Consider the following 72,089-nt stretch of genomic DNA (forward strand, 5'->3'; position numbering starts at 1 on the left):
AAGGTCATGTTTCGTGGGCATTCTTGGAGTTAACGAAATAAACGGCCATGTCCAAGAGAATTGACCCTCATCCATTACAAAATAGGTGGCCACCTCCCTGTGAAGCATTATACAGTGACTGATTATGCAGGACAGAGGGATTCAAAGAGACAGAGGCAGGGAAACTGGAAAGCTAGGAAGTAGAAACGAACAGTTAGGGAGAAGGCTGGATTTAAAGCCACAAAATGATAGAGAGAAAGTAAGCAAGCTAAGAGCAGAGAGCAGAAAGAAGAAGCCAAGCTGACCTACAGAATCAAAGGCAACATTGAGCCAGAGTTAAGACAGAGCCAGAGAGAGTCAGAGAGTTTGTGCACTCCAGAGAAGGCTTGAGAAGTTCAAGCGTACTCCTCTATAAAGCCTGTCATGTATGAGTCTTAGATTGGACTCATACCATTATGACCAATAGAGGTCAAGATTCAGTAAGGAGAGTCTGTGTACTCTAGAGACTTGGGGATCCAAGTACAGTCTTGCTGATTTATATTGTTGTGTGAGACTAAAATTGAGCTCACTATTATAAAAACTCTGCTTTGAAAACATAATAGAGAGGCTGCCACTAAAGGCTGGACCAGGATATGTAGCCCAGGAATATTGGGTGAAATCCTTATTAAACTTGTTGTGTTTATATGTGTTGCCTATTATGTTTTCTTTAACTGCTTCATTGCCTGTGTATTTCGCAATCTTATCGATCCGTTGCAAAAGATAACATAGGCACATTCATGCACATGAGTCTGTAATATCTTATTATTTGTCTTAGATCAATTACAAATCAAGTGGTATTAGAGCTTTAGGTCACGAAGGTTAGACAAGCTTGTGCTGGATTTTGTTGTTGAATGCTAACTAGGACAAAGCTCAAGTTAGGAGAAGGAGAATTGGTTGAAGCTAACCCAGAAATTGGAAGAGTCTATCCTAAGAGGAAAATGGCACAAGAAAGTCCCTTGGAATCAGACTCCCAGTTCATGGACAGTTTCATGACCATGAGAGCCATGATAGAGGAAATGTATAGAGAATTTAAGAAAGGTAGAGATGAAGATTAATCAAACTCCAAACAAGATAAAGGAGCAGAAGAATCTCTCCTCAATGACCATTCTAAAGGCAAAGGGAAAAAAGAAAAGCTTCCCACACTTCCCAATAGCCTTGAAAATGAAAAGAAGACATCTTTGATTAAATTAGATGTTAAATTTGATTTGCCAATATATAATGGAGAGTTGCATGTAGAGAAGCTAGATAATTGGATTAGACACATTGATGTGTATTGGAGGGTGTAGAGCATCGATTCAGATAGAAGTAAGATTCAGATGGCCAGCCTACACCTTAGAGGCATTGCCTTGGTATGGTGGGAAGGTAGGACACAAGCTGACATGAAGAAGCATGGTAAAATCCTTTCTGTCTAGAGTGAATTTGTTTCTGTGATTAAAAAACAATTCTATCCACTAGCTTATATGCATCAAGCTATGATGAGTTGGCAAACTCTTCACCAATTGAAACTACAAAGTGTACAAAGTTACACCCACGAATTTAGAAAAATATCTTTGATTCTAGGCATTTCTTTAGACTCACCTGAAACTCTACTGAAGTATATAGGTGGTCTACATAGTTATTTGAGACATACCATTCTCATGTTTAATCTTACTAGCATAGATGACGTATTTGTTCAGGCTACACATCTAGAGGCTAGGGGAAAGAATGTGAACCCAGAAGTTGGGGGATCATCAAAACCCACTACAAGCAAGAACAAGGAAAAGAGAAGGTAGAAATGGAAAGAGAGGAAGGCAAATGCTGTACAAAAGACCAAACCTTCGTGCACTCACTACAAGAAGGAGGGGCATGATGATGAACACTACTGGATTCTGCATCCAGAGCTGAAACCCAAGAAGTACGATGGAAAAAAGAAGAAGACTATTGCAACTATTCAGAAGGATTTGGGGTCAGACTCAGGGGATGAAACAACAATCACAGCTGCTAGTATAAAAGGTAAAATTTTTGAAGCATCTACAAGAAATTCTACACAAACTATTGATAGTGAAGAAAATGAGAGAAGAAGACATGAGAATTTTCATATTAGAGTTATTTCCAAGCATCAAAAGATTGATACTTTATTTGATAGTGGTTCACAAGTAAACTTAATTTCTGAAGCAATTGTAAAGACACTGGGATTACTAACAACACCTCATAAGAAGTCATATCCATCGGGTTGGTTATGTGATAAAATAAAGCTACAAGTGACTAGACAATGTAAACTTAGGTTTGCCATTGGTTCATCATTTGTAGATGAGATTGAGTTAGATGTAATTCCCTTGGATATATGTGGAATTGTTTTGGGACGTCCTTACTTGTATGATAGAAAAGCAATTTTCTATAGAGCTGAAAACAAGTATCAACTCATTAAAGATGAAATTGAATATATTGTAAGAGCTCATAAACTTAGGGTAGATGAAAAGAATTGTAAATTCATGCAATTTTTTTTTACTGATGGTTGTAAAGGAAAAGAAACCTGATAAAACCAGCATATTTGAAGGCTGTGATGCTAAACAACAAGCTGATTTAGAAAAAGTTGTTTCAGAATATGATATGCTATTTCAAGAACCTAAAAGTCTGCCACCCAAAAAGGAAATAGTACATGATATTAATTTGCAACAAGATGCTCCATTGCCTAACATCAGAATGTACAGGTTATTCACTTTAGAGAATGTAGAAATCAAGAAGTAGGTACAGGAGTTTCTCGAGAAAGGGTTCATAAGACCTAGCACATCACCATGTGGGTCTCCAATTGTCTTGGTGAGAAAGAAAGATGGCTCATGGAGAATGTGCATTGATTACCAAGCACTGAATAAGATAACGATAAAAAATTGTTATCCCCTTCTTCGCATAGATGATCTATTAGATTAGTTGAAAGAAATTGTTTACTTTTCCAAGTTGGACTTGCATAGTGGCTACCATTAGGTCAGAGTTGAAGAGCAAGATGCATGGAAGACTATTTTCAAAACAAAGCAGAGTCTGTATGAGTGGTTAGTTATGCCTTTTGGCTTAACTAATGCTCCTGCTACTTTCATGAGAGTAATGGATGATGTACTCAGGCCTTTTATTGATGATTTTGTCATTGTATATCTAGATGACATTCTTGTATTTAGTAAAACATGGGAAGAACATTTGAAGCATGTAAAGCAGACTCTAAATGTTTTGAAAAGAGAAAATCTTTATGTTAAACTATCAAAGTGTGATTTTGGCAAAACATCTTTGAATTATTTGGGTCACATTGTAGGGAGTGGTGAATTTAATATTGATCCCTCTAAAGTTGCAGTCATTGTAAACTGGCCTAAACCCAAAATCTACTACAGAAGTTAGAAGCTTCCTAGGAGCAGTACAGTGTTGGAGAAAGTTTATTGCTAACTTTTCCTTGATTTCAGCTCCCTTACATGCTTTAACATGATTGAACCAGGTGTTTTAATGGGGAGGCAAACAATAGAAAGCCTTCGACACCTTAAAAGAAAATATTAGTACAGCACCAGTACTAGCATTGCCCGATCTTTAAAGACCCTTTGAGATTGAAACGAATGCCAGTGACTATGCCATGGGAGTAGTGTTGATGCAGCACAGTAAACCCATATGTTATCATTATGAGACATTTAATTCTGCAGTAGTTAATTATCCCACATATGATAAAGAATTGTATTCATTAGTATAGAGTGTGAAAAAGTGGAAACATTATCTAATGGGCAAAGAGACAGTTATACATACTGATCATCAACCACTTCAATATTTACACTCACAAACTAAGTTGCAGTAATCAAGACACTATAAGTGGATGAGTTTTCTACAATAGTTTCATCTTGTCATCAGATATAAAAAGGGCATAGACAATAAAGTTGCAGATATGTTGTCCAGACCAATCATAAATGCATCTATTATACTTAAGCATAATTCAGTATTGCATGAAAGCTACATTGAACAATATGCTCAAGATATAGACTTTAAAGATGTATATGAAACTTTAAGTCATGGAAAACAAGTAGAAGAATTGGATTATCATGTTAAGGACCAACTCTTGTATCATTTTGGAAATTTATGCATTCCTTAAATTGAAAGAGTAAAGATAATTTGAGAAGCACACACTTCTCTAATATTAGGTCACTTTGGTGTAAGTAAAACAGTTGCACAGCTGCAAAGATTTTGTTATTGGCCAAAAATGAATGAAACAATTTCTAGATATGTAAGAGGGTGTACCATGTGTGCTAAAAGCAAGCCCAACAATAGAAAAATAGGCTTGTACACTCCACTACCAGTTCCTTCTCATCCTTGGGAGAGTGTTTCCATGGAATTTATTGGGGGACTGCCTATATCTAGAAAAAGTCATGACGATTTATATGTTATTATGGATAGGTTTAGCAAAATGTGTATTTTAATACCCTGTAACAAATAGATTACAACTAAACAAATAGCCATGTTGTTCTTTCAGCATGTATGTGTTCATTTTGGATTACCCACTTCCATTGTATCTGATCGAGATTCCCAATTTTTTGGGAAATTTTGGTCAAGTCTGTGGGAATTGATGGACACCAGACTGAAGAAGAGCACAACCTTTCATCCACAAACAGATGGCCAAATAGAGGTGGTCAACAGGACAATGATCCAGTTGGTCAAAGGCTATTGTAGCAAGCATCCCAAGCTTTGGGATGAACATTTATGTTATGTGCAACATGCTTACAACCATGCTAAACATTCTTCTACACAAATATCTCCTTTTGAGACCTATTTTGGTTTCATACCAAGGTCTCCCTTGGATTTTGTCTTTGGTAAAGTCATAGTGGTTGATGGACATAGTGATGTGGACAAGGCAACCAAGTTCATTGAACAAATCCAAGAGATTCACCAGGCAGTACAGGAACAATTGGAAATGAGCCAAGCCAAGTACAAGGCAAGGCATGATAAGCATCTGATTGAGCATAGTTTCCAAGCTGGTGATCAAGTCTAGTTGTATATTAGCAAAGACATAATGCAAGGTGATGGTAAGAAGCTAAAGACGATAAGGTATGGACCTTTCAAGATACTTGAGAAAATGGGTGAGAATGCTTTTCGCCTTGATTTTCTAGCTTACATGCACATCTATTTAGTAGTTAATGCAAAAAGCTTGAGACTGTTTGAACCTTCATTAATTGAAGATCCCGCAGAGCAGAGTCAGTTGCCTTCTATTGATGATCTTTTGCCTAAATATCTCAACAAATTGCAGGAAGATATAGTTCTAGATAGGAAGGTGAGAACTACATGCAGAGGGGATGTTGAGTACCTCAGGATTGGACTCAAAGGTTCAAAACCAAGTAGTGCAAGATGGATAGAAATTGGGCAAGCGAGGAATCTATATCCTCACTTGATTGATGCTTAAAAATCAACTTTTGGTGGTCCAAAAGCTTTTTCGATGGGAAGGCCGTGATCCAAATTGGATCCTAGAACACTCTCTAAGTTCTCATGATATCTTTAAAAATCATGCTAAAGTTTCAAAGTCTTATAAAGATCAAGCTTATCGGAGGTATCCTCGTAATAGTTGCAATTGGTGATCAGCGCGGAGCAACGAGAACCGTCGATCAAGTGTGCAGACCATCGGCTCATGGTAACGCGTGCTATCGTGAATTAGAAAATCCAGAGGCCATTTCGAGAAATGGGGGTAGTTTCTGATATGCATTTAATGACATTTCGCTAATCGCATATCGCAGGGCAAACACCTCAAAGAAGAAAAATCCGCAAGCACCCGGACCCAAAAAATCATAAAATACAATGGATATCATTCCAATTCCGTTAGAAGCAGGATCCCACAAAAACCGGCAGAATATCAGAGGGGCTTCAAGCGGTAAGTAGTTTCAACCGAGTCCCGCTCAATGCTAGACAATGGTTGCCATGCGTTTGGCAGAAGAGAGAGAAAACCGCTCACATCAAATGGGTGAATGTCATGCGACTTAGGTGCCCGATCTGAATGATGACCATAAGATTTGGGGCCCCCATATCAATGGTAGAGATGCATTTCGATGGATGACCAGATTTGATGAGGTTAATAGGTGGAGTTGTATAAGATTTGAAGTTCGATATGAACGATGCGTTGGTAGAAGGTTGTATTTCGCAGGCATTCTTGGAGTTAACAGAATAAATGACCATGTCCAAGAGAAATGACCGTCATCCATTATGAAATACATGGCCACCTCCCTATGAAGCGTTATACAGTGACTGATTACGCAGGACAGAGGGATTCAAACAGACAGAGGTAAGGAACCCAGAAAGCCAGGAAGCGGAAACGAACAGTCAAGGAGCAGGCTGGCTTTAAAGCCACAAAATGATAGAGAGAAAGTAAGAAAGCTAAGAGCAGAGAGTAGAAAGAATAAGCCCAACTGACCTATAGAAGCAAAGGCAACATTGACCCAGAGTTAAGATAGAGCCAAAGAGAGTCAGAGAGTCTGTGCACTCTAGAGGAGGCTTGAGAGGTTCAAGCGCACTTCTCTGTAATGCCTGTCATGTATGAGTCTCAGATTGGACTCATACCATTCTGACCAATAGAGGTCAAGATTCAGTAAGGAGAGTCTGTGAACTCTAGAGACTTGGGGGATCCAAGTACAGTCCTGCTAATCTATATTGTTGTGTGAGACTCAAATTGAGCTCACTATTGTAAAAAATCTGCTTTGAAAACATAATAGAGAGGCCGCTACTAAAGGCTGGACTGGGAGACGTAGCCCAAGAGTATTGGGTGAACTCCTTATTAAACTTGTTGTGTTTATATGTGTTGCCTATTATGTTTTCCTTAACTGCTTCATTGCCTATGTATTTCGCAATCTTATTGATCCGTTGCACAAGATAACATAGGCACATCCATGCACATGATTTTGTAATACCTTATTATTTCTCTTAGATCAAATATCAGATCATCAATCCTCAAGGAATTATTTCCTTCTGCATGCATGAGTTTTCTTTATAGGAAAACACATGAACCTGATAGTACATTGTCCTTGTCTTTAATCTTAACTAGGTCTTTCTCAGATTAGACATGCATGAGTTTCTGATGAGGGAATATTCAGTTAACTGGAGTACACTAGTTGAGTGCATGCATGCATCAACTAACTATTAACTCACCATTAGTTCCTCAAATAGTTTGGAACTAATTTAACTGGACTTAACTCAGTAAACTAAGTCAACTAATTACAACTCAAATATAACTCAATCTTATCTCATAAATTTTTGGGATAACTCTTGCATGACTTCATAAAGACTTATAAATTGAATTTCTCCAACTAATTAATTTGAAACAAATTAATTAATTATTTCCAAGTAGCTGTTAAGACTAAATTCGATTTTAATTCTCAATTTAATTCGAGGACAAATTAAAATTGGAATATTCTTGTTGCGACATTTTAACACTACTTCTCAAGAAGAAAGGGATTATATGCAACCATGATCCTATCTCTATGGAACTCAAATTTACACTTTGACAATGTCTTTGTCAAAATGTCAGCATCTTGCTCCTCTGTCAAAATATACACTGCAACAACATGATCATCCTCGATCTGTGAAAAGCCACGGGCAACAAATCTTACCTTATGCTTCTCCGCACTACCATCAGTAGCTTGATTTACCTTGTAAACCAATGAGAACTCATAACAGACTTGTTCTCTGGTCTCGAAACCATGTCCCAAACACTGTTACGAACTATGGAGTCATACTCCTGCACCATAGCATCAACCCAAATTGGCTGCTGCACTGCTTCCTCAAAGGAAGATGGCTCAGTCTCACACATTCCCCAGCAAGGGCCATGTATCTAGTGTACCTCTCAGGTGACCTCCTCTATCTATGGTGAGAGGACGGTATTCCCAAATTCTCTCTCTCATCCTTCAACAATCTGTCAGCTTCTCTTGTGCACTTCCGTCCATCTCTGGAAGTCTCTACTTGAGTGGATGTCTCCAATCCTGGAACCTATGCATGCAGCTGCTCTGCATCAGTCTGAGGCTCCTCCTCCTTAGGAAACAACAGTTCCTCCATAACCTATAGTTGGAGCTCCCTCTCAAGGGAAACTTGCATGGCCTTCTACTCATCAAAATTGAGATCTTTGTGAACCACTATCCTCCGACTGGTAGGCAAGTACACCCGATAGTTGTGAGGTGTATCAGTGTACCCCACAAGTATCCCCAACTTTGCTGTCGGCTCAAGCTTCTTCCATGCATCCTTGATCACATGGCAATATACCAATGAGCCAAAGATCCCGAAGTGACCCACATCTGGTCTCTTACCGAAGAAATATTCCTCTGGTGTCTTCATCCCAAGTATGCGATGCAGGCTTCTATTATGCAAATAGACCACTGTGTTGCATGCCTTAGCCCACAAGTGAAGTGGTAGGCCTTGGTCATGCAACATTGACCGTGATGCCCCTACAATAATTTTTTTCTTCCTCTCGGCCACCCCATTCTATTGTGGGTTATGAGGTGCCGTCAACTCTCGTTTAATTCCTCCACTGTACAGAATTCCTTAAACTCTTGAGAGACATATTCTCCACCGTTATCACTTCTCAAGGCCTTGATCTTCTTCCCTGACTCTTTCTCGACCAAAGCTTTGAACTCACAAAACATTGAGAAGGTTTGGTCCTTCTTCTGCATGAAATAAATCCAACATTTACAAGAATAATCATTAATGAAAATCACAAAATACCTTTGCTTCGATGTGGACGCTTTCAAGAAGGGTCCACACACATCAATATGAACTCGCTCTAAGATATCCTCTGCTCGACTGTCTCATTCATGAAAGGAAGACTTGGTGTACTTTCCCAAGGTACAACCTTTTCATGTGTCAACTTGCTCAAGTTTACCTTTGGGAAGTCCTGTAGATATCTGTTGCATTATCTTCAAATCCCCATGATGAAAATGGCCCAACCACCTATTCCACAACTCGCCAATGTCTTGGCTTTGCACCAATTATGCTTTCGTACTCAATGCTGCATAATCATCTACCTCTAATTTATAGATATTCTTCACTCGAATCCATATGCTTTTGGTCTGACTCGTGGATATTTGTCTTAGGAACACCTTTCCTTTACTGAAGACAACATCGTAGCCTTTGTCCTCCAACATCGCAATCAATACCAAGTTCTTCTTCAGTCTAGGCACATACTTCACATCTATCAAGGTGAGAGGAGCTCCATGCTCCCTCTGAAAAGCAACCGTGCCCACTCCTGAAACACTATAACTTTTGTCATCACCCATCTCTATGCACATCTTGAGGTATTTCTCCTCCAAGACACTGAATAAACTTTTATCGCCGGTCATGTGGAATGAGGCTCCACTGTCAAGATACTAGACACAACCCATCATCAATGACACCATGCATGCGATGAGGATAAAGTCCATTTAGAACTGAGAGGCTAATGCCTCACCTTCTGATCCTTTTGAGGATCCCTTCTTAGACTTCTTCGATGGCAATTAGTCACATAATGTCCCATCTCGTGACAATTAAAGCATCTTACTTTAGAATTTTCACCCTTCTTCCCTTTATGAGAAGAATTTGATTTGGAATGGGAAGCCTTCCCCTTCCATTTCCTTGCCTTACTTGCTAAGGCCAAATTTTCTTCATCATCATCCTTGTATGAAGAACCATCTCATGTGCTCCTCCTGATCTCCTCCTGCATAAGATCTGACCACAGTCGTTCCCAATCTGGCAGTTTTTCCCTTCCATTCATAGAGTCCTGGTAGCTATTCCAACTCTTTGGAAGGCCAAGGAGAGTGAGGCTCACCATATCGTCATCGAAAATAGTTATTCCCACAATACCAAGCTCATCTCTGCATGTGGTGAGCTTTTTCAGATATGTGGAAATAGCAGTGCCCTTCTCCATCTTGATTCTTTGAAGCTTATCCTTGAGTGCTAATTTCCTCTAGTCGCTACTGTTTTGGTAGAGGTCCTTCAATTCTTCCACATTGAAAATGGAGTATCCTTCCCATGGAGACTCAAGACAATATGGTCTCGAAATCCCTCAAGGATGATCTGTGTTGAAATGTGGCATGGAAAATAATTAATTAATTCATCTTGAGTTAATTAGTTGGATAAATTCAAGCTAGAAGTCTTTGTGAAGTCATGCAACAATTATCCCTTTGATTGAGAGATTATCCCTTAATTAAGGAGATAAGGATGAGTTGTATTTGAGTTGTAATTAGTTAGCTCAGTTAACTAAGTTAAGTCTAGTTAAATTAGTTCCAAACAGTTTGAGGAACTAATTGTGAGTTCAGTCAGTTAATGCATGCATGCATGAAACTAGCGTACTCCAGATAATTGAAGATTCTCTCATAAATAACTCATACATGTCAGTTTAGACAAAGACCCAGTTGAGATTAAAGATAGGAAGAATGTACTATCAGTTGCAAGAATTTTCCTATAAGAAAATCTCTTGCATGTAGAATGAATTCATTCCTTGAGATTTGCACATTTTTACAGTGTCTTGGAGCAGTGTGTGAGATCAATGTCACACAAGGTTACAACAGGAACACACACGGGAAAACTGTGTAAGGAAATAGGAGGCTTATAGGGCAGAGGAAAAGATATATGAGTTGTCTATTCTATGTATGAGCAGCAGTGAGGGATTGTACTGAGAGTTGGATAGCTGTGAGAGCTAAAGATGTGTGTAATCCTAAGATATTTCCACTTGTATGATAATATAAATAGCGGGGTTTTTAGTTGAGGCTTTCCCCAGAGTATTCTTCTGCATTTCATGTGTATTGATTCTTCTTCTCTGTTGTATGTGTTTGGTTTGATCTTGCTCAAATCGATTAAGCTTTCGCAAGTTTGATTGTAGAAGTAGATTAAGTATTTTTCTTTAGTTATATTACATAATCAGGTTAATCTACAGTGAGAATTTTTACATGGTATCGGAGCAAAGGTGATTGAAGTTGTGAATAGTATACTGAAGAAGGGAAATTTGAACTTTGAAGTTCTTGGTTGGAGGAGTAAAATCGAATTCTTATCATACTTCTATGTTCACCAATGGCATTCAATGGTTTGAGACTCGAGTATGTGCTGGATGGCAGCTCAAATTACATAGAATGGAAGCATCGCATGGAAGCGGTATTAGAAGACAATGGTTTGAAGGATTTCACTGATCAAGAAATCCCCAAGCCAGTAGCAGCTAATGCATAAGAATTTGTTGCAAGAAGTGTGTGGCAAAGGTGGGACAGATTCTTCTGGAGGAAGTTTGAGACCATATTGTCTCGAGTCTCCATTGGAAGGAGACTCTGTTCTCAACATGGAAGACATTGAAGGACCTCTATCAGAACAATAGCGACCAGAGGAAACTTGTACTCAAGGATAAGCTTGGGAAAATCAAGATGGAAAAGGGTGATACTATTTCTATATATCTGAACAAGGTCACCACCTACAGAGATGAGCTTGGTAGTGTGGGAATAACTACAGTCAATGATGATATTGTGTGTCTTTCTCTCCTCGATCTTCCAAAGAGTTGGCATAACTACCAGCACTCTGTGACTGGAAGAGAGAAACTGTTGGATTGGGAATGACTGTTTTTGGATCTGATGTAGGAGGAGATCACGAGGAGATCAGGAGGAGCACCAGAGATGGTTCTTCATCTAAGCATGATGATGAAGAAAATATAGCCTTAGCAAGTAAGGCAAGGAAAGGGAAAAGGGAAGCTTCCCGTTCCAAATCGAATTCTCTCATGGAGGGAAGAAGATTGACAAATCTAAAGTGAGATGATTTAATTGTCATGAGGTGGGCCATTATGCAACTAATTTCCCATTGAAGAAATCCAAGAAGGGATCCTCGAAAAGATCAGAAGGTGAGGCATCAGCCTCTCAATTCGAATTGGATTTTACCCTCGTCGCATGTATGGTTTCATCGATGGTGGGTTGTGTTTGGTATCTTGACAGTGGAGCCTCATTCCACATGACCGACGATAAAATTTTGTTCAGTACCTTGGAGGAGAAAGACCTCAAGATGTGCATAGAGATGGGTGACGATGAGAATTACAGTGTTTTAGGAGTGGCCATGGTTGCTTTTCAGAGGGAGCATGGAGCTCCTCTCACCTTGACAGATGCGAAGTATGTTCCTGGACTAATGAAGAACTTGGTATCAATCGCGATGTTGGAGGACAAAGGCTATGATGTTGTCTTCAATAAAGAAAAGGTGTTCCTAAGACACATAGCCATGGGTCAGACCAAGAGGATTGGGATTCAAGTGAAGAATCTCTATAAACTAGAGGTAGATGACTGCTGCATTGAGTTCGAAAGCAAAATCGGTGCAAAGCCAAGACATTGGTGAGTTATGGCATAAATGGTTGGGCCACTTGCATCATAGGGCCTTGAAGATAATGCAGCAGATCTCTACTGGACTTCCCAAAGGTAAACTTGAGCAAGTGGACACATGCAAAGGTTGTACCTTGGGAAATTATGCCGAGTCTTCCTTTCATGATCGAGACAGTCAAGCTGAGGCGATCTTAGACCGAGTTCGTACTGATTTGTGTGGACCATTCTCGACAGCATCCATCGCGAAGAAAAGGTATTATGTGATTTTCATTGATTATTTTTCTCGTAAATGCTGGATTTATTTCATGCACAAGAAGGATCAAACCTTCTCAAAGTTTTGTGAGTTCAAAGCTTTGTTTGAGAAAGAATTAGCAAAGAAGATCAAGGCCTTGAGCAGTGACAATAGTGGAGAGTATGTCTCTCAAGAGTTTAAGGACTTCTGTGCAGCGAAAGGAACTAAACAGGAATTGATGACACCTCATAACCCAAAGCAAAATGGGGTGGTTGAGAGGAAGAATAGAATGATTGTGGGGGCAGCTCGAGCGATGCTGCATGACCAAGGCCTACCACTTCATTTGTGGGCTGAGGCATGCAACACAACGGTCTATTTGTAGAATAGAAGCCCGCATCACATACTTGGGATGAAGACACTAGAAGAAGCTTTCTCCGGGAAGAGACCAGATGTGGGTCACTTCAGGATCTTTGGCTCATCGGTATATTGCCATGTGACCAAGGATGCCTAGAAGAAACTTGAGCTGACAATAGAGTTGGGGATACTTGTGGGGTACACTAATACACCTCAAAACTATCGGGTGTACTTGCCTACCAGTCGGAGGACAGTGATACGTAGAGATCTAAAGTTTGATGAGAAAAAGGCCATGCAAGTTTCCTTTTAGAGGGAGCTCCAACTACAGGCTATGGAGGAAATTTTGGTTCCTAAGGAGGAGGAGCCTCAGACTGATGCAGAGCATCTGCATGCAGAGGTTCCAGGAGTGGAGACATCCACTCAAGCAGAGTCTTCTAGAGACGGGCAGAAGCGCACAAGAGAACCTGATAGATTGTTTTCAGATGTGAGAGAGAATGTGGGAGAACCATTTTCTCAGCGCAGACAGAGGAGGTCACCTAATAGGTACACTAGATACATGTCCCTTGTTGGGGAATGTATTGAGACTGAGCCATCTTCCTTTGAGGAAGTAGTGCAACAGCTGATTTGGGTTGATACTATGGTGGAGGAGTATGACTCCATAGTTCGGAACAGTGTTTGGGATGTGGTTCCAAGACTATAGAACAAGTCAGTTGTGAGTTCCCGTTGGCTTTACAAGGTAAAGAAAGCTGGTAACGGTAGTGTGGAGAAACATAAGGCAAGATTTGTTTCCTGTGGTTTCTCATAGGTTGAGGGGATCGACTATGATGAGACTTTTGCTCCTGTCACAAGGTACTCATCTATCAAATCGATGTTGGCACTATCAACATAGATGGGTTGGAAGATCCATTAGATGGATGTGAAGACTGCATTCCTCAATGGCAAGATTGAGGACGAGGTGTACATAGAGTAGCCAGAAGGTTTTGAGACCTTCAATCATGAGTCGCATGTGTGCCGACTCAAGAGATATTTGTACGCGCTGATGCAAGCACCTTGTGCTTGGTACACTAGGATCAACAACTACTTCACCGGGTTAGGCTTCACAAAGAGTGAAGCGGATGCGAACCTATATCACATCATTGTGAAAGGTAAGCCATTGATCATTGTTATTTATGTTGATGATCTCATATTAATATGTGGTGATTAGTTGATCATGTCTTGCAAGGAGGACCTTGCAAGAGAATTCGAGATGAAAGACATGGGTCTCATTCACTACTTCATTGGCATGGAAGTGTGGTAGAAGGATGGGGAGTTGTTTGTGTCTCAGGGCAAGTATGCCAATGAGATACTCAGGAGATTCCACATGGAGAAGTGCAAGCCCATGCAGACTCCTCTAGCAGGTAACTAGAGGAAGGAGGATGCTACTTCAGGAGAAGTAGTAGAAGCTACTGTGTAAGTCATCTTGTGGGTTCACTGATGTACTTAGTGAACACATGACCAGATTTATGCGATGCGATGAACCAGCTGAGTCAAGCTATGGTTCAGCTTACCAAGAATTTTTGGAAGACAGCTAAGCATGTTTTGAGATATCTCAGAGGCACATCTCAGTATGAATTATGGTATAGACAGATAGAGGGAGTGAAGCTACAGGGCTTCAGTGATACATATTGTGCAGGGAGTCCATCAAATCGGAAGAGCACATCGGGTGGAATTTTCAACCTTGGGTCAGCGACAATTTCTTGGTACAGGAAGAAATAGAGGTCAGTTGCACTCAGATCGGTAGAGGCTGAATACATGGCTACAAGTTAGGAAGCATGTGAGGCCATCTGGACACGGAAAATTCTAGTTGGTTTGTTTGATCAGAGGATGGATCCAACTGTGATTTATTGTGATAATCAGAGTTGTATCAAACTCTCTGAGAATCCAGTATTTCATGACAGGTCCAAGCATATCGACATTTAGTATCATCATCTCAGAGACTGTGTGGTGAGGAGGATCATATTGTTGCAATATATTTCGATCGAGGAGTAAGATGCTAACATTTTGACTAAGGCATTGTCAAAGTATTAATTTGAGTTCCATAGAGACAGGATCGGGGTGGCAGATAATCCCTTTCTTGTTGAGAGGGAGTGTTGAAATGTGGCAAGAAGAATATTCCAATTTTAATTTGTCCTTGAATTAAAATTGAGAATTAAAATACGAATTTGGTCTCACTAGTTGCTTGGAAAATAATTAATTAATCCATCTTGAGTTAATTAGTTGGAGAAATTCAAGCTAGAAGTCTTTGTGAAGTCATGCAACAATTATCCCTTTGATTGAGGAGATTATCCCTTAATTAAGGAGATAAGGATGAGTTGTATTTGATTTGTAATTAGTTAGGTCAGTTAACTAAGTTAAGTCCATTTCAATTAGTTCCAAATAGTTTAAGGAACTAATTGTGAGTTGAGTCAGTTAATGCATGCATGCATGAAACTAGTGTACTCCAGTCTGAAGATTCTCTCATAAATAACTCATGCATGTCAATTCAAACAAAGACCTAGTTGAGATTAAAGACAGGGACAATGTACTATCAGTTGCAAGAATTTTCCTATAAGAAAATCTCTTGCATGCAGAAGGAATTCATTCCTTGATATTTGTGGAGTTTTATAGTGTGTTGGACCAGTGTGTGAGATCAGTGTCACACAAGGTTACAGCAAGAACACCCAGGGAAAACTGCACAAGGAAATAGGAGGCTTGGAGGGCAGACGAAAAGATATATGAGTTGTATATTCTGTCTATGAGCAGCAATGAGGGATTGTACTGAGAGCTGGATAGCTGTGAGAGCTAAAGATGTGTGTAATCCTGAGATATTTCCACTTATATGATAATACAGATAACATGGTTTTTAGCTGAGACTTTCCCAGAGTATTCTTCTGTGTTTCATGTGTATTTATTCTTCTTCTATATTATATGTGTTATGTTTGATCTTGCTCAAATCGGTTAAGCTTCCGCAAGTTTGATTGTAGAAGTATATTAAGTATTTTTCTTTAGTTATATTGCATAATCAAGTTAATCTATAGTGAGAATTTCTACAATCCGTCTCACCTTTGCCACACACTTCTTCCACTCAGCCAACTCTTGTGCATTAGTTGAAGCTAGCTTTGGGATTTCTTGATCAATGAAATCCTTCAAGTCATTGTCTTCTAATACAATCTCCATTCTATCTTTCCATGCTATGTAATTCGAGCTACCTTCCAAGGCATACTTGAGTCTCAAGCCATAGAACGCCATTGGCCAGCTTTAAAGTATGATAAAAATTTGATTTGCACCTGCAACCCCAAACTTCAAACTTTGAATTCTCTTCTTAGTATACTGTTCACAACTTTGATACCATGTAGAAATTCTCTAAAAATCTCGCTCTTCTGAGACCATGTAGAAAATCTAGTTGTAGGTTAACACGATAATGCAATACAACCGAAGCAAAATACTATAACCTACTTCTACTATCAATTTGTGGAAGCTTAAAGATTGAGTTGAATACATATAACCATAAGAATAAGAATCAATCACACAATACACATGAAAATACTTTTGGGAAACCCTCAACTAAAAACCCCATAATCTGTATTATCATACAAGGTGGAAATACATAGGAATTATACAAAGCCTTAGCTTTCACAGTTAGCTAGCTCTTAGTACAATCCTCTCAGATGCTCACAGGAAATCCTGGCTTCTCTCAAGCCTTCCTCACTTCCCTCCAAGCTCCTATTTTCTTGTACTGTTCGTCTGGGATGATCTTCACCTCACCAAGTGGAACACTGCTCTCACACACTGACAGAACTGCGCAATCTTCAAGGAATTATTTCCTTCTGCATGCATGAGTTTTCTTTATAGGAAAACACATGCAACTGATAGTACACTGTCATTTTCTTTAATCTTGTTTGGGTCTTTCTCAGATTAGACATGCATGAGTTTCTGATGAGGGAATCTTCAGTTAACTGGAGTACACTAGTTGAGTCCATGCATGCATCAACTAACTGTTAACTCACCATGAGTTCCTCAAACAGTTTGGAACTAATTTAACTGGAATTTGTTATCACTCAGGTTGTTCCCTGGCTCCTAAGGGAATACGACCGAGGTAACCACTAACCAATCTTTTAGCTACAGGTCCTAGCCTACCTGCAACCAGAGAGGGCTCTCTCTTTATGATTTAACTTTGTTTTGGTGTAATTTTAGGCTAGTTATGATGCACAGGATTTTGTTTTGAATTTGGTTGGATGATGATTTCAAATAGAACTGATATGCAGTTTTCTGAATAGCTTACACCATTGGGCAATGGAGTCAATGCTTGTGCACTGTTGAAAGTGCTTGTTTGAGGAAGAGGTAACACTACAGAGCCAGACAGGTATCTATGAAACAAATCTTCAAATCTAGGAATCGATGGTATGGAATTAGGGAATGAAAGGCAGTCAAGGATCTTTCACTATGCTGACAGAGGAAATGTGAGAATATTATCTAGGAGTAGTTAAGAATTCCTAAACAGCATTCATAATGAGAGAATCAGTGAAAACATGAGCAATTAAGAATTCATATTCATGACTAGTTCTGCAGAAAACATGGTTAGAAACAGAGATTGAGCAAAGGGTGCATTTAAACAAGTCCAGAGCTATTCTTTTTCTCTGTTGCTGAGATCATGAAATATATATGTGAATTTAGAAAACATAGAAAAAACAAAACATGGTTTAAAAAAAATTATTGTTTCATTAAACAACACAGGGATTCTGTAGCAGAACGCAGCTCATCATATTCACATGCAGACAGTGCAGAAATCATAAACTCCATCAGCTCTTTATATTAGAAAATCTGAAAGTTACAGCACAGCTCTTAGAGCGAGAATCATCAACCAACCCCAAATACATTCTATGGGGGAATATATATAAAAAAATAAGATAGAAAATATCTAGATGATGAGTCTTCATGTAATAAATTACATTACAAACTCTTCAAAGGAAGTAGATGAAAGAAATAAATGTTGCAGTTAATATTGGTGTGCTAGGTGTCTTTTGTCAGAAAATTTTGACTTTTTTGGACCAATAAAGTCGGCTGTGGCTGCGTCTTTGATATGCGTTTGCTGGATTTCCTGTCTTGCTGTCTTTGCTAAGTCACTGCTTTGACTTTCTCTGCCTGCTGTCTTCATGCTCTGTCTGGTGCCTGCGTACTCAACTTTGCTGACCTGTAGATAATCTGTGGTTGACCAAAATCTGCATTTGAACGAAGAGGAATAGGACCGTAATTACTTGGACAAAATTTCCAACATTGCCTGCCACCAATCTTCTCTAGGAAACTGATGTCTCTGTATCTTTATGAGTGTTTCATCAGCTTCTGTGTATTTGTAAAAAGTGCGGTGGAACTCAAAAAGATGATTGATTTCATGCCCAATGTAAAACAGGTTATCTAATTTATCATAAAGAGACTGTCCTGAGGGAGGCCTTGCTTCTTTGAGGAACTTGTGGATGCAGTAATCTGATTTGTAACGTAATTATTTACCTTGGTGGTATATTGCTCACGAGTTAGCAGTTTTCCAGTGCTGGTTTTCAGGCTAGGTAATCCTCTATTCTACAAAGCTGCAAGCTTCAACTTGAAATCATCTACTTCTGCCTGCATTTCCTGACACTTTCATTCCAAACTTTGCACAAAATTTCTAAGGGTCAGCACCTTTTTTGCTGTTAGAACAGTTTCTGTCCTGTTACTGATGTCTAAGGCTGCCAACTCCTCTTTAGTGTGAGTGTTCAGGAAGTGAATCATTTTGCTGGCCTGCTCAGGCATATTTCCCAATGTTGCTCTAGCCTGTTGAGTCTCAAATTGGGCTAAACCTATTAACTCTATCTGTTCATGCGTGGTTTGGATTGGTTTCCATTGCTCAGTGATTGATTGGCTAATTTTGGCCCACAAATCTTCTTTATTTCAGCCAGGGTCTTGTCCAAAGTTAGCTCTTCCTCCAAGGATTTTATTTTGTCATTCAAGGCCTTAATTTCCCTTGTTTTTTCAGCTACTGTCATTTTGGATTTATCATATTTTCCTTCTAGATCGGCCAACTTTTCTTTGGCCTCTTTTATCTCTATCGCCTGAAGCTCTAGCTCCTTGACAGCTTTCATCAATTCATCCATGCTCATGCTAGACTCAGGTGTTGTTGTTGTTGCTGCTGCAGTAGTTGTTGGGATGACTGGAGGGACTGCTACTGCTTGTGTAGGAGGAACAGGGACATCAGTTGGAACTGTTTGAGGTGGCTGGGAGGTCGACTCTCCCTGCCTGCCTTGGACTGTTCTTTCCAATTCTTTCTCCATCTGAATTATTCTTTGGTTCATTCTCATCAATAGATCCATTGTATCCTCAGCATCTTTTTCTTGCACCATCTCTGCAGTTTGAGTGTGCACAGTAGGAGGCAACCCCAATTGTTTTCTGAGGGCAACAATATCATCTTCCTTTTTCTTCATAAGGGCTCTGACACCCTTGGGATCCTTAGGATCATGTCCTAAGTCCAAAATAATGTCCTCCAATGTTTTTATTCTGTTGTCTTTGGCTGTGGAGGACATTCTTTCCAAATATAGCTGAATGTTTGTATTCTTCAAAGATTCCTTCAATTCATGGGCTAGCATGGCCTTATCTGCTAAAGTAGCATAAACCATCTCACCTGTCTACTTGTGCAACTCTATTTGTTCCATGGGGTGAATGTCCCTGGCAAGGACTTCTAGATTTGCCTTCACATAATCTACAGCTGACTGTGGCTGCTGTACCTTGGGCTTGAAATGGCTGAGAATCATTTTTTCTTATTTGAAATCATATGCTGCCATCAACCTCTGCTGTTTGGCAGGTGTTGCTTTGAGGAATTGATCATATAATTGTACCCTTAATAGCTCATTATGAGCTTTGATTTCCATGAAAGTTGTTTTGATGCTAGGTGGCCGCTTGGTTTGTTGTCTTGAGGAAGAGATTTCCATGCCATGCTGCCTCTCTTGCTCTTGCTGGAAAGAGCTAGTAGGTGTCTGCTGGCTTGCTTCCCTTCTCGGGCTTTCTATGACTTCTTCACTAACTTCTTCCTCAATTGGAGGATCAACTCTTTGCCTCTTGGCTCCAGGCTGCTGTGTAGACCCACTAGCAGGGGTGGAGTCTTCTCTATCTCTCTTCTTACCTCTTTCCTCATTAGCAGGAGTTTGCAATATTGGCACTTGTAGTGCCTCTGTTTGCTGTGGAGGAGCTTGTTCTTGAGTTTGCTCCTTTGAGGTGGTAGGCTGTTCTGCAACTATTTCTTGCTCGACATCCATCACTTCTTTTCCTTTTGCTGTACCTGTCGCTGATGTAGATGCTCCTTGGGCAGCTTGGGAAGCTGCGGCAACAGATCTGCCTTCTCCAACTTGGTGTTATAGACATTTTTATGCCTTACAGCATTGAGCATGAAATGTCCATAATCCAAGGGATCCAAAGTCCCTAAAAGAGTTTTTCCTGCTCCTAAAGAAATAAGGTCAACCAATGACAGCTTCTCCCAAAAGTTCTCCACCAAAAACCACTCAGAAACAATCAATTCAGGATCAATTCAGAAGCTCTTCTAGCTGCCTGCGTTGCAATGCACCCCAGTACACTAGCTAGGTGCGTTGCAACGCACCTAAATGCACTACCAGGGTGCGCTGAGCAGGAAATGACAAATGGGAAGCTCATTCAACGAGGTGGAAAGACCATGGAAGCTTCCAGAATCTTCTCCAATGACACTTGCCTCAATGAATTCGACTAGTGATGAGTAAGAGGCTCTCAACCTCCAAGTGGAAGAAAGAACTGACAGAGGGAAGCCCCAAGTCAAAACATAAGCTGACTCATCCTCTCTGCTTACATCTATATATGGATCCCTCATCCAAGAGATCCAGGAGGCTGGAATTTTGTACTTTGCAAAGAATTGCTGTTGGTTTGAGATTGAGATTAGTACATTGGGTGATTTATGCTTTGTTGGAGGAGAGGAAGGGATTCCTTTGCTGGGAGGTAGATGCTGGATCGGGACTCACTTGGTTGTATCTCCTCTTGGACTTTTTTATCATATCAATAAAGCTATTTGAGGTTCTCCTATATGCTTGTATATCAATGATGTTTTGTTATATTTGCATATTTAGTTTATATCTGATCCTAAACTAGTTATGAATGTAAATCTATGTCTTTTGTGTAGTTTTCCTCTCTTGTGATCTTGCAGGAACTTGGTGAAGCTGGACCAGTGAAGGAGCAGGCAGTGGGAAACAAGCAAAAGAGGAGAGTGATTGGATCAACAAACTAGCGAAAGACACAGGTTAGTTACATCCTTCTTCTCCATTTACATTTCGTAAAGAAGAATACTCAGATAGTTTTCCTTGTTTGTTGCTAAGGCACTATCACACCTTAGAGTGGGATAGGGGCATTCCGAATGGATACTTTTCCCAACAACAAATTGGCGACTCCGCTGGGGATCGTATCTTGTTAGTTTATTTGTGTTTCTATTGTTGTTCATCTCATAAACTCAAGAGTGCCGAATCGAACTGCATTTGCCATTTACAAATGCAAAGTAGAGATCTGCTACTCTAGTCCATTCGCTGGGCCTGTTTATGATCTGAACAGCTGATCCACAAGTGCTCTAACAACCCTTTGTGATAGATCTTAGTCCTCCTTTAGATCATCCCTCTAATTGTACCTAATTGATAGCTTTTATCCGGCCAAAACTGTAGATTAAACTGCAAACCATGACCCAGAACCCATAAACAATTCTCGTTTCTGCTTCAGCGCAGACTCTGTGAAGAGGTTCTGCATATCAACGCAGGTCCTGAGAAGGCTACCTACGCTGAAGTTCAGTTTCTCTGTGCTGGGGGTGCGCTGATTAGCCTTTGCCTTGTGCAACTGTGGTTCCCTGCTTCCTTTTGCTCAGTTTTATCTCTGTTTTTTGCAGCCTGTTATCAGTGTGTGTACCTATCTAAAACCCCTTTTCTTTGCCTCAATTCCGCCTTAGTTGTATAAAGAAACTGTATTTTTTCTTTGTGTATTTGTTACATCATTTGTAGTTTCCCATTACAAAAGTAAACTAGTCATACTGTCGCCCTTAGATCTAGACCTGTCGTAAGTGTCGTTTTGATCTTAGGAGTGAGTTTGTTTGCTGTTCACAGTTGATTTAGCTTTTACTTTTGTTGTTTGGTTTGAATTTATGAATTTCTAAGTGTCGAAACAAGTAAATCATAAAGTGTCGTAATCGTATTTTGATTTCGAAAAAGGAGCTTGTTTGTGTTTTTCACTTGAAATCGAATTCAAATTTGTACAACAGCTTTCTTTTTAGGCATCAATATTAAGAAAGTGAAAACAAATACATGCATATGTGCATTTGCATTTTGACAGTTTGCATGTTGATTTAGGAAAAGTGCATTTACAGTGTGCTCTATGCTCTTTGAGAAAAGATGGTGTCTTTCTTTTCCCCTTGTAGCTAGGATTTTCATTGTTGAAAAGATATAAAAGCTTGCTTATCATCTTTAGACTGCATTTAGGAATTATATCATACATCTCGTGGTGATCCAAAAAGGCAAACTTCTAAGAAAGATCAACCTAAAATAAATTGAATGAACTTAACAACGCTTTGTAACTTAACGCACAACATAGAGGTCTAGGCTAGAGACGTGTTTCGGCGTCGTAAAACCTGGTCATTGGTCGCCTCACTGATGGTTGGGTGATTCCTCCTGAGAGACGATAAGTGACAGTACGGATTGTGCTCCCACGTACCGTCGAGTATATATTGGGAGACCCCTATAGGCATAAAACCTTTATCCATAGGAAGCCGTGTCGGCCGTCCTACTGATCGCAATGCACTGAACACAACATTCGGGAAGATTGACCGCCCGTACCTTAAAAAGTATTCTGCGGTTTTGCGAAAAGTTTGGCACACCCTCTACCTAGAACTCCAGAGCAGTCCCTTTCATTCCTTTTCAGACTCCTTAACGGAAAAGGTCCATCTGAGCACTTGTCACTTCAGGCTCATTAAAAATCGAAGGAGACTAGAGTCATCTTTTGCTTTTTCTCGACTCTTTAAAATTGAAAAAGCAAGTTGTGTCTAAAGCGTCTAAAAATTCATTTAATTTGGAAACATACTTTCCCCTTTTGTATTTTGGTTGATCGAGTAATCCGCAATCGTGGAAGAAAGTCAATTGAAACCTCGTCGTTCGCGGAGGATTACGAGTCAACCGTCTTTATCTCCGGAATCGAAAACAGTACGGACAAAGCGAACTCGTTTAATTGGTTCGAAATCTCTTATTAAAGTTGGAACAAGTGTTCCAACGACATTCGAGATTCTGGTTACTCCAAACATTTCTAGGAACCCTGCCTCTACAAAAGAAGTTCAACAGCCACAGAGGGACAGTGATACTGATCCTAGTCTGAGAGCAAACACTTGCGTTACTGAACCAGTTCCATCTGCAACCGGTTCGGAGAGTCTTGCTCCTCAAACATCTGCCGCTATCGATTCAACCCCTTCTTCGGCACCAGAAATATTTTACGGACCTGACGGTCTTCCCCTTCCACCTGGTTTGATTGCGATAGAGGAAATTGTAGAAGATCCGCAAGCAAGTACTCCAACACATTTTGGAGTCGGGGTCACTCTATTTCCTTCGACATCAGAAGTTAGTCTACCACTAGTGGAAGTTCCTGTAGAATCGCTAGGTAATCTTTTGGATAGACTCAAAATGCCTGAACAACCGTCAACATCTAGGACTGTGTCGAATGACACAGCGACGACAGAACCCCCTGCCGTCACTCCGACAATGTTTGCCGGCGTACCATCTGTCCCGACTAGCTCACAACCGCTAGAAGGAGTCCATCCAGGGACTATTTCGACAGTATGGTCTGTTCCTGTTTGTTCCTCCGGAATAATATCCGGCAACTCTTATGTTGAGACTCGACAAATTGATCCATTTGGAGGTCAATTTGGACAATCTAGTCCCCAAGGGCAGACAATCCCCTTGAGTTCCGGATTACCACCGTATGGGGGGCAGTATGCCCTTCCATTACCCCCTCCGGGAGGATATCCATATGGGAGTTCACAATAGTATTCAGGTTATACTGGAGTTACGTCAAGTGGTTGGGTACCTATACTACCCCAACAACCAAGGGTTGTGTATTCTATGCAACAATGTGTACCTATGTCGAACATCCCGACTACACCGACTATGGTAACAGTGTCACGAGTTCAAACGCTGCCTGTTGTATGTCAACCTCAAATTTCTCAGGTTGTAATGCAACAGCCCCTTGACCCTGTGACTCAACCACAATCGCCAACTGCTGGGACGACACAGGTCCAAACGGGTACAATTACCCCACACCTTGGTCCAACGGTTAGTATAGCGCAACAGAACATGGCTTCACAACCATGGCTGGTGCGATACCAACAACCACAATTCCAGCAAGTGTACCAAGGTTCTGAGCAGCAGATCTTTGTGAACAGTGGACAACCGTACATTCAAAACGGTCAAAATCAACCACTTTACAGTGGTCAAGTCCACCAACCGTATCAGTCATACCAGTATCAACTACATTATGCTGGTATGCAAAGGCCAACTGCTCAGGCAATTCCATCATACCCTGGGTATGCTTCACCTAACCTGAATCAACAGTTGCCATTCGTGGCAACTTTAGAGTTACCTGATTTACAACGGTTGACAAATGTTCCAATTGCTTACGCCCCTTGGTGGCCGGCGATCCCTCATAAAATTACGTCAGATATTCCTAAATTTAATGGAAATCCAGGTGAAGACCCATCGAATCACGTGATGACATTTCATCTATGGTGTTCATCAAACACCCTAAACGATGATTCGATAAGGCTTCGCCTTTTTCAGACGACGTTAACGGGTCCAGCGGAAAAATGGTATATTGAATTGCCTAGAGCTTCGTTCGACAACTTCAGTACCTTAGCCACGACTTTCTTAACCCATTTTCAATTACCGATAAGGTATGAAACGGGAATGGGAATCTTAACCAACTTCAAACAGACAACGACCACTCACATATTTGATCATATACATGAGTGGCGGTGTCGTCGTAGGATGGTAAAAACGTACGTTCCCGATCAGCTATTAGCTGAATGGTTTATCAAGTCGTTACTTCCTACCATAACGGAAGATGTGGCGAAGGGGGGAGTCGTAACGGAAGAGCAAGTTATCGCTCGTGCGCAATATCTAGACTTGGTCTATACTCAGTCTGGCACGCTCTACGACAAAATACCTGACGCCCCTAGACCGGAATTCTCAATTCCTCCTCCTCCTAAATCAAACAATGACTCTCATGCCGGTGATGGCATGATTGGCACGACAAACACGAAATCGACAAAGGCCAACTCCAAGAAGGCCCGTAAGATTTCAGATCAAAATGCAAAAGACGAAATTCTTGCTTCGGAAGTAAATGCCGTATCAGCAGATAAAGGCAAAGAAACCAAACAACCAGGAAGCAAGAAGAAACAAAACAAAGGGAAGAAGAAGAAACAAGGTGAATCATCTCCTGAAAAAACTTCTTCAAACCCTCCTAGAGATAGGAAACCCCCTTTTGGGTGTTAGATATGTGATGAGGATCATTGGACCTCACAATGTCCATACAAAGCTGAGCTTAAAAGATTCTTTAAAAGTTCGCAAACCTCAGCTGTGTTAACTGACCCGTTTCCAAATCCAGGCACAAATCTGGTTGAAAGTGGAAATGATTCCCTGTCACAAGTGCTAATGTTGTTGATTTCGAAACAGCAAAATGATGCTTTGATTTCGACAAGGAACAAAGATTACGGGAATCCGCAGTTGTCGAACGACAGGGGTAAAGATCAACCAAGTAGTTCGACAACAACTTCGACAGAAGTTGTACCACCCGTCATTCTTGAATTAACAATAAAACCACCAAAGGGAGTAGTACACAAGTCGACATTTAATCCTCGCACCAGAGCAGCGCAGCATTATAACATAGTGGAAGATTTGGCCCAATCGCCATCCGCTATGTCGACTCTTGAAGTACTACAAAATTGCCCATCCCAAAGGCAGGCTTTGTTATCAGCCATTGGTGGGGTTGATCCTAAGGATTCCAATCTTGTATCCTTCGACCACAAAGGATACGATCCTTAGTTACCAGCTCAACTAGCTTTCCTTATTCAAGTGAAAGCCCTCAACAAAACTGTTCACCGAACGATTATTGATGAGGGGGCATCTACATGTATTATGTCGATGAGTTGCTGGAAAACTTTAGGATCTCCAACCTTGTCGCGATCTTCGATGACATTAAAAGCATTCGACGGAAGGACATATACACCATATGGTATCCTAAGTAACTTGAAAGTTGAACTAGGAGGGAAAACAATAGAAATTGATGTTGAAGTAATCGACGGAAACCTTGATTACAACATCCTATTGGGAAGACCCTGGATATATGCCATGGCCGCAGTTGTGTCGACCTACTTCAGGAAGATTGCATTTCCCTTCGAAGGAGGAATTACAATCATCGACCAACAAACATTTCTCCCCAACAGTTCACAAGTTACGGGAAGCATTCCAATGATCCATGGAAGCAATCATTTGCTCCAAAATATCGGAGTAGGTCTCCTAAAAGACCCTGCCTTAATGGGTACTTTTTCCCTACCGCCTCTGAGTAATCTGACGGAAGTGGCCACAGTGGAATATGAAACCTTCTATATCTAATGGATTTGGACTCCGAGGACGGTTCTTATCTCGTGTCAACCTCGTTAAAAAATGAAACAAGGAGTCATGAGGATAGTTCTTTTACTGTTTCAACCTCATTTAAAAAATGAAACAAATCCCCTTTTCAAATCTCAAAGGTAAACCTTCATTCTAACCACCGAGTTGAATGCAATGAAGCTTGGGGGGCATGCACCTCGATTTGCGTTATTATGCTGGGGGCATGCAAGCTTATCATCGAGCAGTTTTAGCACATAGTTCATGCTCGTTAAAAAATAAACATAAGATCGAGCAAGTGTTTCAATCCGCGTTTAAGCTCGTTAAAAAATGAACTATCCTCCGGTAAATAATCACCGTGAATGTAACATTATCAGCCATTAAAGCCTTGGTCGTGTTTGCACCGTCACCTCCACTTTTCCATTGGCCGATCATTCACCTCCATTTGATTGTTTACCCATTTTGAGGAACAGCTGCGAAGAGTGATTTCACTAGCCATCCTTGTGACACTGCTGTGATTGGAAAATTCCAACCCTTACCTGGAATCAGCTGCTACCCGTTTTATCACTCGTTCCTCAAAAGACGAGTCTTCTTTAAGCTCTTTTCATCTGACTCGTAAAATATGAAAAGATTGCCGAGTTTTGGCCTTCCAGCTCGTTAAAGCGACCGGAAGTGCTATCCCTCCTCTAGATTTTAATCTTTTTGGACCTGAGGGATTATTGCACAAAAAGATCGAGCGCTTGTTTTGTTCGTCTCGTTAAAACTATCGAAAATTCATCCCTTTTGTATTGTTTTATACTTTTTTGGACTTAAGGGATTAGATGACGAAAAAGGACTTCTGGAGTTATCTTTACGTACCTTTTCAGATTCTCTAAAAATGAAAAGGACCGAGTTATCTTTGTCGTTAGACTCGTTAAAAACATTAAATAGCGACAAACTTGTCTTTAGACGTGAACGAGTTTCACTATCGCTAGGCTCGTTAAAACATAGCGATGGGTTTGCCCGAAGGGCAAATTATAGAACAAGCATATGTTATCCTCCTCAAGCTTGACAAAATTAAAGAGGTACTGGTTAGAAATGACTGGGGAAAAATTGGGAAGAAACTCAAAGAACTTTTATTGGTAGCAAGTCGCTCTTGAACATGACACTTCCACTCCGTGCCTGAGTCAGGTTGGGTTGTTTCATTCACCGGTCACATCACCATGGTCTCGCCATACCATCCATATTTGGGGTAAATGCTACCAATCCATCACATAAGTGTCGCCGATATGTTCAAGAGAAGTCATCCAAAGAAGTCAACCGTGTCCCATCCACTACCATACATTATCTTTCATTCTTTCATGACCGCCACCCTGAACCATATATCATCAGATCGTTTTCACCTCCATAAAAAATCATTTGCTCCGTTTCGTGTCACTGATGTGGGATACATTAAGGCCCTCCTTTGACGGATCGCTTCTTGTCGACATCAGCTCATTATCCAAGAAGTTGATCTAGGAACACCCCCTTCAGTACTTTGAAGCTTGCATGCCTCAATGGCAAGTTTCTCACTTCCGGCGACAGGTATACATCAATGACCTTCGACTGAAATATTTTGCATGGTGTTCGACGCCAAGTCATTTATTCACACCACGTGAATTGTACTGCAGTGCCTTGAGGGTCATTATCATTACCGGTGATTCCTCTCGCGCTTGTTAACAGTTTACATCATTGACTGGTAATCAAGCGATGTCTTTCCATGTTCGACTTCAGAACATTTCTCACATGGATCAACTTGTACTTAGAGTGAAGATCGGACGAGATTGAAGACCTCGGATCTAGTTTCATCCATCCGGGCTGCGATATATATTCAGGAAAAATAAAGACATTGACATGTACAGCATTGCAGCAGATAATCATCCTACCAAAAGGATGATGATTTCATCAAAATCATCAGTCTACCATCAGACGATTGTCTGTTCTATGTACAGAAAAATGAATTTATAAAGCTGAGCATGGGAATGCCCGCCTCAGCTAGATCATGAAAATAGTATGAAAAATAATGTATTGTATTGTATCTTATTACAGGTCTCCTCCCAGCATTGAAAGAACTTCGGATCCTCCTAATAAAGCATTTCACTCGATAAACGACCTCATACTTTAGGGGGCAACTGTTATAGACATTTTTGTGCCTTACAGCATTGAGCATGAAATGTCCATAATCCAAGGGATCCAAAGTCCCTAAAAGAGTTGTTCCTGCTCCTAAAGAAACAAGGTCAACCAATGACAGCTTCTCCCAGAAGTTCTCCACCAAAAACCACTCAGAAACAGTCAATTCAGGATCAATTCAAAAGCTCTTCTAGCTGCCTGCGTTGCAATGCACCCCAGTACACTAGCTAGGTGCGTTGCAATGCACCTAAATGCACTACCAGGGTGCGCTGAGCGGGAAATGACAAATGGCAAGCTCATTCAACGAGGTGGAAAGACCATGGAAGCTTCCAAAATCTTCTCCAATGACACTTGCCTCAATGAATTCGACTAGTGATGAGTAAGAGGCTCTCAACCTCCAAGTGGAAGTAAGAACTGACAAAGGGAAGCCACAAGTCAAAACATAAGCTGACTCATCCTCTCTGCTTACATCTATATATGGATCCCTCATCCAAGAGATCCAGGAGGCTGGAATTTTGTACTTTGCAGAGAATTGTTGTTGGTTTGAGAATGAGATTAGTACATTGGGTGATTTATGCTTTGTTGGAGGAGAGGAAGGGATTCCTTTGCTGGGAGGTAGATGCTGGATCGGGACTCACTTGGTTGTATCTCCTCTTGGACTTTTTTATCATATCAATAAAGCTATTTGAGGTTCTCCTATATGCTTTTATATCAATGATGTTTTGTTATATTTGCATATTTAGTTTATATCTGATCCTAAACTAGTTATGAATGTAAATCTATGTCTTTTGTGTAGTTTTACTCTCTTGTGATCTTGCAGGAACTTGGTGAAGCTGGACCAGTGAAGGAGCAGGCAGTGGGAAACAAGCAAAAGAGGAGAGTGATTGGATCAACAAACTAGCGAAAGACACAGGTTAGTTACATCCTTCTTCTCCATTTACATTTCGTAAAGAAGAATACTCAGATAGTTTTCCTTGTTTGTTGCTAAGGCACTATCACACCTTAGAGTGGGATAGGGGCATTCCGAATGGATACTTTTCCAAACAACACTTGGTGCAACAGTTTGAAGGTTACCTGGTTAGAAGAATCCAAGTCAAGAGTTTTTTCTAAATCCTTGACATTTCTCTCCATAATTTCTTCTTGGGTCAGTTCCTCAACTAATGTGTCTTGTACCCACTCATCTTGGTTAGCATATTGTTCAATTTGTGGAAATTTACAATGGTCATAGGCTAGCAGCCTATATTTCACTCTTCTGGCACTGATAAAACCCTCTGGGTCATAAGGGACCCACCAGAAGCTCCCTTTTAACTTATATTTGTCCCTCAATATTTGATCAGCGTCTTGCCAACCTTCTTTCTTGTTCATAATGAAGGGGCCTAGATGATCTTTGAATTTCAGGTGAGCTTTCTTCTTGGCACTATGAAAATGAGTGAGATCAGAATTGATGAGTTGCCTATAGTACTCCAAGGCAAACAGTCTCATTGGTACATATCTTGGGAGCCTGTAAGGACAGAGCTCATAGCCATAGATTCTAATGACAGTGTGATTTTGATAGAGATACCAATCACCTATTTTATAACTCTTGGACAGCTGCAAGATCTTCTGTATGTCAAATGATAATCTAGGAGGAGGGGATATCATTAGGATACAAGAGACTGGGTATACAAATTGGTTAATGAACTCACAGTAGGAAAATGGAGAGTTTTGAACCTCATGGAAAAATGATGACCAAAAGATAATAGACCTTCTTTCACCCTTAGAATCCAACTTTTTTATGGGGCACTGGAAGCATTCAGACTGGTAATACATGAACAAATGATAGATATATGATGAATATGTAAAGACTCCCTCCCTGTCCAGTTTTACTAGCTGTTCATGTATTTTATTGGCTATGAACTTGGTATAGTTATACTTGTAAGCAGGGGGTTGTCCTGGACTATATGCAGACAATAAAACCAACACTGTTTCATCAATGTGCTCACTTGTTTTAAAACCCAGCATGGAGGAAATCATATCTACCAGCAACTTGCCCGCCTCATTGAAATTGTCATATAAGAAAGGAGGTGGCCCTATAGGCTGGCGGTCTACCCTCATGAATGTCTTGGTAATTCTTGCAATCTCAGAGCTGGAGAGCTTGGAGCCTTCATCCAACAAATAGTTCATAGAGAAAGGAAACAATAGCTGAGTCTGTTTGAAATTTAGCATTTGGTTGATAGAGTCAGGAGTAATATGGAAAAGTATGCTCCCAGATGGAGACCTAACAACTCTTTGAGTTGGCTCATAGTTCTCAGCACACAGACGGATAATCTCAGGAAAAATATTAACAGAAGGAAGGAAGTAAAAAGGCAAATTGGATTCACATATACCATACATGTCACAGTTGTTTAAAAAACTTTTTCTCAACTGGCAGAAGGTTTGCAAGTGATTCCTGTCCCCAACCAAATCTTGAATGAGGTAATCTCTATCAGCTAGGAGCATGGCTTCAAGCTCTTTGTTTGGTGGATTCATAGGAGTGATATTTAGAGCTGTTGGAGTAGCCATGTTTAAAGTTTTTCTGAGCTTGAGGTTGGAACAAAGTTTGGAGCAGTAACAGACTGAGGATAACTGCTGCTGAAAATTTGCAAATGAGTTGGAGACTGAGTTAAATGAAGCAATAGTCTTGACTGTCTGAAATTATGATGAAAGAGGTAAATTTCTGCAGAGTATAGATAGGTTTCTCTTCTATTGGATGAATTCTATGGATTAAGGGACTGCGGGAAAAATGCAGAGGGGAAAGGGGATTATTTTAGCCGAACGAGTGAAGTTTTTTGCAGAGGATTTGGCAAGAAGGGGTGAATGCACGGTAAATACGAAAATTTGTCGGCAATACGAACTTTATAAATCGTCCTTTGATGGTGAAATTGCAGGTGGGCGCGGGTTTAGACGGTTCCTTTTAGCTGGGGGCTCATCAATGAATTTTGGAAGAATTTAGGCGCAAAAGGTGTCTTTAGTTTGGGTACTTGTAGGTATTCAAGCAGCTAAAAATGGAGAAAATGGTGAAAAACAGGGCAAATGGGTGAAATTTGGCAAATACTTGGTTAAAGTCGCCGAGGGCAATTGAGCTGGTATGGTGGCGAACAACAGATGTGAATCTGCAGTCGGCTGCGGCTCAATTGTTCGAATTTGAATTCTGGAGGTAAAATGGCATGAAACAGTGTGCACAACTCTCCAACACGACAATGAAAATTACATGAAACAGTCGAATATGCGCGTTTTTATGAAAATTTGGCGCTTCTGGCGCTTTTTTGTGCTTTTCCGCGATGACATCAGCATGACGTCATCGGAGGGTCCCGGGTATGACAGGATGACGTGGTAGCCTGACTGGGCGACGACGTGGCACAGGACATGGTGGCAGGGTGGGGACACGGGTGGATGAAGTGGCAATGACACGGAGCAGTGGCGGGGACGTGGGGACATGACATCAGTGGCGACATGGAGCTAACGTCAAGGGCGGAGGGCAGTTTGGTAGTTTCCTCCCGCACCACTTTTCAGCGTAGGCGGTATTGGGGGAGGGGCCTCCGATCACGTCGGGAGGTCGACACGTGGCGGGGGTACGGTAGGGAAACCGCCCATCCCCCGAACGTTAACCCCCGGCGGATCGGGGCGTGAAAATGACCGCCCACCCTTGGATCTGTAGTGCCGGCCATCGGATGCCTGGCGAGGCGATCGGGGTGTCGTGCAGTTGGGCTCGGGACCCTCCCGTATATAAAATAATATTATGCCATGGGGGGTGAAAAAAATTGGTTAATGTGGGTTCGTGGGTTATGTGCACCGGTAGTGTTTAATGTTTAAATAAACATCTAAACCAGAACTTTAAACGATGAGCGTGAGAGGGTATAATGGTAAAATGTTATGGGTAAAGGGGTGAGGAAAGAGGTTATTAACTTAACCAAATGTTAAGTTAACTCTGGAGTTAGGACGCGGAAGGGTTGATAATAGTCCCAAATGGACTGTTATTTCCCAAAACTATATATACATAGTTATAATGCTATAGGGTAGGATATTTAATATTTTTTGGAATTTTATATAGTTTTTTTGTAGCAATAGGGATGGGAAAGTAGTTAGGGAGCTATATAATAGAATTAGGAGTTAATATGAGTTTGTGAGGTGAAAGTGTAGTAAAAAGGCTAAGTTTGTGAAATGAAACTTAAGCATAGGGATGAATGGAATGTAGAGAAATGACTTTTACACAAGAAATGTGGCTTCTTTTCATTGAGGAAAGCCAAAACTTGACTTGATTTTCTCAAGAATGAAGTGCAAGTAGGACTGGTTGGGCAGATCCCAAAGTCCTCAAGGGGGTGTTAGTAAGAAGCTTTGAGGGGGGTGAAAGGGAGTTAGACATGCTTCCAAAGTGGTGCCATCAAACAACTGCTTTGACATTTCTTTCATTGATGAGATAAGATCTGATTGATAATACATCAGGTGATCCAAACCTTGCTTCTGCAACCTCAAACTACTTACCCAACCTCATACACCTAACATTTTTTCTTCATTTTGAATGGGTGCACTTAGACTTGCAGACCCTGATTATCCTCTTTTCTTTTGACTGCCCTCCTATCTACATCTACCCTTATCTCTTCCAAGGGCCCAGATTAAGCAGTTGGGCTCCTTCATTTCTCTGCCTATCTACTCTTCTGCCAAGCTTGAACTGTTTGGACAGACATTCTTTTTCTATTCTACAACAACAATTTAAACATGGCATGGTCCAGATTGAACTGTTTTGCCACCCATCAAGCTAGTAGTGGCATTTTGGCTAGCCAATTTCCTGGTCATTCTTTGGGGTTCATTTTTGTTTTTCTTTATGACCAATGTACTCTTTTTTCCCTTTGATAATTATTTTAGGGCATACCCTCTTCACATTTTTTAATTCTGTCTATCTGCATAGAAAATATGGAACCTTTGCAGCATCAAAGATGAACATATTTGGCACTTCCACTGTCAATCATGAAAAATGAAACCTATTGGTATAGGAACCTAACAGTGGCTCCACTTGGGGATGGATTTTCCAGATGAAAAGCCAAGAACAACAGGTCAGATTGCCTTATTTTTCAATTCTTGCTGCAGTTTGAACCTTCCTTGTCTTAGAGACCATTGATCTAAATCCTTGTAACTTGTTATGAAGTACCCTTTGAGATGCTCTGTGCAAAATTACAGCTTTGTCTTTACTGGTTTCTCTGAGTATTGATCATCATCTTGATACTTCCCAAGTGTTTTCTTGATTTCTTATGATAGAGTCAAAAATATATATCAAAATGGTGCAGTTCCCTGATTTTTCCTCAAAATTTGCTGCACTTGTTTCCTTATCTAACCGCTGTAAATAAAAATGCTGGAATTACAAATATTTATGTACAATATACAACTGTGTTGTGCTCATCAAAGGGGATCAAAATAATGTTTGAGCATTCTCCCATTGACTGGGCCTTCCTCAGTATTTGTGCCATCCAAACTTTTCAAGAAATATGTATTGTTACCTTGTACAGCCTGTATGACATAAGGTCCTTTCCACAGAAAATCAAACTTGCCATGTTTCCCTTTGTCCTCTCTCCTAGAATCCCATCTCAGCACTTTGTTTCCTATGAAGAAATCTTCAGCCTTTGTTCTTTTGTCAAAGATCTTCTTGAGTTTATCTTGTAGAATTTGGGTTTTATGATACACCTCCTCTCTTGTTTGATGCAAGTAAATTGTTTGATTGATCCTTCTTTGTATATCATTTGGCTCTGCTTGTATTTCTTGCAGCAACTTGATCACAAGGATTCCCAAAGATGAAGGGAATCTTGCCTCCATTCCATAAACTAGTTCATATGGACTTGTGCCAATGGATCTTTTGGTGGTCAATCTGTCTGCCCATAGTGCATTTACCAGCTTCTTATGCCAATTCTTTTTGTTTTCCTCCAAGATCTTTTTGATGATGTTGATGAGGCTTTTGTTGGAGGACTCAGCTAGGCCATTGCCTTGAGGGTAATAGGTTGTGGAATGGCCCAAGGTCATGTGGTATTTATGGCAAAAGTTAATCATTTTTTTGGATTTGAAAGCAACAGCATTGTCTGTAATAATTTTATCTGGACAGCCAAACCTGGACAAGATGTTGGTTTCTAGAAATTGCATAATAATGGAGTCATTGGCTTGCCTACAAGGGATGGCTTCTATCCATTTGGTAAAGTAGTCTAGGCAGTCAAAATCCACCTATGTTGGCTAGAGGATGAAGGGTGGATTTCACCAATGAAGTCTAAACCCCATTGCTAAAAAGGTCTTTCAGTTGAGATAGGTTTGATGGGTAAAGATAACAACTTTCTTTTGCCTTCAAAGATCTAACATTTATGGCAAGATATTACAAATTTTTTCACATCAGCAAACAAGGAGGGCCAATAAAATCCAGCCCTTAGGATTTTATCAGTTGTTGATTTCCAGCATAAGTGTCCTCCACAGTCACCTGCATGAAACTCCTTAAGGACATTGTCAGTTTGATCCATTGTTAGGCAATTAAGTAAAATTCCTTCATGATTTTTCCAAAACAAGGCATTTTCTATAATACAAAACTTTGATGCTTTCATTTTCAAGAACCTTTTCTTAGTCCTGGACAACCCTGGAGGAGCTTGCAGGTTTAGCAATACAAAACATATGTCAGCATACCAGGGTGATTGTAAAAAGGCTTGATTGATCTGTGGAGTCACCATCTCCTGTTCGTTGTCCAGTTCATTGATATCAAGGGCTTGGAAATTGGTTTCAGTCATCAGTTTGGCTAGCCCTTGTCCTTTTATCAGTTTTGAGGCTTGATTTCAATGTCGTATTCTAAAATATTGGCTATCCATTTGCCCCTTTTTCCCTCAATCCCTTCTTGAGTTAAAATGTCTTTAACCACAACATTTGGGACATAGGCAATCACACGAGAGTATAAAATGTAGATTCTAAAATCTTTGATGGCCTTTACAAGAGCATAAGCTTGCTTTTCCATGATCTGATATTTTAAGGGAGCATCCCTAAGAGCTTTGCTAAAAAAGGCAATGGGCTTCTCACACCCTTGGTCATCTTTTTGCAATAGGACAACAACAATTGTGTGCTCAGAGGCAAAGGAAAAAATGATGAAATCTCTATCAAACCTGGGACTTGTGAGGACTGGTGTATTTGTCAAAGCTCTTTTGATGTCCTCAAAGTCTTGTTTGGCTTCCATAGTCCACTTGACTTTAGAATCTTTCTTCAGCATATTGTTTAACAGTCTTATGAGCTCGGCCAAATTAGGAATGAATCTTCTCAAGAAGTTAATCTTCCCTAGAAAAGCTTGTAGTTCTTTGATGTTTCTTGGATGAGGCACTTGAAGGATAGCTTGAATTCTCTCAGGGTCAATTCTAATGCCATTTTTTGAGATTATATGACCTAGGAGCTTGCCTTCCTCTAGGCCAAATAGTGATTTCTTTGGATTCAATGATATGCCATATTTTCTGCAAATTAGGAACACTTGCCTTAAATGTTCTAAGTGTTCTTGGTCTGATTTTGAGAAGGAAGTAAGATCATCAAGGTATATGACCAAGAAATCATGGATTTCTTTGGAAAAGGCTATGTCCATTGCTCTTTGAAAAGTGGCCCCTGCATTTTTGAGTCCAAAAGGCATTTTGACATATTTGAAGGTTCCCCAAGGTGTTGTAAAGGCAGTTTTGTCTTGATCATCCGAGTGGACCAAAATCTGATTGAATCCTGAGAATCCATCTAACAATGAGATCCTAGAAGCTCCCACTACTCTTTGTAGGATATGATCCATTTTTGGTAAGGGGTAATGGTCTTTGAGAGAGACTTTGTTCAAATTCCTTAAGTCAGCACATAGTCTTATCTCTCCCGCTTTCTTTCTGGTAGGCACTAGATTTGAAATCCACTCTGAGAACCTGATTGGAGCAATGATTCCAGCCTCGTACATTCGTATAACTTCTTTTTCAATTAGGGGAAGAAGGACAGGATTCACTCTTCTAAGCTTCTGTTTAAAAGGCTTTTGATTCTCTTTCAAGGGTATAGTATGTTGGATTACTGAGGTATCATAAGATTTGAGGTCTTCATAACCCCAAGCAAATACATCTTGGAATTCCTTAAACAAGTCAATGTATTTCAGTTTCTGATCAGCAGGCAAAGCTTTGGATAGTTTTACCATTTTGGTATTTTCTGAGGTTCCAATGTTGCAATCTTCAATTTCAGCATTCAGTGGTTGCCTTTTTGGCTTCCTTGAGATATCATTTGAATCGAATAAATCCTCCAAAGGAGTTAAACCTGTGGGCAGAAAATTGTCTTTTAGATCAATTACTTCAACTTCTCCTTCAACTATTTCATCAAACTTTGTTTGCTCTAGCTGTTGTACATTCTTGTTATTAAAAGTAGTTGGACGCAAAATCAGACTTGCTGTTTCAGCTGATATATTCTGCTCAATTCTGTCTGTCTGTTGTCGATCATCCATAGTGCAAGTGTCAATGTTTATGCTGGAAAACTCTTCCTTCAAAGTCAGGAAGTTATTTATCTGTGTGTCACTTTCAAAGACTTGCCAATTTTTGACATTATCTGGGACAACAGGCCTATGTTTGATTTCAGCTGTGAAATGGTGGTTAGGCTCAAAAGGTAGTTTGCATGTGCTGGCAAAGGTTGCCAAGCTATGTGCATGTAAATTGTGCTTTCTTGAGATTTTGGTGAGCTGAAATTCTAAGAAAGTGTTAAGTATTTCAATGGCTGCACCTCTATAAGCCCTCAACCTAAGATCATTTGTGACAAAATTTCCCTTCATCTGTTGTATGATCAGATCTGAATCCCCTAAAATTGAGACTTTGGTTGCACCCAGGTTTTTGATGAGCTTGAGACCTAACAAAAGGGCTTCATACTCGGCCATATTGTTTGTGCATCTGAAGTTTAATATGTATGCATGACCTTCAGCCTGGTCATTCTGCATGTTGTGAATCCAAACCCCTGCCCCTACTCCTAATTTGTTTACAGAGCCATAAAACTCTAAGTACCATAGGATTTCATGCTCGTGACTAGAATTGAGAGTTTTAGAAAGTTGCACCATGGGTAGATTGGGTTCTTGTAAGTCATCTGTTATGTCCTTTCCATTTGTTGCATTAACCAAATTGACAATTTTTTGATCTGGATGAGCAGATTGTTCATTCATGCTTTCTGGCTGTGTTGTTATCAGGAGTTTGGCATCAGTTTTGGGGCACATGTTAGCATTATATAAAATGAATGAGTCCATATCAGAATGTATTGAATAGATGGGGAAGTTTTGGGGCTTTTCTTGACTACTTACCACATATTTCATCAGTGTTTCACGGTACAATCTCTTTGGCTGTCCAAAGACCAAAATAGTGGCATAGGACATGTCTAATTGCAAATATCCTTGGAGTTTGCCCCCCCAAGATCTTGACAAAAGCATGCCATACTTGGGTGGAATATCAGCTACCACCACATCCATAAGAATTGTTTTGGTTGGGTATTGGACCAGGGAAACACACAAATCTTTAATTAGGCCTAGACACCTGACTTGGCTCGAATCAAATGAAAACAAATCTTTGTATGGTCTTGTGATATCTAGGTCTAGTTTTTCCATCACAGATTTAGGCATTAGGTTATGTGAGGCCCCAGAATTAAACATTGCATTGTGTAACACCTTGTCATGAATGTTTAAACTGACATAAAAAGGTGGGACTCCTCCATTCGTTGTCTTTCCATTAACTTCAGGACCAAAAAGTAATTCAGGTTGATCTTCTAAAACATTGACTGCATCCTTATTCTCTAGTATTTGTAATGACCTATTGATTTGCTTTCTATATACTTCATGTTTGGCCAATTCAGAAAGAGGAATAGCTATTTTCAGCTTACCTATTTCTGTTTCCAAGTTAGAAGGTTTTTCTATTTGACTCTTTGTATTATAGGCAACAAAGTTTTCCTTAAGGAATAATTTCCCTGCACGGAGAAATCGCTGCTAAGAAGGTTCATCATTTCGAGCGATCACGCATGCAGGTTACGAAGTTGAAATCTGAAAAGTTTTCCTTTTCAGCTGAATTTTCATTGACCCTTTCTTCACTTTGAATATTATTTTGAATTAAATCTGTTTTGAATTTATTTTTAGGAATGTTGTTTGAACTTTCTTTTGAATGAGGGGATGTGGATGGCTGAATTTTAGAGGGTTGTACATCTGAAATGTCTTCCATAGTGACCTCCTTTGAGTTTGGGTCTGTTTTATCAGAGAATTCCGTGAGAGCAGCTTTATCTTTTACTTTCTTTGGTTGTTTAGCATCCTTTGGTTTGACAGGTTCAGGCACATCTATGGTTCTGCTTCTCAGTTTATACTGTTTATGTACCTCATAGACTGCTGCATCATAGCCTTCCCTAAAATCAAAAGACTCTCCGGACTTGGTTTGGAATTGATTAATATTATGAGCTTCTTGATCTTCTTGAGTTAGGAAAACTTGGTGCTCACTATTTAACCCCATTAGGTTGATTTGGGTGTCCTCAGATGGTTCACTGGATGTTGAGGCTTCGGCATAGTTTTCTTGAAAAGGAGGTCTGATGTTCTGGTCGGGACCAGCCCTTCCAACATTTGGGTTTTGATTCTTTCTAAAGTTTGGGTTTCTAGCAGTACTTGTTTGAGCTTCCCATGATGACTTTCTTTCGATGGTTTCCACTCTATCTCCTAGTCTATCCATATCTTTGATGATTGCATCCAATTTTTGTTCAAAAGTTGAAGGTTCCTCTTTGAAAGTTGTTCTTCTTTCAGCTCTTGCCCGATTTCTTTTAGCAATTAGGTTTGCCTCTACACTAACAGCTATATTCTGCATGTCTGCTAAGGTCAGAGGGGCTCTTTCCCTCAGCTGATATGCCATGTCAGAGTCAAATCCATCAAGGAATTTGATTAAGGCTAAGTCAGGTGGATGTCTAAGGTTTTGAGGGATGGCATTGTAGACATTGTTGAATTTGGCACAATAATCTAGGACAGTTTCTTGTGGGCCTCTTTTTATAGTGTCATACTCAGATAATATGTGCAGTGGATCTTTTTTCTTTTCCCATCTGTTGGGAAATGTTTGGTAAAGAGCATCCAGATTAGCTATTGAATTTGCAGCAAGTGCTCTGAACCAAATTCTTACTTCACCTATTAAACTTTGGACAAAAATCTTCATTCTTACATGATCATCGTCTATCTCATAATTCTCAAAATAGTCTTGCATTTTCTTTGTATGCTGTAGGGCCGTATATGTACCTGTACCATCAAAATAAGTGATCTTACTTTGATAATCTTGAGGCATAGCCCCAGGATTTCCAGGCAACTGTAAAGGGGCATATCTATTTGCCATATTTATAGGAACAAATGGAACAATAGGAAGAAATGGGATAGCTGGAACAGTCGTAACAGTGGTAGAAATATGGGTAGTAGATGGTGGTGTAGAGAAGGTGCTTTGAGAAGTGGATGAGGAAGAAGGAGAAGAAGGAGTAATGTGAGGACGGACTGAAGGTTTAGCGGGGGTTGGAATATAACTTTGCTGAACTGCTTCAGGGCTAGAATCAGCAAGATCTTCTTGTTCCTCTTTTTTCCTAAGGATCTTTGGGATTAAGTTGGGATTGTCAAAAACAGCTGGAGGATCTGGGTCAGGATTTGACCTGGTATAACGAGTTTTCTTCTTTGGAGCCAGCTTCCAAATTTGTTTTTGGTATTTTTGTGGGAATGTTTCTAGTTTAGGAATGAATTGATCAAATTTTTGGAACAACTGTTTAGAGCTTAAAACTAGAATGAAGATTGACTGAAGTAGCTTTTATTTAATCTTGTAAATGCAAAGCAAGAACAGTTTCAAAGGCTTCCTGGCTAACATTCAGGCTTCATCCGTAGTTTTAAATAATAGACAGCAACTGGAAAAATTCCTTCTGGTCCCCAGTGGAGTCGACAATGATGTTATCACTCAGGTTGTTCCCTGGCTCCTAAGGGAATACGGCCGAGGTAACCACTAACCAATCTTTTAGCTACAGGTCCTAGCCTACTTGAAACTAGAGAGGGTTCTCTCTTTATGATTTAAATTTGTTTTGGTGTAATTTTAGGCTAGTTATGATGCACAGGATTTTGTTTTGAATTTGGTTGGATGATGATTTCAAATAGAACTGATATACAGTTTTCCGAATAGCTTACACCATTGGGCAATGGAGTCAATGCTTGTGTACTGCTGAAAGTGCTTGTTTGAGGAAGAGGTAACACTACAGAGCCAGACAGGTATCTATGAAACAAATCTTCAAATCTAGGAATCGATGGTATGGAATCAGGGAGTGAAAGGCAGTCAAGGATCTTTCACTATGCTGATAGAGGGAAATGTGAGAATATTATCTAGGAGCAGTTAAGAATTCCTAAACAACATTCATAATGAGAGAATCAGTGCAAACATGAGCAATTAAGAATTCATATTTATGACCAATTCTGCAGAAAACATGGTTAGAAACAGAGATTGAGCAAAGGGTGCATTTAAACAAGTCCTCAGCTATTCTTTCTCTCTGTTGCTGAGATCATGAAACATATATGTGAATTTAGCAAACATAGAAAAGACAAAACATGGTTTAGAAAAACTTATTGTTTCATTAAACAACACAGGAATTCTGTAGCAGAACGCAGCTCATCACATTCACATCCAGACAGTGGAGAAATCATAAACTCCATCAGCTCTTTGTATTAGAAAATCTGAAAGTTACAGCGCATCTCTTAGAGCGAGAATCATCAACCAACCCCAAATACATTCTATGGGGGGGTATATATACAAAAATAAGATAGAAAATATCTAGATGATGAGTCTTCATGTAATAAATTACATCACCAACTCTTCAAAGGAAGTAGATGAAAGAAATAAATGCTGCAGTTAATATTGGTGTGCTAGGTGTCTTTTTGTCAGAAAATTTTGACTTTTTTGGACCAACAAAGTCGGCTGTGGCTGCGTCTTTAATATGCGTTTGCTGGATTTCCTGTCTTGCTGTCTTTGCTGAGTCACTGCTTTGACTTGCTCTGCCTACTGTCTTCATGCTCTATCTGGTGCCTGCGTACTCAACTCTGCTGACCTGTAGATAATCTGTGGTTGACCAAAATCTGCATTTGAACGAAGAGGAACAGGACCGTAATTACTTGGGAAAAATTTCCAGCATTGCCTGCCACCAATCTTCTCTAGGAAACTGATGTCTCTGTATCTTTATGAGTGTTTCATCAGCTTCTGTGTATTTGTAAAAAGTGGGCTGGAACTCAAAAAGATGATTGATTTCATGCTCAATGTAAAACAGGTTCTCTAATTTATCATAAAGAGACTGTCCTGAGGGAGGCCCTGCTTCTTCTGAGGAACTTGTGGATGCAGTAATCTGATTTGTAACATAATTATTTACCCTGGTGGTATATTGTTCATGAGTCAGCAGTTTTCCAGTGCTGGTTGTCAGGCCGGGTAATCCTCTATTCTGCAAAGCTGCAAGCTTCAACTTGAAATCATCTACTTCTGCCTGCATTTCCTGACACTTTCTTTCCAAACTTTGCACAAAATTTCTAAGGGTCAGCACCTTTTTTGCTGTTAGAATAGTTTTTGTCCTGTTACTGATGTCTAAGGCTGCCAACTCCTCTTTAGTGTGAGTATTCAGGAAGTGAATCATTTTGCTGGCCTGCTCAGGCATATTTCCCAATGTTTCTCTAGCCCTTTGAGTCTCAAATTGGGCTAAACCTATCAATTCTATCTGTTCATGCATGGTTTGGATTGGTTTCCATTGCTCAGTGATTGATTGGCTGATTTTGGCCCACAAAATCTTCTTTATTTCAGCCATGGTCTTGTCCAAAGTTAGCTCTTTCTCCAAGGCTTTTATTTTGTCATTCAAAGCCTTAATTTCCCTTGTTTTTTCAGCTACTGTCATTTTGGATTTATCATATTTTCCTTCTAGATTGGCAAACTTTTCTTTGGCCTCTTTTATCTCTGTCGCCTAAAGCTCTAGCTCCTTGACAGCTTTCATCAATTAATCCATGCTCATGCTAGACTCAGGTGTTGTTGTTGTTGTTGCTGCTGCAGTAGTTGTTGGGATGACTGGAGGGACTGCTGCTGCTTGTGTAGGAGGAACAGGGACATCAATTGGAACTGTTTGAGGTGGCTAGGAGGTCGACTCTCCCTGCCTGCCTTGGATTGTTCTTTCCAATTCTTTCTCCATCTAAATTATTCTTTAGTTCATTCTCATCAATAGATCCATTGTATCCTCAGCATCTTTTTCTTGCACCAGCTCTGCAGTTTGAGCGTGCACAGTAGGAGGCAACCCCAATTGTTTTCTGAGGGCAGCAATATCATCTTCCTTTTTCTTCATAAGGGCTTTGACACCCTTGGGATCCTTAGGATCATGTCCTAAGTCCACAATAATGTCCTCCAATGTTTTTATTCTGTTGTCTTTGGCTGTGGAGGACATTCTTTCCAAATCTAGCTGAGTGTTTGTATTCTTCAAAGATTCCTTCAATTCATGGGCCAGCATGGCCTTATCTGCTAAAGTAGCATAAACCATCTCACCTGTCTGCTTATGCAACTCTATTTGATCCATGGGGTGAATGTCCTTGGCAAGGACTTCTAGATTTGTCTTCACATAATCTGCAGCTGACTGTGGTTGCTGTACCTTGGGCTTGAAATGGCTGAGAACCATTTTTTCTTCTTTGAAATCGTATGCTGCCATCAACCTCTATTGTTTGGCAGGTGTTTCTTTGAGGAATTGATCATATAATTGTACCCTTAATAGCTCATTTTGAGCTTTGATTTCCATGAAAGATGTTTTGATGCTAGGTGGCCGCTTGGTTTGTTGTCTTGAGGAAGCGATTTCCATGCCATGCTGCCTCTCTTGTTCTTGCTAGAAAGAGCTAGTAGGTGTTTGCTGGCTTGCTTCCCTTCTCGGGCTTTCTATGAATTCTTCACTAACTTCTTCCTGAATTGGAGGATCAACTCTTTGCCTCTTGGCTTCAGGCTGCTATGTAGACCCACTAGCAGGGGTGGAGTCTTCTCTATCTCGCTTCTTACCTCTTTCCTCATTAGCAGGAGTTTGCAATATTGGCACTTGTAGTGCCTCTGTTTGCTGTGGAGGAGCTTGTTCTTGAGTTTGCTCCTTTGAGGTGGTAGGCTGTTCTACAACTATTTCTTGCTCATCATCCATCACTTCTTTTCCTTTTGTTGTACCTGTCGATGATGTAGATGCTCCTTGGGCAGCTTGGGAAGCTGCAGCAGCGGATGTGCCTTCTCCGACTTGGTGCGACAGTTTGAAGGTTACCTGGTCAGAAGAATCCAAGTCAAGAGTTTTTTCTAAATCTTTGACATTTCTCTCCATAATTTCTTCTTGGGTCAGTTCCTCAACTAATGTGTCTTGTACCCACTCATCTTGGTTAGCATATTGTTCAATTTGTGGAAATTTACAATGGTCATAGGCCAGCAGCCTATATTTCACTCTTATAGCACTGATAAAACCCTCTGGGTCATAAGGGACCCACCAGAAGCTCCTTTTTAACTTATATTTGTCCCTCAATATTTGATCAGCATCTTGCCAACCTTCTTTCTTGTTCATAATGAAGGGGCCTAGATGATCTTTGAATTTCAGGTGAGCTTTTTTATTGGCACTATGAAAATGAGTGAGATCAGAATTGATGAGTTGCCTATAGTACTCCAAGGCAAACAATCTCATTGGTACATATCTTGGGAGCCTGTAAGGACAGAGCTCACAACCATAGATTCTAATGACAGTGTGATTTTGATAGAGATACCAATCACCTATTTTATAACTCTTGGACAACTGCAAGATCTTCTGTATGTCAAATGATAATCTAGGAGGAGGGGATCTCATTAGGAGACAAGAGACTGGGTATACAAATTGGTCAATGAACTCACAGTAGGAAAATGGAGAGTTTTGAACCTCATGGAAAACTGATGACCTAAAGATAACAGACCTTCTTTCACCCTTAGAATCCAACTTTTTGATGGGGCACTGGAAGCATTCAGACTGGTAATACATGAACAAATGATAGATATATGATGAATATTTAAAGACTCCCTCCCTATCCAGTTTTACTAGCTGGTCATGTATTTCATTGGCTATGAACTTGGCAGAGTTATACTTGTAAGCAGGGGGCTGTCCTGGACTATATGCAGACAATAAAACCAACACTGTTTCATCAGTGTGCTCACTTGTTTTAAAACCCAGCACGGAGGAAATCATATCTACCAGCAGCTTGCCCGCCTCATTGAAATTGTCATATAAGAAAGGAGGTGGCCCTGTAGGCTGGCAGTCTGCCCTCATGAATGTCTTGGTAATTCTTACAATCTCAGAGCTGGAGAGATTGGAGCCTTCATCCAGCAAATAGTTCATAGAGAAAGAAAACAATAGCTGAGTCTATTTGAAATTTAGCATTTGGTTGATAGAGTCAGGAGTAATATGGAAAAGTATGCTCCCAGATGGAGACTTAACAGCTCTCTGAGTTGGCTCATAGTTCTCAGCACACAGAGAGATAATCTCAGGAAAAATATTAACAGAAGGAAGGAAGTAAAAAGGCAAATTGGATTCCCATATACCATACATGTCACAGTTGTTTAAAAACTTTTTCTCAACTGGCAGAAGGTTTGCAAGTGATTCCTATCCCCAACCAAATCTTGAATGAGGTAATCTCTATCAGCTAGGGGCATGGCTTCAAGCTATTTGCTTGGTGGATTCATAGGAGTGATATTTAGAGCTGTTGGAGTAGCCATGTTTAAAGTTTTTCTGAGCTTGAGGTTGGAACAAAGTTTGGAGCAGTAACAGACTGAGGATAATTACTGCTGAAAATTTGCAAATGAGTTGGAGACTAAGTTAAATGAAGCAGTAGTCTTGACTGTCTGAAATTATGATGAAAGAGGTAAATTTCTGCAGAGTATAGATAGGTTTCTCTTCTCTTGGATGAATTCTGTGGATTAAAGGACTGAGGGAAAAATGCAGAGGGGAAAGGGGATTATTTTAGCCGAATGAGTGAAGTTTTTTGCAGAGGATTTGGCAAGAAGGGGTGAATGCACGGTAAATACGAAAATTTACCGGTAATACGAACTTTAAAAATCGTCCTTTGATGGTGAAATTGCAGGTGGGCGCGGGTTTAGAGGATTCCTTTTAGCTGGGGGCTCATCAATGAATTTTGGCAGAATTTAGGTGTAAGAGGTGTCTTTAGTTTGGGTACTTGCAGGTATTTAAGCAGCTAAAAATGGAGAAAATGGTGAAAAACAGGGCAAATGGGTGAAATTTGGCAAATACCTGGTTAAAGTCGCCGAGGGAAATTGAGCTGGTATGGTGGCGAACAATGGATGTGAATCTGCAGGCGGCTGCAGATCAATTGTTCGAATTCGAATTCTGGAGGTAAAATGGCATGAAACAGTGTGCGCAACTCTCCAACACGACAATGAAAATGACATGAAATGGTCGAATATGCGCGTTTTTATGAAAATTTGGCGCTTCTGGCACTTTTTTGCGCTTTTCCGCGATGACGTCAACATGACATCATCGTCAGGTCCTGGGTATGGTAGGATGATGTGGTAGCCTGACTGGGCGACGACGTGGCACAAGACACGGTGGCAGGGTGGGGACATGGGCGGATGAAGTGGCAATGACACAGAGCAGTGGCGGGGACGCGGGGACATGACGTCAGTGGCGATGTGGAGCTGACGTCAAGGGCGGAGGGCGGTTTGGTGGTTTCCTCCCGCACCACTTTTCAGCGTAGGCGGTATTGGGGGAGGGGCCTCCGATCACGCCGGGAGGTCGACACGTGGCGGGGGTACGGCAGGGAAACCCCCCATCCCTCGGACGTTAACCCCCAGCAGATCGGGGCGTGAAAATGACCGCCCACCCTTGGATCTGTAGTGCCGGCCATCGGACGGCTGACGGGGCGACCGGGGTGTCATGCAGTTAGGCGCAGGACCCTCCCATATATAAAATAATATTATGCCACGGGGGGTGGAAAACATTGGTTAATGTGGGTTCGTGGGTTATGTGCACCGATAGCGTTTAATGTTTAAATAAACATTTAAACCAGAACTTTAAACGATGAGCGCGAGAGGGTATAATGGTAAAATGTTATGGGTAAAGGGGTGAGGAAAGAGGTTATTAACTTAACCAAATGCTAAGTTAACTCTGGAGTTAGGACGCGGAAGGGTTGATAATAGTCCCAAATGGACTGTTATTTCCCAAAACTATATATACATAGCTATAATGCTATAGGGTAGGATATGTAATATTTTTTGGAATTTTATATAGTTTTTTGTAGCAATAGGGGTGGGAAAGTAGCTAGGGAGCTATATAATAGAATTAGGAGTTAATATGGGTTTGTGAGGTGAAAGTGTAGTAAAAAGGCTAGGTTTATGAAATGAAACTTAAGCATAGGGATGAATGGAATGTAGAGAAATGACTTTTACACAAGAAATGTGGCTTCTTTTCATTGAGGAAAGCCAAAACTTGACTTGATTTTCTCAAGAATGAAGTGCAAGTAGGACTGGTTGGGCAGATCCCAAAGTCCTCAAGGGGGTGTTAGTAAGATGCTTTGAGGGGGGTGAAAGGGAGTTAGTCATGCTTCCAAAGTTCTGCCATCAAACAACTGCTTTGACATTTCTTTCATTGATGAGATAAGATCTGATTGATAATACATCAGGTGATCCAAACCTTGCTTCTCCAACCTCAAACTACTTACCCAGCCTCATAAACCTAACATTTTTTCTTCATTTTGAATGGGTGCACTTAGACTTGCAGACCCTGATTATCCTCTTTTCTTTTGACTGCCCTCCTATCTACATCTACCCTTATCTCTTCCAAGGGCCCAGATTAAGCAGTTGGGCTCCTTCATTTCTCTGCCTATCTACTCTTCTGCCAAGCTTGAACTGTTTGGACAGACATTCTTTCTCTATTCTACAACATCAATTTAAACATGGCATGGTCCAGATTGAACTGTTGGGCCACCCATCAAGCTAGTAGTGGCATTTTGGCTAGCCACTTTCCTGGTCATTCTTTGGGGTTCATTTTTGTTTTTCTTTATGACCAATTTACTCTTTTTGCCCTTTGATAATTCTTTTAGGGCATACCCTCTTCACATTTTTTAATTCTGTTTATCTGCATAGAAAATATGGAACCTTTGCAGCATCAAAGATGAACATATTTGGCACTTCCACTGTCAATCATGAAAAATGAAACCTATTGGTATAGGAACCTAACAGACTTAACTCAGTATACTAAGTCAACTAATTACAACTCAAATATAACTCAATATTATTTCCTACATTTTAGGGGTAAATCTTGCATGACTCCAGAAAGACTTCTAACTTGAATTTCTCCAACTAATTAATTTGAAACAAATTAATTAATTATTTCCAAGTAGTTGTTAATACTAAATTCAATTTTAATTCTTAATTTAATTCAAGGAAAAATTAAAATTGGAATAGTCTTAGTGCCACATTTCAACAATTGGTTCCCAAACTCTGTTTTGAAAATATATGTGATCACTTTCAAGTTGTAAGCCAGAAGCGTTGTTATCATGGTTGATTACTAGTTATGTCTTTGATGTTTTAAATCCTTCTTTCATTGTAGTAAACTATCTTACTCTAGGTGTGGGAGGGCCCACCAGCTCTGGAAATAAGCCTCATTAATAGTTCAGATAGCTACGTGTGCTCATGTAATTTTATATTTTGAATTCTGTGTGTTACAACTATGAATATTGGTATACGATTTCATAACATATGCGTGGTTTGTTACCTTACAAATTAAATGATTTAAAGATTGATTTCCTGTGTTGAAGATCTCCAATTCATTTTATAACTCAAACTTATATTTTAACACAGAGACATGATCTGTTCCTCCACTTAAGTCACATTTATTCGTATTTGCAATTGGAGTGTCCGCGACAAAGAAAATCAATCGATTCTTGAAGTTTAAGAAGCAAAATTGATGTGTTTTTATCCATGTAAATTATGATGTATGGTATGAATGTGAACAAATAATTCCTCTTGTATAATTGAGTGGTTGGTTTATGGTTTTAAAGCACCAATAGAACAATTCAAATTGATTTCAAAATAAGTCTTCATAGCAGTGTGATTTGAATGCATTTTATTTCTAAGCAAGAATAGTCTAGTTTGACAGTTCAGGATTTGATTCTGGTTTTCTTTTTCAAGTTGTAGCATTACATTTTGATTTCTTAGAGATTAGGTTTTGATGATTGCTTGCCTCTGCCTTTTGAATAATTAGAGTTTGAACTTCCTGTTTTGAAAAGGGTTTATTTCAAGAATTGTGCTTAGATTAAATTTCATTAAGCCTTTGGTTTCAGTAAGTTTGTCTTTTGATTGTAGAGATTTAGAATAAGGAACAAAAATGGATTGAGTTAAGTTGATTTCCTTTATATTTCTTATGTTTTCTGAGAATGAGATGAGTGCTAGTTTGCTTAATTGATAGTGTTTTTTTTCCATCATTCTGTACTTAAAAATCATTATCAAGAAAAATTACATACTCCGAACTTAATCTCAAGCCAAAAACACAGTACAAATCGTGCTTATGAGTCCTAGTTAACAATTAAATATTAGGAGGTTTAATCACTAATTAAAACTCTCAGCATTTTGATGTAATTGCCAGGGAGTTGTATTTTGGTTCAGGTGAGATTATTAGTACAAAGTTTCAAGGGTATTGCAGGGCAGTCAGATGGAAAAGAGAGTATGGTAAGATGTGAGTGAAGAGCCATGCATCCACTATAGTGAGGCTGCTCCAAAGTCCGATCAGTTTTTATTATCTTTGAACTTTTATTTCCTTTTCTTTATGCGTAGAAGTAGAAGTAGGCCTAGGGATAGTCAAGGCAGATTTATTTCTAGTTCAAAATTTTCTACAACTATTGGTCAAACAACAACACCAATCACTAATCCTATTAATCAGTATACATGAGTAAAGCAAGAAGAAGGAGGTGTTGACAACAAAGTGGCTTCGGAGAGGGAGATTCTGAATCAAGATGAGGAAACAATTGAACACATTATTTTTGGGAGTACAGAAGGAATTGTATTAGAAGAACCAGTCAAGCTGCAAGACCACACAGATCTAGAATCAACTAATATCAAGGACCATCCTTCAGTACCTCTTGTTGACTGGGTAATCATCAATAGACCTCTTCAAGAACCTATAGTAGACATGGCCAACCAGGGAGGAGAGAACATAAACAATGAGGAATGTCAGGGGGAAGGAGAAGGTCAACATCATAACATATTTGGATGAAACAATGAGGAAATTCAGGGGGAAGGAGAAGTCCCACATCACAACCTATTTAGAGGGAACCATGAAGGACTAAGGGGAGGACCGGAAGAAGAAGAAGAAGAACAAGAAACAACTTTTGGGTTTCCCATTCTCGATGTAACTAGGAATATCACTATGAAAAAAATACCAATGTCATCTCTTCTGCTTTTCTATGGTAATTCATCCAAGGACTCAGATGCCTTATTATTTGAATTTGACATTTTATGTAGGAGTTATAATTATTATGAGGATGCACATAAGCTCAAGCTATTCCCAACCACCTTGAAAGATGAAACCCTTAGATGGTTTGTGAGCCTAGGTGAACACACCATCTACTCCTTGTTGTGGAGGTAAATCCAATCTGCGGACAGAGGCGATCCCTACTAGTCCAGATAGGGTCTAGAAACAATCAAACAACGCTAACACGCAGGTTCCTAATTGCAAATTAAAGACCAATGATGAAGGCTTACCTAGATTCCAACGCTAGTACTTGTAGAAGAGTTGATGCTCCCGTTACTTTTTCCCCGGCTGGTCACAATCCTCACGATCCTCGTGCATGGACACCTGCACATGCAAAGAACGATACAAACACAAGCATAAAATCCAGTAGATGTAACTATATATCAGTCAGAAAGGATATAACTCAAATACCATCATAAAGACAATAAGAGTGGAACCATAATGATAGTTGTCTATTATTGATAAACAAAGAAGAATACAACCATAGTTATTACGTCAAATCCTTCTCAAGAGGGTCCAGCCAACAAGTCTCTCAAGCATTCACCCTTGAAGGTAGATCTCCCAAGACAAAAGCTCTCTCTCACACAAGTTTACATAAGAAAGAAACACTTCACAACCTTCCTTAAGCTCTCTAGCAATCCCACACTTGTCACACCAGCTACCTATCAAGCTCACACACTAGCAACAACACTCCAAGCACTATGAATTCCAAAACTAGCAGCTCATGGCAATGGTGGAGGCTTAAATAGGAGAAGGAGTCTCCATGAATGGTGGGAGGATGAGCTTATCTCTAAGGAAGGTGGCTCAAATGACGAAACAGACATGCCAGAGAAGGGAGGGCGACATTTACAAGGCCAACAACCAGGTCTGGAGTCATCTGGAAGGCCGGCTGTTAGAACAAACTCGCCCAGACTGGATCATCGCGGGTGCATAACTACACTGGAGCGCTGACATCGCTACTGAATAACAAAGAAAGTCATATCAGCGTGATCAGATATAAATAATAGACACGCTGTCTCATGAAATTCGACCAGCGCGGGAATCACGTGTAGTTCCGCGCTGGCAGCGCATTCGGTATGTTTTGGAGCACTCATCAGCGCATTTATTTTTACAACATTCGCGATGATAGCAAAACTTTGGCAAAGTGGGTCATTTGGCAACATTAGAGAGCATGAGCATGATTAATTTGATCTCATGACACAGTACGAAGACTGACAGGAAGACAGTGACAAATTACTGTGTAACAGATGCCCCCTAAAGCATGAAGCCCGAGAGAGTGGGAGGGGTGAAATGCTTTATGAAACCGACTGAACTGGAACACCACCAAGAAGAACCTGTGCGTATGTACAACTGATATCTCTAATAATCAATTACATGTAGTCTAGGCATGGGCGCAGCAATCCAAAAGACATACAAAAGAGGTCTGTGGTATGGAAGCAGCCACCCAGCTAATGAGACCGTGATGATAGTAAAGGTATGGTCGCAGCCATCCATGAAGACTCAGGTATGGGCGCAGCCATCCATCAATGAGTCATGTAATGATCATGATAATCCACAAAATCGCAACCTGGATCTCAAGAGACAAAATCTAGGGTCTTGCGCTCCATCTCGACCCGAACAAAGTACAAGTTCAGGCATGTGAATATGAGAGTTGAAGTCAAACATGCAAGAACATCGTCTGATTACCAGTCAATGATGAAAACTATTAATAGACGTGAGAGGTACCACCAATAACGACAATGGTCCTCAAGGTACTATAGGTACAATCTACGGTGTGTGAATCAATGAGCCGGCGTCGAACACCCGCAGAATCATTCGATCGGAGGCAAATGATGAAAACCTCACGTCGAACATGAAGAACCTGCCATTGAGGCATGCAGGCTCCAAGGCACCTGAAGGGAGTCTCTAAGTCAACTTCCTGGATAATGAGCTGAAGTCGACAGGAAGTGACCTTGATCGAAGGTGGGCCATAATGTTTCCCACATCATCGACACGAGACAGAGAAGGATAAAATATTTTGCGTGAGGTATCAGAGGGAGGTTGAGTATTCTTGTAGAGGTCAACTTCTCTTGAACATACCGGCGGCATGACAGTGGACTTGGCAGTATTTGACATTAAATGATCAAGGGTCATGGCGGCAAGGCAATGAGCAGATGAGAGGTCAAACAGGATAACCCAAACCCACAGAGGCCAGTGTAAAACAAGATGAGAGGTTCCCACCGAGACACGAATGCGGACAAGTTCCATGTTCAAGAGCGACATACTACCGACACGACAATGATTATGATTCCATTTTCCCCACCATTTCTGGCGAGTACCCTGATTACTTTTTGATGACAAGCTTGACAGGGATAACATATGCTTGGAAGGCGTCATTTTGACAGAATCCGATGTCATTAAGTTTTAACGAGTCTGACAAAGGAAGAACTCGGCGTCTTTTCCTGTTTAGAGAGTCTGAAAAGACAACAGAAAAGTGAACTCCAGGGGGGTCCTTTTTCGTAAAGTTGTGTCTCTCGAGCCCGAAAAAGTATAAAACGATGCTCGAAAGAACCGCCTGACCAGTATGATCGAGGAGTACTTTTCGTAAGTAGTGACTTCGACTCGAAAAAGTAGAAAAGCGGTCAGAAGCACATCATTTTGTAGCCAATAATGAACCGGAAATGACAAGGGTCCGACGATCTTTTTGTTTTTACATGGTCGGAAAAGGGTTTAAAGACGACGCCTCTTATTTACGTTTAACGAGTCAAGAGGAATAACTCGGCAATATTTTCATATTTAGACGGTCAGAAAAGAGCTAAAAGCAAACCTCCATTTTTATTCTCTTTAACGAGTCAAAAAGGGAAAATACTCGGCAATCTTTTCATATTATACGAGTCAGAAAAGAGCTTAAAGGTGACTCATCCTAGAGGAACGAGTGGTATAAAGGGTAGCAACTGGTTCCGGCAATGGTGGAACTGCTCAAAACATGTAATGGTCAAGAGGCTGGCTAACAAAACCACTCATCGCTGCGGTTCCTCAGGAAAGGGAAAATAACCAAGTGAAAGCATGTGATCAGCCAAAGAGATGGTGGCAATGGAATGAAACAACCAAGGCTCATTTAGCAAAATTTAGCGGATAAAGACAGCAATCACGAGATGTAAAATGGGTATGGGTTCATTTTTACACAAGCTTGAACCATGGAAAACTTTGCTTGGATTCGGTTTCATGTTTACACAAGCTTGAAACGAAAAACTATGCTTGTTATGAGTTCACATGCCCTCAGCATAATAACGCAAATCGAGGTACATGCCCCCCAAGCTTCATTGCAGTCAACAAAGTGGATGGAATGAAGGTTCACTTTCAAGATCTTGGAAAGACTCGACTTGGATTTTACGAGATCTTAATCAAAGACTCGATTTGGAAAAGGAGGAGTTGTTTCATTTTTTAATGAGGTTGACTGGTAGGAAGGAACTATCCTCATAACCCTTGTTTCATTTTTTAATGAGCTTGACACAAGATCAGGAACTATGCTCGACTAGACCCAGTTTCATTTTTTAAGGAGCTTGACATAGGAAAGTGAACTATGCTCCGACCAAACCTAGTTTCATTTTTTAAGGAGCTTGACATAGGAACATGAACTATGCTCCAAACGAACTTCATCATAATGAACAGGAAGTCGTCACTTCCAAGAATGGCACTCTCGGTGGAAGGACAACATCTTGGAAGTCAGGACCCAATGCCCCCAGGACATCATGCACGACGGCATCATCACTGGATATAGGCACGGGATAAGTAGCCACGTAGTTGACCTGTGGTGGGGCAGATACAATTGGTGGATAAAAACCAGGAGGGGGTGGCAGCTACGCAGGAGGCACCGGGGGACTAAAGAACGATAATTGATCTATAGTCATGATTCTTTCTTCGTATGGAAAGAAAACCACACAGAAAAGTGAAGAGACAAGGGCCCCCATGGCATAAACATAGTCATGGCCAAGGAGAAGACTGAAATCTAAAGTACCTTGGACAACCAGCATGTCCATATAGACGGTTTTGCCTCCCAAAGTAATAGGAAATTTTGGGAGGACCCCTAGAGGTTGACTGGTTCCCCCGTCAAATGCTAACAGATTCTGTGCGACCGGCCCAAGCTGCGGAGAACCTAAAGCTTGCCAAGTAGCGGACGACATAAGAATGACGGACGCACCTTCATCCAAAATAGTGCTAGGTACTGCCTTATCATAGGCAAGTACTGTAATCTGGAAAGGCACATGGGATGGAAGGCGGAAAGCAGTCAGGTGACTCCAGTCAAAGGAGATGGCCAAACTACTTGGTGGGGGAATCGTATGATTGCCCCCATGCTCTATAGGAACCGAAGAAGGACTTTCGGGAGCAGCTGGGATAGGAGAGTCATTTCTGGACTAAGGGGAATCTGAGGAGTGTTGGAAATAATACTGAGAGGGGGAGGGTGAATCAGTATTATCAGATCAGTAAAACCTTTCAAATTTCATACTCAGAAACATATACACTACTTCAGTTAAGTTAACCCGCGTGTACACGCTACTGTGTCTAAAGCAACTAGCGTATATCCAGAGATCTTATGATTCAGTTAGCTTATCTTCAGTAAATGCATCAGAACATTATTAACCATATTAACAGTAAACAGGTGCAGTATAACAGAACAGATCATCACACAAAAGCCACACACATGAACACCATGATATAAGGTGGAAACCCAATGTGGGTGAAAACCACCTGCTGCAATTTGTCTCTTTCTTCTTTAATGAGAAACTTCTTTTACAATGTACTGGTGCAGTCCTTTACCAGTACGCAGGCTACAACCTGCAGAGGGCTACAACCCTCTCTCGTTTTCCAGCTATTTCTGGAAGGGAGCTACAACCCCCTCAGCTCTTGTACTAGTCGATCCAATTACTAGTACGTAGGTGCTGACCCTACAGAAGGCTACAACCTTCTTTCCTTCAGGGACCACGTTTCATCAATTTTCAGACTGGATCCATGAGTACAAAACAAACACTGCTTCAATACAATCATCAACTTATACTTGCATCATAATTCTCTAGATCACCCAATACTGAATCACTGAAACCCTGTCATCAAGAACACAGAACACAAACCAGAGCCCAGAACTCTGCAACAACCACCAGAATCAACAGCAACCTGAAATATCAAATCTTATTATGCATACGCTACTTCGCTATACCAAAACCGCGTGTATACGCACTTTCTCCAAAGGCAACCCGCGTGCAGATCTAGAAATAATTACTTATACCTTCACTGTCAGATCCGACCCTTGCCAAGCGTCCCGAACAGATAACCCGCAGTACTAGATCTTCTCACTTCGTCAGACACACCTTGCTTGCTCAACTTTGCCTAATGATCTTCTCCTTATATAGCCTTAGGCCCTTCACAATACCACGGTCCAAAACCATAGTAACACAATACCATCAACTTCAAAACTAGGGATCGACACGTCCGTCGAGACACCATGGTCCAAAACCATAGGCACAACTTCCAAGGACTAACCGCCACGGACCAAAGGTACATTTTCACATGTACGCGCTTTTACTGAAGCCAACCTGCGTGTATACGCTGATTTTCCTTAATGAACATGCGTATATCGCTTTTCTTGTCCTGCTGTACTAAGATCTGTCCTCTGATTAAGTTGCCATCACTTGTACCTGCTTCTGAGTGAGTTGCCATCAAGGAAACACTTGTATCATAATGCCAATAAGGAGATGATAAGAACATGGGCATGATGCTCTTCTGAAACAGAGTGATCGACGGGTGGTGAGCTCGAGTCGACACTCTTTTCGACCAATGGTTGGTCTGGAACAGGCTTGGCACAGCCTGGTTCGGGAAGAGGAGCCTGGACAAGAGAAGAATCTAAGTCAATCTCTTTGTCAACAGGGAGAGGGTCTGAAGAGAGCCTCTGATAACCAACAGGAAGTTGGGGTGAAGAAGCTGTAAGACTTTCCAAAACAGCGGAAGCTTTATCCATGAGCGGACAAAGGTGAAGGGGATGATTGCCCTCACATAGTCTACAGGGAATTCGAATCTTTCCTTTCTTTTGAATGTTGTCAGTTGATAGGGTGGCATCGCCATGAGCTTCAGAGGACGATGAGGGATGAGCCGGATCATGAGACCATACGTCTAAGATCCTGGGAATGCCAGGACAATCACGAAGAAGATGGTCATCCTTGCATAACCTACAAGGAAATTTGACCTTCCGCCGAGGAGCAGAAGGTGGCTCGACTTGAGTTGGATTTGGAGCAGTCACTGCACTTTTAGCCTCTCGCTGATGAGACTTCTTCTTCTTCGTCTTCTTCTTCTTCTTCTTAGCCACCTGGTTACTTGAATCTAGACTTTCACCAGGCGAAGTAGAAGATGAGGACGGAGAAACAGGCGAAGAAGGGGAGAGGTCCACCTTAGAATCAACATGATGTTGTTCGGGTGGAGGAACTGATTTACCAGTAGTTGAGATGGTAGGGACCAGAGAGGTTGAGAACAACCAAACACACAACCCAACAGTTAACCCAGGAAGGGACAACGTTGCCATGTACGGAGCACCAACATTTCCAAAAGGAGGGAAATGACCAGGATTCCCTTCAGAGGGGATGCCTGGGTTGGTAAACTCCGGGAAAGTTGCCATCACAAACGAGGAGAAACCCTACACAAACTAACGCAAACAAGATCTAACCGGGTAGATGTGAACGTGGTCAAATAAATTTTTAGGACGCAAGGACATAACTTGACCTTTTCATTTTTTAAGAGTCGAGAAAAGGACAAAAAGATGACTCTAGTCACCTTCGAGTGTTTAATGAGCCTGAAGTGACAAGTGCTTAGATGGACCTTTTCTTTTAGGGAGTCTGAAAAGGATCAAAAGTGACTACTCTTGAGAACTAGGAAAAGGGTTTACCAAACAAATCCGTAAAACTGCATATACGCCTTGGTAGTCATATGAAAACCAAGGACTTCCCGTACGACAGTCAATCTTCCCGAATGCTGTGTTCGGTGCGTTACGGCTTGTAAGGTGACAGACACAGCTTCCTGTGGATAAAGGATGATAACCTAGTGGGGTCTCCCCATATACTCGACGGTACGTGGGAGCTCAAGTCTGTGCTAGACCACTTGTTGCGTCACGGAAGGAGGAATCACCCAACCTTAAGTGAAACAAAAGTGATTAGGTTTAATGATGCCGGAGCACATCTCTAGCCTAGACCTCTAAACAGTGAGGGTTATGTTCCAATGTGTTTTTATGTTCATTCAGTTCATTTTACGGTTGATCTTGAATTAGGTTTCGGTATTCAGGCCTTACCGTATAAAATCTCTCAAAAAATGCCTAAATGCAAACTATATGCCAAAATATGTCATTCCATTCGATGAATGCTAATTATGAGAGAGTTAGAAGGCTTTCCCACAAACAAAATGATCACAAAACAACAAAAAACTTCTCTAATGCAGCTAATGGAAATTCACAAACTCTTCTTTAAGATCACCAATCATTAATCAAAACGAAAAGCTTCTAGTTCTCATTAACCAATACAAAGCAAAAGATATTTTTTTTTTGTTGATGGCAAAGTGCATTAAACAAACTTTTGAGAAATAATAACAAACAAATGTGAAAAGAACCAGTTGAACCCAAACAACTGTGATCCATGTCCGGGTAGTGAGAAGTAATCGAAACAATGTGAAGACTGGTTCAATAACAATCACCTAAACAACCAAGCAGAAGCAAGCAAAGAGGAAGGTTTCAAAAAACCAAAAGTAAGCAGTAAACAAACCTTTGTAAGTGAGTAACCAAGCAAAGCTGGTCCAATGAAATTGGAATGATAAAACTAGGTCACAAGACACAAAAAGCAAGATTCGCTCAACAAGACTCACAAGAAAGTGCTTCAATCTTCAGACAATGAAAATCAAGTCATAAACCAAGTGAAAACAGCAGGGGATAGCAAGACCAATAGGCTCAGGAGGCAGAATTGAAGAAATTCAATTCTACAGGAATCAACGCGGGTGATACACAGCAACAATGCGCTGATCAGAAACCACGCATAGCAACAATGCGATGTCAGCGCGGAAGTACACGACTTAACCGCGATGGTCCGATTTTCAGAACCGTCGCGACTGTTTGGTGTATTAACGCGATGATCAAGAAGTCACAGAAATGGCTATGCGATGGCAGCGTGACTGTTTTATTATAAACCGCGATGAAGCTAAAAAACGGCCACAATCAAGCCAAAAACTCCCAAACCAAGGCAATCACTCTTTAAACAATCAAGGCACCTCCCAGACTGAACCAGGAAACCCAAAAATAGAGAACTAATCCCCAATCTTTGAGAAGAGAGCAAAAAATCAAACCCAAGGAAAAAATGAACACAAAAGGACAAAAGCCAGCTCCAAGCTGTTCAGTTCATAAACCAAACCGGAGATGGACTGAAGTGGATTTGATCTACTTCGCTAATGCAGAGCAATAGTGTTTCAAAGGCTATATGGCCGTGCTTCATGCTCCGTCTAAAGTTTACAAATCAAACAACAAGGTAAAACTCCCCAGCGGAGTCGCCATATTGTTGTGGAGGTAAATCCCCTTGGCGGACAGAGGCGATCCCTACTAGTCCAGATAGGGTCTAGCAACAATCAAACAATGCTAACACACAGGTTCCTAATTGCAAATTAAAGACCAATGATGAAGGCCTACCTGGATTCCAACGCTAGTACTTGTAGAAGAGTTGATTCTCCCGTTCCTTTTGCCCCGGCTGGTCACAATCCTCACGATCCTCGTGCACGGACACCTGCACATGCAAAGAATGATACAAACACAAGCATAAACTCCAGTAGATGTAACTATATATCAGTCAGAAAGGATATAACTCAAATACCATCATAAAGACAATAAGAGTGGAACCATAATGATAGTCGTCTATTATTGATAAACAAAGAAGAATACAACCATAGTTCTGACGTCAAATCCTTCTCAAGAGGGTCCAGCCAGCAAGTCTCTCAAGCATTCACCCTTGAAGGTAGATCTCCCAAGACAAAAGTTCTCTCTCACACAAGTTTACACAAGAAAGAAACACTTCACAACCTTCCTTAAGCTCTCTAGCAATCCCACACTTGTCACACCAGCTACCTATCAAGCTCACACACTAGCAACAACACTCCAAGCACTATGAATTCCAAAACTAGCAGCTCATGGCAATGGTGGAGGCTTAAATAGGAGAAGGAGTCTCCATGAATGGTGGGAGGATGAGCTTATCTCCAAGGAAGGTGGCTCAAATGACGAAACAGACATGCCAGAGAAGGGAGGGCGACATTTACAAGGCCAACAACCAGGTCTGGAGTCATCTGGAAGGTCGACTATTAGAACAAACTCGCCCAGACTAGATCATCGCGGGTGCATAACTGCACTGGAGCGCTGACATCGCTGCTGAATAACAAAGAAAGTCATATCAGCGCGATTAGATATAAATAGCAGACGCGCTGTCTCATGAAATTCGACCAGTGCGGGAATCACGTGTACTTCTGCGCTGGCAGCGCATTCGGTATGTTTTGGAGCACTCATCAGCGCATTTATTTTTACAACAGTCGCGATGATAGCAAAACTTTGGCAAAGTGGGTCATTTGGCAACATTAGAGAGCATGAGCATGATTAATTTGATCTCATGAAAGAGTAGGAAGACTGACAGGAAGACAGTGACAAATTACTGTGTAACACTCCTGGGATGATATGAAGTCTGTCTTTCTTAAGAAATACCAAGAATTTTGCAAATGTATGGATGTGAACGATATTCTTAGGATGCAAAAATTGGAAGATGAAAACTTAGAAGAATATCTTGAACGTTGTTTTTATAATTTCCATAAATCTTGAGGGGCACATCTAGATGTGAACACTGTCAGAACTATCCTTTTAAAGGGGATGAGAGATGAATGTGTCAAAACATTAAATTTTATAAGTGGTGGGGATGTTTATAAGAATCATTTTTCTGAAGTGGTTGAACTATGTTGCACTTACTCATGAAGTCAGGCTAAAGTAGGCAAGAAGCTCCACAATTCCCGGGATTATATGCCAAAAAATCAGAAATTTGTGCCCAATGTTGTCACTAGATTGGAATTAGGAAACTTATTAGAAAAATTCAAAACAAATATCCTAAACACTATTGGTAACCAACTTGACACAATAAAACTCAAAAATAGACAAGAAGATGAGAGGGCTCTCATGGCAATCTTTTGTCCTAAATGCATAAATAAGCATGCTGAGAGGGATTGTACCATTAATGTTATTGATGTTTGTGGGATTTTTTCTTTAGAACATGCAACCGAGAAGGGAAGCCCAAATCAAAACATGTTTCAAGATCCTAGTTTTGAAGCCTATGGTAAAAATAAACCCTGGAGTTTCCAGCCATCTTACGCTCCTTGGTTTAATCCTCAATCACAAAACACTCCTTGGAATCAGTATTGGAGGGGAAATCCTTATGGAAACACTTTTCAGCCCCAAAACCAATCCTATCCTCCATACTCAAACATGCCTAGTACATCCTACAATCTGAACATTCAACCTTATCAGTATGGGTACAACCCAAATCATTATCAACAATCCTCATTGCCTATTCCTCCTTTCCACCAGCTTTTACTGCACCATCCAACCCATCATCCTCGCAGGCACCACCATCATTGAACCCACCTCATCCTACTTTGTTGCCTGCACAACCCATAGCTAATCCCAACCATAATAAACAACCTTAGCTTGTAAAAAATGTGGAAGTACAACCTTTTCCTACCTATATGATCACTGTTGTCCCAATAAATGAGATTCAACTACGATATGGGAAAATAGTCAATAAGGAAAAATCAACTATCATTATTCAGGAAGAGGCCCCTCAAGAACAAACTGAAAATCACCTTCAATAAGAAAAACAAAAACAAAAAGAAGAACCAAATGAACCTCCTTACCCAGAAAGACTACTTGTTAAGAAGGAAGAGATCCCAATCGAATATGATTTAGAATTAGAATTAAGGAATGTTTGTATTAAAATTCTAGTATTACAAGCCATTAGGGACATTATTATCTATGCTAAAATCATTAAATACCTCTGTATTAAGAAACCGCAAAGGAAAGGACACAAGAACCAAAATGTAAGAGTCATGAGTGAAATGTCCAGGATGATCTCATATTTACCATTAAAATATAGAGACCCAGGAAATCCCATAGTGACAATCAAAATCAATGGAGTACTTCTGCCAAACACCCTTGTAGACATAGGAGCAATGATTAACGCTATGACTTTCGAAACCATGACATATTTACAATTGCAAGGGATCAAACCTACACCTATTATTTTAGAATTGTAGATAAATCCATTATTAAACCCATGGGAACTCTATAAGACATCGTAGTCACCATTTCTTTCTGGAAATATCGCATCAATTTCATTTTCATTACTCCTAAAAAACCAAGACACCCTGTAGTCCTAGGACGCCCTTGGTTAGCTACTGTGGGTACTGTGATAGGGTGCCGAAATGGAGAAATGGTCATTACCAATGGTTCATATAATCAAACCTTGTCAATATTTCTCCCTACTCAAACTATTGTTGAAGTACCCTTATGGCTAGAGATTCCTTATGGAGATGAGGATTTTATGTTTCCTTTATTATCTTTAGAACAATCTAGAGGACTCCAAGAACAATCAGAAGATCATATTTTGCAGCAATTTTTATCTGATCATTCTTATATTGATTATCCTATTTCTTTTACTAGTTATCATCATGTTTTTAGTAATGATTTTCAGGAAGCTTGTCATCTAGCTATATTTGCCTCATTTATAACAATAGAGGACAACAATGAGCTCACTACGGAACCAGTTGAAATCAGTGAAGGAAATTTTTTGTATATTGGCAATGAACTAAATGAAGAACAAAAGTAGAAATTGTTGAGCATGGTTCAAGAACAATCCAGAGCTTTCACCTGGGACTATTTGGACATGAAAGGCATACACCCAGATACATGCATCCACCACATCTACACCAATGAGGACATGAGACCAATCCGATAGCTGCAGAGACATATGAACCCAACCTTGAAAGAAATCGTCAAAGATGAGTTGCATGAGTTATTGGCTACATATTTTATCTATCTTATTTCAGACAGCATATGGGTGTTACCTTTGGTGGTGGTTTTGAAGAAGAATGGTAAGTTGAACATATGTGTTGATTACAGGGAGTTAAACAAAGCCACCCTACAAGATTACTTTCTGCTACCATTTATTGATCAAGTACTTGACACACTTTCTAGTAAGAAGTATTTCTCTTTTATAGATGGGTACAATGGGTATAACCAAATTCAAATAGATAAGGAAGACCAAGAGAATACCACTTTCACTTGCCCTTTGGGTACCTATTCCTATCGAGTTCTTCCTTTTGGCCTTTGCAACGCCCCAGCCACCTTTCAGCGAGCTGTCCTAGCCATATTTTTTGACTTGATCCATGACTGTGTAGAAGTCTATATAGATGACTTCATAGTATATGGAGATTATTTTTCCCAAGCTCTGGAAAATCTAGAAAAAGTTTTGATTCGATGTCAAGAAGCCCACCTATCCCTTAGTAGTAGTAAATGTAAAATGATGCAAACTAAGGGGATAATATTGGACCATCATGTTTCATTTGGAGGAATCAAAGTCGATCTAGCCAAGATTGAGGTAGTCTCGCATATTTCAATTCCTAGTACACAAAAAGAGGTAAGAAGCTTTTTGGGACATGTAGGTTACTATCATCGATTTATCAAAAATTTTACAAGGATTGCAACACCTTTATTTAAATTATTAACTAAGGATGTTGATTTTGTTTGGAATGATTATTGTCAACATTCTTTTGAGGTATTAATGGATAGGTTGTCCACTGCTCTAGTATTGAGAGGACCAGGTTGGTCCTTACCATTCCACATTTTCACAGATGCTTCAGACACCACACTTGGAGCAGTTTTAGGACAAAGGGAAGCTCATTCTCCTTATGCTATTTATTTTGTTAGAAAGAATCTTTCCCATGCTAAAATGAACTATACAATTACTGAAAAGGATTTGTTAGTAGTTGTTCATGCCATTACAAATTTAGACATTACATAACTAGTTATGGGACTTTTGTCCATATCAATCATTCAACCATTAGATTTTTTTTAACAAACCTATCACTAATGGTAGGATTACTAGGTGGTTGCTGTTGTTGCAAGAATTTAGCATAACTGTGATTGATAGGCATGGGAGAGATAGTTTGGTAGCTGACTTCTTATCTCGAATGAATTCAATGTAGGGAAATGTACCAAACCCAGTACCAGATGATTTCCTGAATGAAAAATTGTTTGCTATATTTACCATTACTCAGTTTGCAGATGTTGCCAACTACCCGGGGTCAAGGAAGTTGCGTCATAATCTGTCTACCGGTGAAAAACATAACATTATACAACACAGTGCCAACTACTCCTAGATCGATGGAGACTTGTTCTACATCAGACCTAACTTGATAATGAGGAGATGTGTGAGAGAAAATGATATATTTGATGTGTTGAAGGCCTTCCACAGTGAGCCTTATGGGTGACACTTTTCATACAAAAGGACTGTATACAAAGTCCTTCGTAAAGAGTATTATTGGCCCTCACTCTTCAAAGATGCCAAAAAGTTTGCATCAAGTTTTGATGCTTGTCAGAGGATGGGGAGGCTAGTTCCTTCGCATGAGATGTCCCTTCAAACATAGATATCAATAAAACCTTTCGAGAAGTGGGCATTGGATTTAGTGGGACCTATCTCCCCCATGTCAAAGAAGTAAAAGTATATTTTAGTTTGCATTGACTATGTTACGAAGTGGGTGGAAGCTAAGGCTTTGTATGCTGCAACTGCTAAGGTAGTAGTGGCATTCCTTTTCGAATACATTTTCACTAGATTTGGAGTTTTCCGAGAGATTTTTACTGACCAGGGAACACAATTCATATCAAAATTTGGTCAAGGCTCTCACTGAACAATATAAAATCAAACATCAGACATCTAATACCTCCACCCCCAAGCCAATGGGCAAGTAGAATCCAGAAACAAAGTGTTAGAATCCATCTTAACCAAGACCATTCAGCTACATGTTATAGACATTTTTGTGCCTTACAGCATTGAGCATGAAATGTCCATAATCTAAGGGATCCAAAGTCCCTAAACATGTTGTTCCTACCCCTAGAGGAACAAGGCTAACAAACCACAGCAATTCACAGAAGTTCTCCACCAGAAACTGCTAAAAACAAGTCAATTCAGGATCATGTCAATGGCTCCACTGGCTGTCTGCGCTGAATGTCAATGGCTCCACTGGCTACCTGCGCTGAATGTCAAAGCCAACACTGGCTACCTGCGCTGAGCGAGAGTGGAAATGTGGCAAGCTCATTTCTCAAGGTGTCAAAACCTAGGAAGCTTCCAAAATGACACTTGCCTCAGGGAATTCGACTAGTGATGAGTAAGAGGTTCCAAATATCCAAGTGGAAGCAAGAACCTCCAAGTGGAATCAAGAACTGACAGAGGGAGAGGACACTAGTCAGATATCAAGCTGACTCATCCTCTCTCCAAACATCTATATATGGATCTCTCCTCCATGAGATCTAGGAGGCTGGAATTTTGTTATTGCAAAGAATTGCTGTTGGTTTGAGACTGGAATCATTGGGTGCTTAATGCTTTGAAGGGAGGTGAAGATAGGAATTCCATTTTGCTGGGAAGGAGATGCTGGATTGGAGCCCTCTGGGTTGTATCTCTTCCTGAACCTTGTTATTCATCAATAAAGCTATCTTGGTTCCTCCTATATACTGATGTATCTTTGATGTATGATTGCATTAGTATGTTTAGTTTACTTCTAATCTTGAACTAGTTATGTTTATGAATCTATGTCTTTGTGTAGTGTTCTTCTCTTGTAATCTTGCAGAGACCTGTTGAAGCTGGGCGAGCGAGAAGACAAGTAGCTGTGAACTCCCAAAGAGAAGAGGATCTAGATCGAGGGACAAGCGGAAGACACCGGTTAGTCCATCCATCTCTCTTCATTCTTAATTCATAAAGGAAGAATACTAGAATAGCTGTCTCTGTTTGTTGCTAAGGCACTGTCACACCTTAGGTGGATAGGATCGTCCTGCATAGGCATTTTTCTCCACAACAAATTGGCGACTCCGATGGGGAGATTTGTTTTAGTCATTTTATTTGTGTTTCTATCATTGTTTGCTTCATAGACTCAACAACAACAATCGAACTGCTTCTGCTACTCTCAGTTGCAAAGTAGAGAGTTGCTGCCTTGATCCAATCACTGGATTTGTCTATGATATGAACAATGGACTCACAAATGATTTGATGATCCTTTGTGATAGATCTTAGTACCCCCTCAAAGCATCCCTTTGATTATACCTTGCTTGTGGTTTTTATTTGGCCTGAAACCGTTGATTAATTAGCAATCTGTGACCCAGAACCCAGTGAGGAATGAGAGTTTCTCCTTCAGCGCAACCACTGTGAAGGCATTCTGCATTTCAACACAGGTCCCGTGAAGGCTACCTGCGCTGAATGTCAAAAGCACAGTGTTGAGGTTGCGCTGATCCAGTTTTACCTTGTGCAGCTGGGGTTCTCTGCTCTCTGTTGCCCTGTTTTGATCTCTGTTTTTTGCAGCCTGTAACCAGCATAGGTACCAGTCTGATAACTCCTTTTCTCTGCTTAAATTCCGCCTCCTTTTGTACAAAAATACTGTGAGTTTTTTTATGTGTTTGTGGCGTCATTTATAGTTTTCCTTTGCATAAGTGAAATAATCATCCTGTAGCCCTTGATTCAGATCTGCTGATTGTGATCTTAAAAGAGAGTTCATTGGCTATTTACAGTTGATTATACATTTGCTTTTGCTTATTGGTTTGAGTTTGTCTCTTTTAAGTGTCGAAACAAGTGTTCATTTCGAAAGTCGTAAAGTGTTGTAATCTCTTCTACGCTTTCTGATTTCGAAAAAGTAAACTTGTTTGTACTTGTCATTTAAAAGCAAATTCAAAGTTGTACAAAAAGCTTTCTTTGTAGGCATCAATACTAAGGAAGCGGAAAACAAACACCTGCATTGTGCATTTGCATTTTGATAGTTTGCATGCTTGATTTAGGAAAAGTGCATTAGGGTGTGCTGATTGCTCTTTGAGAAAAGATGGTGTCTTTCTTTTCCCTTAGTAGCTAGGATTTTCAAAGTTGAAAAGATATAAAGCTTGCTTATCATCTTAGACTGCATTTAGGAATTGTACCATACATCTCGTGGTGATCCAGAAAGGAAAACTTCTAAAAAGATCAACTTAAAATAAACTGAATGAACTTAACAACGCTTTGCAACATAACACACAACATAGAGGTCTAGGCTAGAGACGTGTTCCGGCGTCGTTAAGCCTGGTGACTGTCGATCTCGTTGAAGGTGGGTGATTCCTCCTGAGGGACGATAGCGCCAGTACGGATTGTGCTCCCACGTACCGTCGCGTATATATTGGGAGACCCCTATAGGAATATAACCTTTATCCTTAGGAAGCCGTGTCGGCCGCCCTACTGATCGCAATGCACTGAACACAGCATTCAGGAAGATCGACCGCCTGTACCCTAAAAAGTATTCTGCGGTTTTGCGAAAAGTTTGGCACACCCTCTGCCTAGAACTCCAGAGCAGTTTCTTTTGGCCTTTTTCAGACTCTATAACAGAAAAAGTCCATCTGAGCATTTGTCACTTCGGGCTCGTTAAAACATCGAAGGAGACTAGAGTCATCTTTAGCTTTTTCTCGACTCTTTAAAAGTGAAAAAGCAAGTTGTGTCTAAAGCGTCGTTAACAATTTATTTTAAACGGAACAATCACCTTTTATTCCCGCGTTGATCTTTAGGTTGAAAAGATGGAGCCCACCAACCAAGGAATTCCCCTAAGTGGAAATCCTAGTCCCTTCTCCTCTTGGGGAGAAGTTGGTGCGCCCCACATGGCCACATTGTCGCTTCCAGGACTGACAATTGGCCTACCAGTCTGGCTCTTTTCAACCAATGTCATTCAGAACACCACCATTCGTGAACAGTCGAGTCAACAGTTAGACCGGACCAGAGTTTCCCACCAGCCTTCTACTTCATCTTCCTCTCCTCCTTCCTCTTCGCTTGACGGAACTGGTAAAACAAAAAACCGAGTTCCTAAGGAGAAGAAGGAGAAGAAGAAGAAAGATAAGAAGAAGAAGGAGCCAAAGGCGACTGGGGGCAAACAAGTGTCGTCTGACAAAAATCCACACACAACACTCACTAGGCCTAAATCGCCATGTGTCATATGCAAGGGAGACCACTTCCACAGAGATTGTCCCTGTATCCCTCGGATACTAAGGGACTGGTCTCCCCGTTTGCACAATTCGGTAGCATCGACCTCTGATAGCCATGTTGACTGCTCACCGTCAACTAGCGGGAGTGAAGCCCCAGGACAGAGAGGGAAAGCTAAATTTCCCTGCAGACCGTGTGAAGGTGATCATGCCATCCACCGTTGTCCCTTCTTAGACGAGGCAAAAAGAGTTCTGGAAGATCGCCCGATTTTACGAGCGTAACTTCCTCCTGGATATCAAAGACTCCTGCCAAGTCCTTCGCTAGTTGAAAACCCGGCTGGCCCTCTTAGGTGGTCAGCCGAAGCACCTGTCATTGAAGATGAACCGTCTGAATCCATACCTGACGAAAGTCTAAAGGTTGAAACGGCAGTTGACCCGGTTTTGCCTTCAGAGGTTCTATCTTCGTATGATACCATCACAGAGGAGAATAAAGACGACACCGTCCAAATTCTCTTCATCAACACTGACTCTGATGAACAAGGGGGCAATGCTCCCATTCCTTTATCGCAGGAGGGAAGTTCGTTAGAGCGATATCCAGCCGTCTACTCAGTCCCACCACTAAGCAACCTAGTTGTCTCGTTCGACTGGAACCAACTAGGTAGACCCCGCTTGCCAGCTAGCATACCATTCAGAATTATCGTCCAAATATACAGAATGGTAATGGCTGGCACAGTTATTGATGAAGGGGCATCTGTGAGTATCCTTTCCTCTATTGCTTGGAAAGCGCTTGGTTCGCCAGCGCTTTTGCCTGAAATGAGAAATCTATCAGGCTTTGATAAAGGAACCAGTCGACCTTTAGGGATCCTCCCCAATGTGCCCATAACATTGAAAGGGAAGACCGTTCAAATGAACATGATGGTCGTTCAAGGAACCTTGGATTGTAACCTACTCCTTGGACGAGACTATATATATTGCATGGGAGCCATCGTCTCATCACTCTTTAGAGTAATGTGTTTTCCGCATGAAGGAAGAATGGTCAAGCTCATGGACCAACTTTCATTCCCCGTATCACGCATCGCAAATAGTCATATACCATCCCTAAATGGTCTATTCACGCAAGAAGTGTCTCAACCCATGGTCTGTCCTCCTGATGAGTGCGAGTAATCCGGGAGGATATGACTGGAACCCAGGGGGCATGCATCTTGGCCTGCTTTGGCAGGGAAACTTTGGGTATAAGGTAGGTTTCCGCGGGAGAATATGACTAGTCCGTACCCTGTCCATCTAGGAAGAGGGTTGTTCTAGAATAAGATTCTTTTGTCAAAGTTATTTGAGTTGGCGGGCTACGTCGCTCACCTTTGTCTATTTCGGTAGACATTGCTGAAGAAGTGTCTTGTTTGCTCCGCGAACGAGACAATCTTTGGGTAACCTGAAAGAGGTAAGCCTCTCTCGTTAAAACAAATGTTTTGGTGGAAGTGAAGTAGAGGTAACCTTGAAATCGTACTTTATGCCTGGGGGCATGCAAACCTTTTGGAATGCTAGCAAGGGGCAGCTATTTATTTTTTAAAATTTTTAGGACCTCTAACCCTTTAAACTCGTAGGATTAGTCGTTTCCGAACTTGCATAACGAAAGGATCCGGAGCAAAGCTTACGTAAGATCTAAGCTCCCTAAAAAATAGCATCTTCAATGAGACGCTCTTATCATATGACTGGTATAATCAAGCAGTTTTAACGCGGACTTCATGCTCGTTAAAAAATAAACATAAGCATCGAGCAGTTTTAGCACAAAGTTCATGCTCGTTAAAAAATAAACGCAAGATCCGAGCAGTTTTAACGCGGACTTCATGCTCGTTAAAAAATAAACATAAGCAATGAGCAAGTGTTTCCACCAGCGTTTAAGCTCATTTTAAAATAAAAAATGAGCCTCCACCCAGTAAATAACCGCTGTGAATGTAACCTTATCAGCCATTAAAGCCTTGGTCGTGTTTGCATCGTCACCTCCACTTTTCATTTGGCCGATCGTTCACCTCCATATGATTGTTTACCTATTTTGAGGAACAGCTGCGAAGAGTGATTTCACCTAGCCATCCTTGTGACACTGCCGTGATTGGAAAATTCCAACCTGTACCTGGAATCAGCTACTAACCCTGTTTATCACTCGTTCCTCAAAAGACGAGTCTTCTTTAAGCTCTTTTCAACTGACTCGTAAAATATGAAAAGATTGCCGAGTTTTGGCCTTCCAGCTCGTTAAAGCGACAGGAAGTGCTATCCCTCCTCTAGATTTTAATCTTTTCGGACCTGAGAGATTATTGCACAAAAAGATCGAGCGCTTGTTTTATTCGGCTCGTTAAAACTATCGAAAACTCATCCCTTCTGTATTGTTTTATACTTTTTCGGACTAAAGGGATTAGATGACGAAAAAGGACTTTTGGAGTTAACTTTATGTACCTTTTCAGACTCTCTAAAAATGAAAAGGACCGAGTTATCCTTGTCGTTAGACTTGTTAAAATCACTAAATAGCGACAAACTTGTCTTTAGACGAGAACGAGTTTCACTATCGCTAGGCTCGTTAAAACATAGCGATGGGCTTGCCCGAAGGGCAGGTTATAGAACAAGCATATGTTATCCTCCTCAAGCTTGACAAAAATAAAGAGGTACTGGTCAGCAATGACTGGGGAAAAATTGGGAGAAACTAAAGAAAACTTTGATGGTAGCAAGTCGCTCTTGAACATGACACTTTTCCTCCGTACCACAATCGGGTTGGGTTGTTTCATTCACCAGTCACATCACCATGGTCTTGCCATACCATCCATATTTGGGGTAATGCTACCGATCCATCGCATTAGTGTCGCCATATGTTCAAGAGAAGTCGTTCAGAAAGAGTCAACCGGGTCCCATCCACTGCCATACATTATCCTTCATCCTTTCATGACCGCCACCCTGAATCATATGTCACAGATCATTTTCACCTCCATCAAAATCATTAGCTCCGTTCCATGTCACTGATGTGGGATTCATTAAGGCCCTCCTTTGATGGATCACTTCCTCTCTAGATCAGCTCATTATCCAAGAAGTTGATCTAGGAACAACCCTTTCAGTACTTTGAAGCTTGCATGCCTCAATGGCAAGTTTCTCACTTCCGGCGACAGGTATACATCAATGACCTTCGACCAGAAGATTTTGCGTGGTGTTCAACGCCAAGTCCTTTATTCACACCACGTGTATTGTACTGCAGTACCTTGAGGGTCATTATCATTATCGGTGATTCCTCTCGCGCTTGTTAACGGTTTACCTCATTGACCGGTAATCAAGCGATGTCTTTCCATGTTTGACTTCAGAACAATTCTCACATGGATCGACTTGTACTTAGAGTGAAGATCGAACGAGTTTGAAGACCCCGGATCTAGTTTCATCCATCCGGGCTGCGATATATATTCAGGAAAGATAAAGACATTTGACATGTACATCATTGCAGCAGATGATCATCCTACTCAAAGGATGATAATTTCATCAAAATTATCAGTCTACCATCAGACGATTGTCTGTTCTATGTACAGAAAAATGAATTTATAAAGCTGAGCATGGGAATGCCCACCTCAGCTAGATCATGAAAGCAGTATGAAAAATAATGTATCGTATTGTATCTTATTACAGGTCTCCTCCCAGCATTGGATGAACTTCGGATCCTCCTGGATAAAGCATTTCACCCGATAAACGGCCTCATACTTTAGGGGGCAACTATTATAGACAATTTTGTGCCTTACAGCATTGAGCATGAAATGTCCATAATCTAAGGGATCCAAAGTCCCTAAACATGTTGTTCCTACCCCTAGAGGAACAAGGCTAACAAACCACAGCAATTCACAGAAGTTCTCCACCAGAAACTGCTAAAAACAAGTCAATTCAGGATCATGTCAATGGCTCCACTAGCTGTCTGCGCTGAATGTCAATGGCTCCACTGGCTACCTGCGCTGAATGTCAAAGCCAACACTGGCTACCTGCACTGAGCGAGAGTGGACATGTGGCAAGCTCATTTCTCAAGGTGTCAAAACCCAGGAAGCTTCCAAAATGACACTTGCCTCAGGGAATTCGACTAGTGATGAGTAAGAGGTTCCAAATCTCCAAGTGGAAGCAAGAACTTCCAAGTGGAATCAAGAACTGACAGAGGGAGAGGACACTAGTCAGATATCAAGATGACTCATCCTCTCTCCAAACATCTATATATGGATCTCTCCTCCATGAGATCTAGGAGGCTGGAATTTTGTTATTGCAAAGAATTGCTGTTGGTTTGAGACTGGAATCATTGGGTGCTTAATGCTTTGAAGGGAGGTGAAGATAGGAATTCCATTTTGCTGGGAAGGAGATGCTGGATTGGAGCCCTCTGGGTTGTATCTCTTCCTGAACCTTGTTATTCATCAATAAAGCTATCTTGGTTCCTCCTATATACTGATGTATCTTTGATGTATGATTGCATTAGTATGTTTAGTTTACTTCTAATCTTGAACTAGTTATGTTTATGAATCTATGTCTTTGTGTAGTGTTCTTCTCTTGTAATCTTG

Source organism: Pinus tabuliformis, chromosome 4_1 (genome assembly GCF_031772625.1).
Source record: "Pinus tabuliformis cultivar Carrire ecotype Pingquan chromosome 4_1, CPIR1, whole genome shotgun sequence".
NCBI lineage: Eukaryota > Viridiplantae > Streptophyta > Pinopsida > Pinales > Pinaceae > Pinus > Pinus tabuliformis.